This window comes from Vicia villosa, linkage group LG1 (genome assembly GCF_029867415.1).
Source record: "Vicia villosa cultivar HV-30 ecotype Madison, WI linkage group LG1, Vvil1.0, whole genome shotgun sequence".
Lineage (NCBI taxonomy): Eukaryota > Viridiplantae > Streptophyta > Magnoliopsida > Fabales > Fabaceae > Vicia > Vicia villosa.
In genome coordinates, this window is record NC_081180.1 from 125517760 (window position 1) to 125588206 (window position 70447).

Here is a 70447-nt window from a genome sequence, read left to right on the forward strand (position 1 = left end):
AAGCTTACTAGTGGTATTTTGGATGAGATTAGAGAAGGTCAGAAATCGGATTTAAGATTGGTTGACATTATTACATTGATTAACCAAGGTAAAGGTGGTGATTTTCGGATTGACGAGAATGGCATTGTGAGATGTCGTGATCGAGTTTGTATTCCGGATGTTATGGATTTGAGAAAGATAATTCTTGAGGAAGGGCATAGAAGTGGTTTGAGTATTCATCCCGGTGCTACTAAAATGTATCAAGACTTGAGGAAAATGTTTTGGTGGCAAGGTATGAAGAAGGATATAGCGGAGTTTGTTTATTCGTTTTGACTTGTCAAAAGTCAAAGATTGAACATCAAAAGCCGTTTGGATTGATGCAACCGTTATCTATTCCCGAGTGGAAGTGGGATAGTATCTCTATGGATTTTGTTTCGGGTTTGCCAAGGACATCGAGTAATTGCGAGGCAATTTGGGTCGTTGTGGATAGATTGACGAAATGTGCTCATTTTATTCCGATGAGGATGGATTATTCGATGGAAAGACTTGCTAGGTTGTACATTGAGAAGATTGTGTGTTTACATGGTATTCCGTCAAGTATCATTTCGGATAGAGATCCAAGGTTCACTTCTAGATTTTGGGAGGGTTTGCAAAGTGCTTTGGGTACGAAGTTGTGTTTGAGTTTGGCGTATCATCCGCAAACTGATGGTCAATCGGAGAGGACTATTCAGTCACTTGAAGATCTTTTGAGGTCTTGTGTTTTGGAACAAGGAGGAAATTGGGATAGTTTCTTACCTTTGGTTGAGTTTACGTATAACAACAGTTTCCATTCGAGTATTGGAATGACACCTTTTGAGGCTCTTTATGGTAGAAGGTGTAGAACTCCTTTGTGTTGGTATGAATCGGGAGAGAGTGCTGTGGTTGGACCCGAGTTAATTCAAGAGACTACGGATAAGATTAAGATGATTCAAGAGAAGATGAAGGCTTCTCAAAGTCGTCAGAAGAGTTACCATGATAAGAGGAGGAAGGCTCTTGAGTTTGAGAAAGATGATCATGTATTTCTTCGAGTTACGCCAATAACGGGTGTTGGTAGAGCATTGAAGTCGCGTAAGTTGACGCCGCGTTTCATTGGTCCTTATCAGATTTCGGAGAGAGTAGGTGAAGTGGCATATCGGATTGCATTGCCACCGTCTCTTTCTAATCTTCATGATGTGTTCCATGTGTCTCAATTGAGGAGGTACATTCCGGATCCATCGCATGTTGTTCAATTAGATGATGTTCAAGTGAGAGATAATTTAACGGTTGACACATCACCTATGCGAATCGAAGATCGAGAGGTGAAGAAGCTTCGTGGTAAAGAGATTGCTTTGGTGAAAGTGGTATGGGGTGGAGTCGCCAATGGTAATATCACTTGGGAACTCGAGGATAAGATGAAGGAATCATATCCGGAGTTGTTTGTTTGAGGTAATTTTCTAGGCCGAAAATCTTTTAAGTGGGGGAGAGTTGTAACACCCTATTTTTATTAGATTTAATTAATTAGGATTATTTGATAATTGGTATTGTTTGTGTGTTTATTTAATTATTGTTTGAGTAATAATTATTTGATTTTGTGGTAATATGTTATTTACCTAATTAATAATGGTAGAATTTTATTTGAAATTAGTTAAATGGGCTTAGTTGAGTGAGAAAGAGTATTAGGTGGGTTAAGCCCAAATGAGATAATGAGAGTTAAAAGAGAATTTTATGAGTTAACCTAAATTAGATAGAAAGATAGAAAGAAAAGTAGAGAAGAGAAAAGAGGCAAAAGAGTAGAAGAGAGAAGAGAAGAGGATTGTAGATTCTTGAAGTTAGAAGGAGAAATTCAAGAGGTAAGGGTTTGAATAAAAGTTCTTATAGACTATATGATTGGGTAATGCGTGTTGTTGTGATTATCTCTTCATCTTTGCAATTTCATGGAAACATAGAAAAGTTAGGGTTTATGAACAAATGCATGAATTGATGATTTGGAATGTCTTATAATTGAGTCTATAACATGTATTCTATTGATATTCGTGATGCTTGGTGTTTTCCAACTTGATTGGGTTAAGTTTGGGGGTTTTTGAATGGGTTTCGTATGCTGTTTTCTGTGTTTGGGGTTTTCTGAAATCGCCAGTTCGCGCCACGACCCTTTGTGCGCGCCGCGAACCTCTTGGCAGAAACTTGGGAAAAACTGAATCTGTTCAGTTCGCGCCGCGACCCCTTGTTGGCGCCGCGAACTGCTTGGCAGAAAGTTGGAGATTTTTGAATTCGCTCAGTTCGCGCCGCGAACCCTGTTTTACATAACTTTTTCCAAACTTTGAAAGGCCATAACTTTTGATCCGAAGCTCCGTTTTATGCGCCGTTCGAAGCGTTAGAAAGCTATCGTGATATTCTATATGATAGTATAGGATTTAATTGAACTTGATTGATTAATTGTGACGTTAATATATGGAATGTCATGCGATTGTCTTATGTGTGTTATGTTTGTATGTGATGTATAACAATTGTTGGAACACTTTGTGTAGATGTATTCATGATGTATGTGATTGGGTATATGATGGTTGTTATGCCTTGTTGCAATTGTTAATTGTGTGTGTGAATGTGGTGTACAATTGGCGGATAATTCATAGAGTTGGATTATGGTGATATGCGGTAAGTTAAGATTGATGAGATAATCTTAATTGCATAAATTGTTGGTATTTGTACATACATTCATAGCATGGTCGGCTTTATGGTGGAAGCGGTGAAACTTGGGTTCACATGGTAAGAGACGTTGATCCTTGAATGGAAATAGGCGTAGAAGACGTGATCCTTAATTGGAGATAGGCGTATTGGCTTTGATCTTGTCCAGATCGGGAGCGTGGCTTGGATTCTAAACATTGGATCGAAAAGCGGTGAAACATTGGATTCACATTGGGTACCACATGCATTGAGTCACATTTGTTGCATTTCGAGTCACATTGTGTGTTATGTGATTGTCTTGTATACATGTGATTTGTTTGGAGTGATGATTAGTATATGATATGTGAATTGCTTAATTGAGAAGTGTGATGAATAGTAAAATGTATGCTTGTTTATGTTTACATTTCCCATTATTATGTTTTCTATAAGAAGTTGAATTCTCACCCTTCTGTTTGAATGTTATCCTTCGTTGATAACGTGCAGGTTCCAACGAGTAGTAGCTTGTCCGAGGATTTAGCCGAGGAGCTCCTGAGTTTGTTATTGGATTAGGTAGCGAGTCATATGCTCTGATCATGTAACACTTGGGGGAATTTTATTTAGACTTATGCTTATGTTTGGATATTGCTATTCTCTATGTTTTGTTGGATATTCAGATGTATTTGTTTGAGATCTCGGATATGTTGTTTAAGGCTATGTAGCCAAGATTGTGGATTTAAATGTTAATTCGAATTTGGTAGATGAATATAGTATGGGATATATTCATTGAAATTTTAATAGTAATTCAATTGTTTTTCCGCAAGCGTTTATGCATAATGAATGAAAGTATGAGATTTACATTGTGTTACAAATATGATCTTTGCATATTAAGAATGTTGGATGTTTTACTTTAGGTTTTCATTGTGATGAAAATAACATGTGACGCCCTTTTCCTTTATGCATGCTTACTCTGTTTGATTGTATGATATATTTGGGGTTACAAAAGGGGTGTTACAGTACCAAGCCAAAGAAGAACCAAGCGGGAGGAAAGGTTTTTGCTTTGACAGGGTCAGAGACTACTCCAAAAGACATATTGATTAAAGGTACGTGTTTCATTCATGGCACACCTTTAGTTGTGATTATTGATACTAGAGCAACTTATTCTTTTATGTCTTTGGATTGTGCTGAGAGGTTGAATGTAGAGATATCTGACATAAATGGAAGTATGGTTATTGACACTCTTGCATCAGGTTCAGTAACTACTTCGTATGCATGCTTGAATTGTCCGGTTGACATTTTTGGTAGAGAATTCGGGATGGACTTAGTGTGCCTTCCGTTGAAACAACTCGATGTAATCCTGGGAATGAGCTGGTTGGAATTCAACCGTGTTCATATCAACTATTTTGCGAAGACAGTAATCTTTCCTGAAGAGGTTAGTTCTGATAATCTGGAAATAACAGCTAGGCAGGTGAATGAAGTTATCGGAGATGGTGCAACGGTGTTTATGTTGTTCGCGTTGATGGATTTGAAAGAAAAAGTGGCGAGTAGCGAACTACCAGTGGTATGTGATTTTCCCGAAGTTTTTCCGGAAGACGTGAATGAATTACCACCAGAAAGGGAAGTAGAGTTTTCTATTGATTTGGTTCCGGGAACTAGTCTAGTTTCGATGGCACCGTATCGTATGTCGCCGTCTGAGTTAGCTGAACTGAAGAAGCAGTTAAAAGAATTGCTTGAGAAGAAATTCATTCGTCATAGTGTTTCTCCGTGGGGTGCGCCTGTGTTGCTAGTAAAGAAGAAAAAGGGTTCGATGAGGCTGTGTGTGGATTACAGACAATTGAACAAAGTTACTATCAAGAATCGGTATCCATTGCCGAGGATTGATGATTTGATGGATCAACTGGTTGGAGCATGCGTATTTAGTAAGATTGATCTGAGGTCTGGGTATCATCAAATTCGTGTGAAAGATGACGATATTCAGAAGACTGGTTTTAGAACAAGGTATGGACATTACGAGTATTCGGTAATGCCGTTTGGAGTTACTAATGCACCTGGTGTCTTTATGGAATATATGAATAGGATCTTTCATCCTTATCTCGATAAGTTCGTGGTGGTGTTTATAGATGATATCCTGATATATTCTAAGATTGAGGAAGAACACGCGGAACATCTCAGAACTGTGTTAGAGCTATTGAAAGAGAAACAACTTTTTGCCAAACTGTCGAAGTGTGAATTTTTGTTAGAAGAAGTCAGTTTTCTGGGGCATGTAATTTTTAAGAGTGGTATCGCGGTTGATCCTACAAAGATAGAAGTGGTATCTCAGTGGGAAGCTCCGAAGTCAGTGACAGAGATTCGTAGTTTTCTTGGTCTTGCAGGTTACTACAGAAAGTTCATTGAAGGATTTTCAAAGTTAGCGTTGCCGTTAACTAAATTAACCAGGAAGGGACAGACTTTTATTTGGGATGCAAAATGTGAAGAGGGATTCCAAGAGCTGAAAAGGAGGTTGACTAGTGCTCCTATTTTGATTTTGCCGAATCTGACATAATCGTTTGTGGTCTATTGTGATGCATCGCTGATGGGTTTAGGTGGTGTATTGATGCAGAATCAACAAGTAGTCGCTTATGCGTCGAGACAAATCAAAGTGCATGAGAGGAATTATCCGACTCATGATTTGGAGTTGGCAGCTGTGGTTTTTGTTTTGAAGTTGTGGCGACATTATTTGTATGGTTTGAGATTTGAAGTGTTCAGTGATCATAAGAGTCTGAAGTATCTCTTCGATCAGAAGGAGCTGAATATGAGGCAGAGAAGATGGTTAGAATTCCTTAAAGATTATGATTTTGGTTTAAATTACCATCCGGGTAAGGCAAACGTTGTTGCTGATGCATTGAGTCGGAAGACCTTGCATATGTCTATGCTAATGGTGAAGGAATTGGATTTGATTGAACAATTTAGAGACTTGATTTTGGTGTGTGAAGGTACTCCTACTAGTGTTAAATTGGGTATGCTGAAGCTGACTAGTGGTATTCTTGAAGAAATCAGAGAGGGTCAGAAAGCTGATGTCCAATTGATTGATAAGTTGACTTTGATTAATCAAGGAAAAAATGGTGAATTCAGAGTTGACGAGAATGGTATACCGAGGTTTGGTGACCGAGATTGTGTTCCTGATATTTCTGAACTCCGAAAGGGTATCCTGGAAGAAGGACACCGTAGTGAATTAAATATTCATCCTGGTGCTACCAAGATGTATCATGATTTGAAAAAGTTGTTTTGGTGGCCTGGAATGAAGAAGGAAATTGCTGATTTTGTGTATTCTTGTTTGACGTGTCAGAAGTCAAAAATTGAGCATCAGAAACCATCTGGGTTTATGCAACCGATGTTTATTCCTGAGTGGAAGTGGGATAGCATATCGATGGATTTTGTTTCGGGTTTGCCGAGAATGTCAAGAATTGTGAAGCTATCTGGGTCGTGACGAAGTATGCACATTTTATACCAGTAAGAATGGATTATCCGATGGAGAAACTGGCTCAGTTGTATATTGAGAAGATAGTTAGTCTACATGGTATTCCTTCAAGTATTGTGTCAGACAGAGATCCGAGATTTACGTCTAAGTTCTAGGAAGGTTTGCAGAAAGCTTTGGATACTAAGCTGAGATTGAGTTCTGCCTATCATCCGTAGACGGATGGACAAACTGAGAGGACGACTCAGTCGTTAGAGGATTTGTTGAGGGCTTGTGTATTGGAAAAAGGAGGTGCTTGGGATAGTTATCTGCCTTTGATTGAGTTTACCTACAACAACAGTTATCATTCGAGTATCGGTATGGCTCCGTTTGAGGCTTTGTATGGTAGGAGATGTAGGACGCCGTTGTGTTGGTACGAATCTGGTGAGAGTGCTGTGATTGGTCCAGAAATTGTACAACAGACTACAGAAAAGATTAAGATGATTCAGGAGAAGACGAAAGCTTCTCAGAGTCGTCAGAAGAGTTATCATGACAAGAGGAGGAAAACACTTGAGTTTCAAGAGGGAGATCATGTGTTTATGAGATTACTCCTATGACAGGAATTGGTCGGGCATTGAAGTCAAAGAAGTTGACTCCGCGTTTTATTGGACCATTTCAAATTTCTGAAAGAGTGGGAGAAGTGGCATATCGTATCGTTTTGCCGCCGATGCTTGCAAACTTGCATGATGTATTTCATGTGTCTCAGTTGAGGAAATACATTTCGGATCCATCCCATGTGATCCAAGTAGATGATGTACAGGTGAAAGATAACTTAACGGTTGAGACGTTGCCTGTAAGGATTGAAGACTGAAGGCTGAAGCAATTGCATGGCAAGGAAATAACTTTAGTCAGAGTAGCTTGGGGAGGACCGGCTGAGGAAAATGTTCCCTGGGAGCTAGAGAGTCAGATGAAGGACTCTTATCCGGAACTCTTTACCTGAGGTATGTTTTCGAGGACGAAAACTCTTTTAGTGGGGGAGAGTTGTAACACCCGTATAATTTTAATTTTAATTTAATTGGAATATTGAATTAATAATTAGAATTATTAAGGATTTTGTGGAAATAATAGAAAAATAATGGTTTATGTCATGTGAGCCATGTGAGAGATAGTAAGAGAGGGGGTGTAGTGTAGTAAGGCTCTTTAATAAAATTTTATTATTATTTTCATAAAATAATTGGGATTGGGAAAAGAAAGAAAGAACGTGAAAGACTGAAGGTTTTGGGAACATGAAGAACGTGAAGGAGAACTGAAGAGGAAGAGACCAAAGATCAAGAATTTGGCTAAGGTAAGGGGGAATCTCCTTTTAATCCCTATTATGGTGTTATGAATAATAGTGTGGATTAGGAGTATTGTTTGGATTCAATAGATTATGTATTCTGGATTTTTACATTTTGTGTTCATCATTTGGATTGGAACTTGGACATGTTAATCCCTAATAACTGAATAGATTTAGGTTATGATGGGTAAAATCGATTGTAGAATCTTAAATTGTTGATGTTGGGTGAATTCTATGCTGTTAGAATGTGAAAATTCTGGTTTTGAGACCCAAATCGCAGGTTGTACAGGTGAAATCGCGAGGAAGACGAATGGGTAAGTTGCGTATGGTACGCGTATGAGGGGGGTTGATACGCGTATGGTACGCGTATGACACTTGGCTGGTACGTGTATGCCTGGCTGGTACGCGTATGCATGTGTTTTGTGTGAAAAATGGATCTGCTCATACGCGTATGGTACACGTATGGTGTGTGTTTTTGTGAAATTCTGGCCATGTTGGTACGCGTATGGTACGCGTATGACCAGCGTGACCTGCAGATTTTGTTGTGTTATGATTTTGAAAGTTTGACGACTTATAACTTTTGAACTGACAAATCCGTATGAATTATGGTTATATGATTTTATTGAATGATGCAATTATATATATATATATATATATATATATATATATATATATATATATATATATATATATATATATATATATATATATATATATATATATATATATATATATATATGAACATACTTGTTAATGATGATGATTGATGATGAATGAGTATAAGATGATGCTACTCATAGTATGACAGTGGCGGAGCCAGAAATTTCTTTAAGCCTGGGCAAGTTTTAAACGGACACTTCTGTACCCGTCTGTCTGTTTTTTTATGGTGTTAACTCGTGAAAATGTTAACGGTGATTTTTTTTTATGAAAATTTAATTTTAATATAAACTATTTAATTTTACATCATGAAATGTCATGAGACTAACAAAGGCTGGAGTAACTTCACTAGGTTTAAAGAAGTATAATCTTCAAACTACAAAATCTCACTAGGAAATTTAAATAACTGGAGAACTTTTTACTGCTCCTGTAAAAAGATGTACATCACTATGTGATCGGTTAATGTGTACAGAACCTCTCCCCCAAAAACAATCATGCAATTATTTGAATAAATATTACCAAGATAATATTATCACCGACGGATCTGTGCCAGCATGATTTTACCTCTAATTTCCATTCATGAATCCTATTTTCCACCCTTACTATAGCTGTCTTTTAATGTGTAGATCTCAATAATCAAAGTTCAAACTTTATAGAAATATATAATTTAAAATTGAAAATAAAAATAAATATGTTGTTACTAAATCTATTATATCATCCAAATCATTAAAAAATATAAATTAAATAATCAAAAAGTGTGTCCCTCAATTTACTAAACAAATAAAAATTAACATTAACTATATCTTGTTGCTCCATACTAGTACTTAAGTAAAACATAAAAATAGTAATAAAAAAGTATCTCTCATTTCACTATAAAATAAATTTGAGTAAATTTTATTAATGAGGTGTTAATTTTAATTTTAATTTTGATGTTTATCTTTATCTCTCTCCACCACCGCCCCTATTCAATCAATAATCTACTAACCACGTTAATTTCATTCCTAGAGCCTAGAGGTAACCTAGCTGCCACTTTTATCTTTTCCTTCTTTTCATCTCTCTCTCACAAACCAACAACCTCTTCATCTTCTTAAAGAAAACAAACCCATTGCCATCACCATTGCTATAACCATTCCAAGCAAAAACAGCAGCACTGATAACAGCAACAGTAGCAAATGGTGAAGCGTGGACGGGCGGAGCCTGGGCAGCTGCCCTACCTGGCCGGGTGCTGGCTCCGCCCATGTAGTATGATGAGGATGATAGTATGTTGTATATATGTTCGCATGCATTCATAATCATTTGATGAGGGCTGTATCTTAATGATGAGAGGATTCAGTGAAGGGCAAGATTCCCATTGTGTGGAATCTGTGCTGGCAGGGCCGTATATGGATGATGATAGATCGGTCGGTGGGTTTTCCCATTGATGATGTTGGTACCACATGCATAGTGTCAGTCCCATACATATGCATAATTTTATAACATGATTTATATATGTTATGTGATGACTTGATGTTTGTGGATGTGTGACAATGATGTGTCTGAATATGAAACAATTGGGTGAATGATATAACTATGATATATTGTTATTTATGATGCAATAACATTGGTTAACTGTGATGAGACTCACCCTTACTTGTTGTCATTTTCAGATTGAGGATAGCAGCGCGACTTGGTGAGGATTAGCTCATAAGTCGGTTTAGTTTTGTGTCGGTGTCATGCTCAGATAGATGTAACACTGGGAACGCGATGTTTTGAGTTTTCGATTATAACTCTATTTGTTTATTTTGTTTTGAAGTCTGATACATTAATGATGTAATGTTGACTTGATGGTTCAATTCCGCTGTGTAAACATGAATTTTATCTAACGAGTTATAATTCAGGTGTTTTCAGTGAATGCATGATGTATGTCGAACGTGTGTTTTCTTTTACTTATGAATTGTGGCACCTCTTTACATGTTACTCTGATTAATATTTGTTTAATTGCCGCGGGGTATTAGAGGGGTGTTACATGACCTTCCTTCTTACAATGATAGCATCGAATGTCAGATGCTTCGCCACTGTAAGACTTTAACTGGCCTTTTCCCTTCTTCTTGTCAAACTTACCATCCCTTCGTAAGAGTTTTCCTTTAACGGCCAAACCTTCGCCAACAGTCGAAGGTTTATGCTCCTTTCGTTCGTTCAGGTCCTTTGAATATAGAGCTGATTGAACTTCTTCAAAGGTCAGGGACTCCCTACCATACAGGAGAGTTTCTTTGAAGTGAGCATGTGATCGAGGCAAAGAACACAATAGTAATAGCGCTTGATCTTCATCATTGATCTTCACATCAATATTTTCAAGATCAAGAATCAGCTTGTTAAACATATCCAAATGCTCAGCCAACACTTTGTCTTCAATCATCTTGAATGAATACAAAGCTTGCTTCAGGTAGAGTCGATTTACCAGCGATTTGGTCATGTACAAACTTTCAAGTTTCACCCATAACCCTGATGCCGTCGTCTCCTTTGATACCTGCCGAAAAACCTTATCACCAAGGCTCAACAAAATTGTGCAGTGTGCTTTCTCGATCATATTCGTCTTCTCCGCTACCATCAATTCTGCATTCATGGCTGCCTCTCCCTTCAACGCTTCCAAGCAACCCTGCTGAACCAGTAGGGTTTTCATCTTCAAGCTCCACAGACCGAAATCAGTCACTCCGGTGAACTTTTCAATCTCATACTTTGTTGAAGGCATCTTCTCCACGCTCACCGCACCAATTTGTTGTGAAAAACGATGTCAAGAACAAAATATAATAGGAATTAGGGAAGATAAGAAGAACACAAGAATTGGTTATAACTGTTATTCTTTCACTTTCTCTTAAAACAAAATTACAAGTTTACAAGAATAACAAATAACCTCTCTCACCCTAAATTAGGATTTACAGCTTTTGCAATGATGAAAGACTAGTATGCTATTTATAATAAAACCTAACATACTAACTAATGGGTTTTTTTCCACAAGGCCCATTACACAAGCCAACTTAATACACAAGCTAACTTAACAAATTAGGGTTTAAACACTAAAACCTAATTTAACATGCTAACGACCCTAGCATCTTCGACACAAGCATGTGAACAACCTTCGACTTCATGCTTAATCCTGTCGAACCAAGAAGCTACCCTTCGACCATACTAGAGTTCGATCCAATATCTCACACATATTTTACACAGTTATTTAGAATGAGTGGTCAATTAATGGAGGAAAATAATAAACTGACAGAGTGTACCCTAAGTCTCAAGAAATCCCTGAGATATCTTAAGGAAATTAGCAATTCCTTCTAAATAGAAATTACCAAGCTTAAAAATTCCAAAGAATAATGTAAGTCATGTGACTCCCTAACAAAATAAGTAACTAGGCTTCGTGAAACCTTAATAAAATTCACCTAAGGAAAAGAAAAGCTTAGCCTAATTCTATCAAGTCAAAAGAATTCCCTAAATAGAAATGGAATGGGATTTTAAAATGGTAGAAAACCTAGAAAAGGTGTAGATCAAAAGTATAATAAACGTCTAGTTATTGTTACATTACTATCAGAGTCACCCATCTAGTATACTTTTCTCTTTCAGGATCTTTTATTGTACCACGGTTAAGTGTTAAGCATGAACCGTGCTCTGATGCCAACTAAAGGTGAGAAAAATACACAAGAAGGGGGGTTGAATTATGTATCTGGTAAACTTTTGCTTATAAGAACAACAACGCCTGAATTTGACCAAGTTCAAATTCTGAGCAAGAGTAAGTATCAACGGAAAGATCAAATGCAGAAGCAGTAAGTAAAAACACACACATAAATTATCCTGGTTCCTCTCCAATTAAGAGTAGTCCAGTCCCCTTGTCTCACAAAAGCTTTTTCACTACACATAGAACCTGATTACAACCTTCTTAGACATATTAGTCCAAGACTTCCTTGCTCAATCACACCTGAAAAAGACTTATGTGCCTAGACACACCAGTCCAGGACTTCCATGCTCAATCAAACCTAAAAGAGACTTCCTTGCCTAAACACATCAGTCCAGGATTCCTTACTCAATCAAACCTGAAATAGACTTCCTTGCCTAAACACATCAGTTCAGGACTTCCTTACTCAATTAAACCTGAAAGAGACTTCCTTGCCTAAACACACTAGTTCAGGACTTTACAAATTCTAAACAAAATATTTAGGATTGCAAAAAAATGTACTTGGTATACAATCTGAGGTACAAAGAATACATCACAAGCAAATACATGATTACTTGAGATTTCTAAGATATACAAGAGTAAGAAATATCAAGTATATGTGTAATACAACAACTATGTTCAAAAGCTTGGTGATCAAATCGATTCTAGTTCAATGTTGTTATTTATTGTTTGATGGTGTATCTTCCTTTGAATATCCAGTTCCTTATAAATAGGTAACAAAAGAGCCGTTGGAGGATAACTTGCATAAGTCTCATTGCTGAAGAAGAAATTTCCAAGAAAGAGAAGTTGAGAGTTGGTACGGTTAGGATTTTCAACTTCTAAATAATCTCTTTATCCGTTGTGTCTTTCTCAAGTAAGGAGACCATAGGCATGTTGGGGTAGACTGAAGAAATCATGCCAAACAGCCTTGTGCTAGAACCCTTTGTTGACTTTTTCAATAATTCTGGCAGTTGACAAGATGGAGATGCTTTACACAGAGTATGAACAAGAGGTGTCATACTATGTTTCCAAATTAATAGAGGTTGAGTCACCAAACACTGAGGTTCTATGTGAAAGTCAGATTTCGATCCATTAGAATATGAGTCAAATGATTCTTCTTCATAAGCTATCTTAACCAGGTCAGAATTAAGTTAATTACTACCTTAATGATCTTGCACACTTAAAAAATATGTTAGTATACCTTATTGTTCTTTAAGTACTTTGTTATCATCAAAATTCAAGGAGTATGAACATATTTTGTTTCAACCGAGTTGTTTTGCCACAGTTTTCCAAATATGGAGATTGAAGTTCTTTGTGAATTAGTCCTTTGGATTGGCTGATTTTACAAAACGACAATATGAAGAAGTGTTCAAAGTGTTTAATTTAATCTAGCTTTCTTAAGTTGTATGAAACTGTAGAAGCGACACATGCTGGACATGATGTCACAACATGCGGTACGATATTTGGGCTTTTGCTCAATAGGCAAGACTACTGCATTTTGGAGAATATTCTATAGAAGATTTGTTAAAGATTTTATTCTTATTTATTTAACAATATGATTAGGTGATTTGTTTGACAAATGGATAAATATTAATTCATATTTAAATGGAGATTTAAATTAGGATTTAAATTGAAACAAATCATATATTGTTGGAGAGATTTAAGAAACAAATAATAACCAACATAATCTGCATCAATTATGGACGACATCAAATCAAATATCCATAAAGAAAAATCCAAAATTATTATGATATATAAGGAGCTCACAACCTCCATTAAAATTCAAGTATTCACATTGAAGATCTTAAAGTGTTAGGTTTACAAGGAGTCTTTGTTGTCTTATGTATGATGGAACAAAATTGGTTTGTACCATACCCCTTGGGTTTTGATGACAACTAAGTATTTAAAGAACAATTAGATGTACTAATGTTTTTTCAAATGTGTAGGAACAAAGATCAAAATTATGATTCCAAGTCAGTTCTGATATTTCATTGAACATTTAAAGAGAAGCCTTAAGATGTAGATTCTGAAGATCATACTCTAAAGAATCAGCTTCAGAAGAGGTCAACTTCTCAAGAACAAACTTTGAAGAAAATCAACCTTTCAAGTATCAGAACCTTTGAATATCTAGACTCTGAAGAAGTTTACTTCTGAATATTAAGTGAACCTTTAAAAACTCAGAGTCTAAAGGATCAGAAGCTAAGATTCATCTTCTTAAGACTCAAAACCTGAATCCAGTCAAAACTCAAGGATCAAGAAACTCTGATAGGTCACTATCAAACTCTGAAGATATTTTATCTTTTTCTATTTGTTCTATTCTGATCACGTGAAGACTTAGGAGAAATCTATAGAAGGCAGAAGAATTGCAACTGATAATTCCTCTTGTAGCAAAGGATATTCAAATGGCCTCTCAATAACTTTAACCATATCAGGAAGTTTTCCAACATCTTTGATGATGCTTCTCTCAAAGACTCCTTGTGCATAAAGTCTATTCCAATGATTCTTTTGTGTTCCTCTATATAAGGAGTTGGAAATCTTAGAGAAAACTACAACATTGTTCCTTGACAAACAAAGAGTTGTTACTCTGTCAAAACTATTGCACATGCTCATACTTAGAACTTCTTATCAATTGTACATTCTTAAAAGTTCTTAAGTCTTAGATTCTTTTTGTGTTGTATTTTATTTACACCCCTGATTGTATATTAAGTGTAAGTCTTAAACAATCCTTAATCTATAAGATAGGTTGTTAGAAGTCTCTTGTTTGTTACTTTAGCATCTGAAGTCTCTTTCTTGTTGCTTGAGCATCTGAAGTCTATTGCTTGTGTGCTTGAGCATTGGAGTATCTTACTTTTGTGTTTGAGCATTTGGAAGTCTCTTGATTGTGTGCTTGAGAGTTTATGATCAAATTTGATTATAGTGGAAATCTCTTGGAAGTGTCAGGGGACTGGACTACTCCTGATTTGTGGGAGGAACCGTTGATTGTGTTCTTCTTCTTTACCTGTGAACCTTAATTTGCTGCATACTTCAGACTCTGACTCAGATTCTAACCTTGTTTTCAGAATATAATAAGATATTTTTAAAGAGCAAAATAAGAAAATGTTAACACAATTCAACCCATTTTCTTGTGTTTTTCTCACCTTCAATGTACACCACTATGTTTCAGTAACTTAGCATAATATGTTTGTCTAATTGAGTTGTAAGATTCAACATCACCCATAGTTGTGATTGAGGTTGATTACAAGGGTTTAGTGATTGTTATCCCTATCCCGAGTTATGTGATAGAGAATAAAATGAGTAGGTTCTCATGTTTAGGGGGGCACTCTAAATAGAAAGTTATTGGATAGTGTTAGGAAGAGGTATTGAACAACATGGGCTTGTTGTTTCTTGTAAGACTAATTGTTTTAACCTATTAAATAATGAATTTATTTTCTTGGGTTGTGGACTCAATCCTCCAGAAGTAGGTGTGGTTTCGCTGAACTGAATTACCAATTCATTGTGTTATTCATTGTTTTTCTACTCCATCATCTTGTACAAGTAAATTATGGTGGTTCTAGTTTAACTTGTCGGATATGTTGCTAGGACATCACGTGTAACATTTGTTCCTTGAGGAACACAATTTCACCCCTAGTTTGCCCTAATGTTTTAATCGATTATTTTTCTTTGTAACACTAAAAATCAATTGAAACAAGTCTCTTAATGATTGTCACTGGCTAAAAATAAAAAACTTTTCATTAGTGTCTTAAACAATCAATTATTCATTCATGATAATCGATTGGCATGATCAATTATCTCTTTAATTCGGCTCATGGATTGTTTACTTTTTTAGTCACGTTTTCTCTCATATTAAATAGGTCTTTCATCATTCGAAAACACACAAGAATTCAAAATTTTCCTATTTCTTACCATTTTATTACTCTTCTCTCTCTCTCTCTCTCTTAATATTTTTCTTTCACCAAAAGTTGCCTTAGTGCCTTGTGAGTGAAAACTACTTGTGAGGAAAGTAGTGTACTAGTGTTGTGCCTTGTTTGTTTATTTCAAGAGTGTGATTCTCTTTGAAAGTTCTTGTTTGGTTCTAGAACTCAGTCCGGTAAAAGTTTTGTTTAGTTATTGAGATTGGGCAGTAAAATCTCTACTCGGTTCGTGAGCTCATCTTATGAAAAAACTCTTGTTTGGTTGGGGGATTAGACAGTGTAAAATCTCTCAATTTGCTTGTAACAAAGTTTCGTGGGTATAACATATAAAAACTCAAGTCTTTATTAAAACTCTCAAGAAGATTTCTTGGAGAGAAGACTAAGCCAACATTCAACCAAAACTCTATAATTCTCGGGGCCATCTCTTTAACCTTATCTCTTTATTTTCTTCCATTTATCTTCTTATTTTTATTTTTTCCGCTACTTTTATCTATGTTATTTCAATACTAACACAAACTTTGGTTTTTACGTAAACAATTTAAATTAATCACAAATTTCAAATACCACAATTCACCCCTTCTTGTGTTTTGAGTAATTTGTTCAACAACAACTCCTCCCTCAAACAAATCATCAATATAATTAGTTTAATCAACAATGATTCCAACAAAGCATCATTCATCTACAAACGTCAAATTCAAAACATCACCTAACTTCACTTGCAATCTGCTGCCCAAACGAGCTCACATACTCTAGACTTTTAGTTGTTTCAAATACAATACCGCAATTTCAACCGTAATATTAAAATGTAGTTTATATTTTAAAATACAAATATGATTTTTTTTTGTTTTATATTATACTAATTTATTATTTTGGTCAAAGTTTATATTATTATAATAATAAAAAGCAAGAAAAATGTTTCATCAAATATTATAATATATTTAGTAATTTAATTCTTGCTTTGGGCCTTAGCAATTGCCAGGGTAATAATTGTAAAAAGGAAAACTTATAGATTACTTTATTAAAAATAGATTTTGAAGCTTTGACTTCATGTGAGAGAGAGTACGAAGATCTCATTCTCATCCTTCTTCGCACCATATTCTTTCTCTTTGTCTCCAACTCTGAAAAAGACTGCTCAAAACCACCAAACATCACAACAACACAACACAACACAACTATCTCGTATTCGTAGAATTTCCATCTTCAATTACTGTTGTTACTACTGTAAGATACTCTCTCTTTTTTCCCTTTTTGTTATTTGCCCCTTTTGTTTTTTAACCCATCACGTGCTTTATGCAAAAATTCTGAAATTATTCACTTTCCATGTTTATAGATCGCTCAATCTTGTTGCTTTCTACTTCAATTTGGTTATTAGGTTTGTTTATTATGCTACTGCTTATTTATGGTTCAGTTCAGTAATCAGTGATCATTGAAAGCATCAACTAGTTTTAGTTTTGATTTTGAATTTGAAATTGTTCGCGTCGCGTGATGCGTATGTTTTTCGATTTTACTGGACGGTTTCGCCGATTGTTGCGGGATTGTCGAATTAGGGGTGAAAAGGGAAGATTGTGTTTTTCATTTGTAGTTAATTTTGTGATCTTGATGATGCTTGTGTTTTTTGGATTAGGTTAATTTCGTGATTGAGCATTTGGATTACGTAGGTGAAGTGAATCATGTCGAGGAAATGAAGCTTGGATTTGAGGAGAAATGGGTTGTGTGATTAGCCGAGAAGTGGAATCGGGTATTGTTTCGGAGGTGAGGGAGGAGAATAATTTGAGAGTTGAGTCGAGTAGGAAGGTTGAAGAAGTGTCGACGAGTAGAGGTGATGGGAATGTGGTTGAGGTTCACGTGAAGAAGGTTAAGGAGAAGGAAGAGAAGAGTGAGGGCGATGGGATTCAGCGGGCAAAGGGTGAAAGAAGAAGATCGAAGCCAAATCCAAGGTTAAGTAACCTGCCGAAGCATTTGCAGGGGGAGCAAGTGGCAGCTGGATGGCCGTCTTGGCTTACAGCGGTTTGTGGGGAAGCTCTTAATGGGTGGATTCCGCGAAAGGCTGATACATTTGAGAAAATAGATAAGGTTGGTTTTGTAATTATTTTTAAAATTTTGGAGTTTAGTTTATATATTTGGTGAATGTGGTTTGGAGTTGAGGTTATGTTTAATTGATGTTGTGAGTTGTGATAGTGTTTTCCCAACTCCTATGATGCATTATTCAAATGATCAAGTTGTGGTAGAATCTCTGATTTGCTTGTGCTAATAAATTTCTTCTATACTCTAATACTTGTTTTTTTTCTTCTTAATTTTTCTTTTCTTTAGATCGGTCAAGGAACATATAGTAATGTGTATAAAGCTAAAGATACGTTAACGGGTAAGATTGTTGCATTGAAAAAGGTTCGATTTGACAATTTGGAACCTGAGAGTGTAAAATTCATGGCTAGAGAGATCCTTATACTGCGAAGATTGGATCATCCCAATGTTATAAAGTTAGAAGGTTTAGTTACATCTAGAATGTCCTGGAGTTTGTATCTGGTGTTTGATTACATGGTACATGATTTAGCTGGACTTGCCGCAAGCCCTGACATCAAGTTTACAGAGCCTCAGGTTAGACCAGGTTTGCCTTAATAATTTGAGTAATAAAATTGATATCATTTGACATACTTTCTTTTCAATTGAAGTATTTGATGTATCCAAATAAATACTTGTTTACTGCTTGCAGGTAAAATGTTACATGCATCAACTGCTATCAGGGCTTGAGCACTGTCATAATCGGCATGTACTTCACCGCGATATTAAAGGATCAAATCTTCTGATTGACAGCGAAGGAGTACTCAAGATTGCCGACTTTGGACTTGCATCTTTCTTTGATCCAAACCGCAGGCATCCTATGACTAACCGTGTGGTTACTCTTTGGTACCGGCCTCCCGAGTTGCTTCTGGGTGCCACAGATTATGGTGTGGGTGTGGACCTCTGGAGTGCTGGTTGCATTTTAGGAGAGTTATTGTACGGGAAACCAATTATGCCTGGTCGTACGGAGGTGATAATTTAATATGTCTTGTTTTGATAGAACTTACCGTATCTCTCAATCTGTGCAAACTGTTAGTGTGTTACTTCAATTAGCTTTCTTTTTTACAATATACCCAATTGCCTAAGCCTGTGCTGAGCTTTAAAATTTATTAGCAAAAGTAGAATAAATCCAGAAAACGTAAAAGCCAGTAATTGAAGAGGTTGTAACTGCTTGTTACCTCTAGTCTCTCTGATCAGTGTGGACAATTGCTTCATTAACTACTCACTCAGTAAACTATTTCTTTTTGCTGCAGCATTTGCACCCTTGGTGTAGGCCACTTGTTCATGTTGTTTAGTATACATATTTGTACTGTTGAAAACTTGTAGAATTTAGGTTTGGCCTAATTCAATCCTTAGAAAATCGGCAGATTGTCCACCACTTATGAACACATTTTTCACGTTTTATCTCATGTCCTCATCCACCGTAGGACTCTTAACACACGTGCCTCACGCTCAAGACTGAACATCTAGAATGTGATCTAAGTCACTCAATAGTGGACGGTCCAATGAATCTTAGATAGGATCTTATACCATCTTAGAATTTGTGTTGGGTCTAACTCAACACTTGCAGAACTGACTTGTAAGGTGATACTGGCCATCACTTATGAACACATTTTCAAACCTTATCTTATCAAGTGTGAAACTATTAACAAAAACAAATAATGGATAAAAAGGAGCTATGTTTATTATAGGGGTTTGATCAATTGTCTAAAAGAGGTTTCAGTGAAAATTTGAGGGTAAATCAAGTTGTGGAGCTTAACTAGATTTTTCTTAACAAAAGAACTGCACACAATAGAAATTGTTAAAACTATTACTAATTCTCAGTTATTTTAAAACATTTTATCTAAGCTGACTGCTATTAAGTCATAGTTTGGTTGTATTATTTAGTTGTGGTGGCTTAATGGAAAATCAAGTGAAGTCCCCTCATAATTAGAAGGATAATCAGGTCCTGCATCTGTAAGGAATTAGAGGAGCTATGATGATGGCTCGATGAGATGATGATGGACTGATGTATAGGAAACTATGTTCTCTTAATTATCTATAGGATTTCTGTATTTTATAAAACGCATCACCAAGTATGTTTGTAAGTTGCCCTTTTAAAGTGATATAATAGGTAGATCTTATGTTTAGTTCTAACACCTCTTACATATGTTTGAGGATTTTGTTTTTGCAATAAGGGCATTTTCTGGTTATTTGAAGTCTCCATGGGTTGAATGTTTTACACAGGTGGAACAACTGCATAAGATATACAAGCTTTGTGGTTCACCTTCTGAAGAGTATTGGAAGAAGTCAAAGTTGCCCAATGCTACCCTGTTTAAACCTCGAGAGCCATACAGAAGAAGCATAAGAGAGATTTTTAAAGAATTCCCACCTTCTGCTCTGCCCCTCGTGGATACACTTCTTGCAATCGATCCGGTAGAACGGAAGACTGCCTCAGATGCTCTGAGAAGTCAGGTCAGCTTTTGAAAATTCTTTTATGTTTTTTGTCATTAATATGCAGTCATAGTGTTTTTAAATTTTATACCACCTTTTTATTAATATTACTATTTCATGTCCTATTAGGCTGTCTTAATCTCTTTGATCCCGATCTATTCTCGGTGCATATAGATTTCCTAGAACACATACCCAGGACTCCTGTGTGAAACGTATACAGCCTGCTTATTCTCTGATAACCCTATGACTTATTTATGACGAGTAACTAGTTTTATGATCAGGCGTGTATGTTCCTTAACTGCAATGATTGCCAATAGATTCTTCTGATGTTAACAATGAATCTTCTAGGAGCTTAGTTCTTGGGCTTCTTGCCCTGAATATGTACAAAGAATGTACTTGTATGTTATAAAGTGCTGTTATAGGAGAATGGTCAGTAAAATATTGATTGTTGTTTGAGATTCCGATGAAAACCGTTGGAGTTCTATACCATCCCATCCTGAGAATGTATCTATCTCTTAAGCTTTTTTTATATTTTATGATGTGCATCCCTTCTTGGAATAGGATCAACCAGTTTGATTTGATATAAAATGACAAAATTTCCCTCTCTCTGTCTTGAACCTTCTTATTTATAAGCAACATGTCTTATTTTTCTAATTATCGGTTTTGTTAAAAACCGCTATACTGCTATTATGTATCGGAATTTGGTGTAGCCAATCCAAAAAGCGACATGATATGTCAACTCCGCTATTTGTAGTATATCGGTGTGTTTTGATATATCGGTTAGCGGTACGTATACGTAATAGCGGAGTTGTGTGTTTTAGCGGAGGCCAAACTTTCTAAAACATTAAAAAAATTACAAAACCTAAAGTGGTGGCCAAATTTTTTAAGACATAAAAAAAGCACCAAACCTTCAGTGGTGAGTCGATTAGTGGGCATCTTATATTATAAACCTAAAACAATAAAACTTCACTACACTCTGTCACCATCATCAAGTAACAGCTCTGTTATCCACTACATTCCTTCATCACCTTCACACAATGTATGCAACAATGTATCATACTTTATTAGTTGATTGAAATATTGAGATTTTGAGTTTTATGTCAATTACTTTTTTATTTTATGTTTAAGTATGTTTGTGCAACTTTTATTTGTGGGTAGCATGCTTTATTTTGTATAGAATTATTTATGTTATAGCCGTTCTGGGGCTTTCGCTATTTACCTACTACGCTATCTGTTATTTTGTATTGAAACTGATGTAGATCTTATCTCTATCAAGTTTAGATGTTCTTTTTTATACTCTTGACCATATATTTACTTTGCTTGTCTATCCTATCTTTTTTGCAGTTCTTTACCACAGAACCTTATGCTTGTGATCCTTCCAGTCTTCCAAATTATCCCCCAACCAAGGAAATGGATGTTAAACGGCGCGATGATGAAGCAAGAAGGTATGTGTTCATAAGTATTCCCTACGCGGCCTTTCTTCTTCCATGCTCTTCTGCGCACTGTTTTCTTACAAGTGTCACTTGTGACTGGTTCTTCTCCCTTTCCCCTCTTCTCTGCGCCAATCTTCCTTTTTTCTCTGTGTGCATTCCCTTTTTCTCTCCTGTTCCTTTCTTTGCTGGTTCTTGTTTCCTGTTCCTTTCTTCTCTGCGCCAACTCAACCTCTTTGTGGTCTGGTTATTAGTATGTGTTTAGTTGTGTGTGCTCTTCTATTTTATATCATTTGTATGCGTATCATATAAAGTCTTTGTAATGCTTGCTAGAATTCAACGTACCGGCCATATTGCTACCTGCCATTCTATGCTATCTGCTACTGACTATATAGATTTATCCAAGTAGTCTTATAACAAAACTCTAATAAAAGCGGTGACTGAAAAACTCTGCATATTTTTTTTTGTTAACCCTAGTGACATTATTACCTTTAATCACGATTGAAGCTTATCACTAAATATGAACATCGTCAAATAATAGGATCTGTTTCAACTTTCTTACATCCCGACATTTATACTGTTATGTGAAATGAGAAGTGTTCCTTTGTTCTTTTCGGTTGCATCTGCAAGTTTTTAAGTTAACCAACTCTGAGTTGCTATGAATATGAATGTTCAGATCAAGAGCTGCAGCCAAAGCTCGAGTTGAAGGCGGAAAGAAGCATCATCGGACACGTGATCGTGCTGCAAAAGCTGCTCCTGAAGCCAATGCTGAGCTTCAACACAATATTGATGTATGTCAAAAGAAATATTATATCATCCATACATGCATAATTAAGTAACATGATTGTGAACTCATTTTCTATTTCATATTTTGTAATTGAAAATATGCAATATCATGATCCAAAAAATGCATCTCTTAATACATTCCTTGTGATATAAGTCATTTTGATCTTTTAAAATTGAAAATGTTTATTATTGAAATCAGCACTAAACATTGACTAAATTATTTATCCTATGATTTAACGTGTAACAGAGAAGGCGTCTAATAACTCATGCTAATGCTAAGAGCAAGAGTGAAAAGTTTCCTCCGCCGCATGAAGATGGACAACTCGGATTTCCTTTGGGAGCTTCAAATCATATTGATCCAGATATAGTTCCTCATGACGTCTCTTTGGATTCAATGTCATATACTTTTTCAAAGGAACCATTTCAAGCTTGGTCAGGTCCCATAGGTAATACTACCGGCAACGGTTTCACAAAGCGGAAGAAAAACACTGCGAATACTGCCAACGATGCATTGGATTTATCAAAACCATATAAAGGAACCCTCAAGGATAAGAGTAAAGGAAAGAAAATCATAGCTTAAATATACTCATTTTCACATTCTTAGAGTCGAATTATAAAATCAATCTCATTTTTTGGTTTTGGAATCCAAATGCTGTTTGATGCACTTCTAAAAACATGTCATCCTTGCTTCCTAAGTGAAGTTAATTCCTTATCAAGGTGTAAACCATTTCCCCCCATTTTTAAACCTTCATTTTTTTTTCATAGCTTTCATTTTTGGTTTTCATTTAGATAAGAATTTTTTTGAGAGAGGTGGAGTCTGTTGGTATGATAGATAATTACTGTGATGTACATTGTGATTTTTTGTTTTTGTACTCTCATGTCAATATCTGAAATCTGTTTAATTTGTTGAGAATTGCAATAAATTTGAATTGTTGTGGTCCTCATTTATATTTTCTTCTAGTTGTGCCAAAAACCAAAATCATGTTTTGGCTGTGTATGCTTTTACATTTAATTTAGTTCTTTTTGTCCCCGTCTATTCCAAAATTTTGGTAGTTTTAATTTGGAGATTGTTTATTACACCCTTATTATTTCTTCCAAATCTTATGAAATTCTAAAATTACCCATTTCGCCTCATTCGGAAATAAATTCTGATTCGGATAGTAAATTCTGGACGCACCTTAATGCAATGATATTCACATGGAGAGCAATTCTTGCATGGATACGAACCTAAATTTATATATTTAGGCACAACCAATAAGAAGTGAGAGAATTTAAATTTATTTAAAATTTAATTTCGTTTTTAATTGCCAACATGGAGGGTGGTTGTGATAATGGAGGAGAGAGATAATTTTAGTTTTATTATTTAATTAATAAAAAAATGTGATTGGTTGTGTGTAAATCCAGGTGTTATAGCTAATTTATAATTTTGATATTTTTGGATATGCATATCCGAAATAATTCAATTTTTAATGTTGAGATTTTTCGGATATGCATATCTGAAATAACCCAATTTTAAATCAATATAATTAATAGTATAATTAATTGTAGGGTTAAATATACAACACCCTTTAATATTAGGGAAATTTGTTAAAAGGAAACTGAATTAGTCCTAAAACTCGCGATAACGAAAGCTGCAGCTACGATAACACATGTTATTCGGTCAACTTAGGATTTTTTTTTCTGCCTCAGACTTAGGAAAAAAGGACAATGAAAAAACGAAAAAGAAAACTGAATTAGTCCTAAAACGTTGTTGTTAATTATCTGTTTCCTCTTTGTTTTCGTTGTTCCATCATTCAGATATTTAAATGTTGTGTTTCAGAAAGAGACAACATAGGAAATGTGGTTAGTGACATTCATGAACTATGATGCCACATGGCATTGGAACACTTCATCCATAAAATTTCCATGAAGTTGTGTGTATGAGATGGTTAATTAATATCATTCACTTGATAATACATCCTTTATAATACAGTCACTTGATTATGTAAACTCACTACTTGTTAGATTTAGTTTCAATAGTATCAATAATATGTAATGTGTTACTGCTATATCACTTGATTATGGGTTTACTTTCCTCTTTAGTTTCACTCTATAAATATGTTAGGAAAATGTTATGTGTTACTGTTAGATTTAGTTTCACTGCTATAATTATGTGTTACTCCAAATATTATGTGTTACTGCTATAACACTCAATAGTTTTTAGAAGTGTTACTGCTATATCAGATCTCTGATGTGTTACTCCAATCTTTTTACACATTCATTTTCGCTAACATGCTATAAACTCAGATGATAATGTCTAATTTTATCGTTTCAATTTCTACTTACAATAATCTTTGACACATTAATCTTATGTTGTACTGGAAACATACGTGAGTAGTTTTACACAAGCTACGCAAACTGCTGATGATGTGGATGGATCAACAAGAATACAAATGTGGAAAGAAGCTGTCGGAGGTAAAACACGGGGGCGGTGTTATGGAGCTGCACAATTGGCGCGCAACGTAAGATATCGAATGAGCTTCTTGACACAGGTGTCAATTACAAACCCCATTAGAGAAGCAGATAGCCAAGCCATTGAGGCTGCCAGAGCTGAAGTTGCTGCTGCACGTGAAGAGGCTGCACGAGCTAATGCGCGGACAGATGAATTGGCAAAGCAATTTGAAGATCTTAGGAAAATGTTTGATATGTTTCAGTCTCGTCAAACGGGTCCTTCTAGTGCTCCTTCGAGTGAATATTCTCATTATTATAACTTTTCGGTACTTTGCTACTCCTTTGACTTTCATTTCTTTCTCTCTTTTTGCATCTGGATTCCTTTTGGCCATATTGAATGACCGTAGTTTTCTTTTGCTATGTGATATATGGTTTTTTTAGATGGCGCTAATATTAGTTTAAATACACACAAACCTAGTTCAAATGTCACAATTTTAAAACTTGTTATATCAGTTAGTAGATGATGATGTATGGTTTAAATTCAGATTATTTCAGTGTACTATGTAACTTTTTTTAACAAAAGAAGTTCAAGTCCTTTGGGACAATTGTTTATTGATTAGATTGTTGATTGACATTTATTAATTTAGATTTGATTTGTTTAAATTGATTTAAGATTATAGATGATTTTGAAGTATTTGTTTATTCAATTTGTGATTAAGGGAGGCTTCCGTACTTAATTCGATTTACTATCCTAGTTTATACTATAATTGTTATGATTTGGGGATTTATTTCATGTTAAGCATTTAGTTGGTGTTGTTTTTATTTAAAATTAAGCTTATTAGTGATTTTGTATTTGTGCTTGTGATGTGGGGTTGATAAGGATTGATATTCCATATTAGATAGTAAACATTGCCATTTTTTGATGGTTTTGTTCGTAATTGATCCGTTCAGATTAAGACAAATGTATAAATGTAAACATTGCCACTTATTTAGTGTAATTTGATAGTTGTTGAATTCCTGCTCACTTTTACATTGTTTTTTAAATGTTGCTGGAGGATGAGGAGGAAGAGGAAGATGATGCTACTGATGATCATGATCAATAGAGTTGATTTAAGTCTAGATTGTGTTATGATTACCTTATGTTTAGTTTGACTTATAAGTATACTTATTTTGCTACACCTTGACATGTATAAGTAAGCTCGTCTGATTATAGGATTGTGTTATAAGTAATGTATCACTATGAAGATTTATCACTATTATACCATATTCTGCAATTTATTACTTTTATTTTAAAATGGTTAAATTATATTTACTAATAGTATTGTATCATATTTTATAATTTATAGGTGTAATCAAAATTAGTTTGACATATTTTATAATATTCAGGTGTAACCAAAACTGGTTAGACCAAAATTTTTTTTTTTATAATATATAGGTGTAACCTAAACTGATTAGACCCAAAACTAACAAAAAAATAGCGTCGGCTACAATCGACGCTAATATTTGAACCGTAAAACCTCATTCTGGGAAGTATTCTATCATAAGTGAACATGTGGCGTACTGTAGCGACGCACGGGGCCGACGCTATTGCTGACATGTAATGTTAGTATAAAGGGGAAGCCCAATCACGTATAACCACGCGTCATACATTAGCGTTGCACAAAGCCGACGCTAATGCTGTATAGCGTAGACATATGGACCATCGGTAGTGTCCCCTTAGCGTTACTTATAGCCGGCACTATATTAGCGTCGGCCTCAAGCTACTGTTAGCTTCGAGGTTTTAGATGATAGCCCTGACACCAACGCTTAGCCGACGCTAAATACTATTAGCGCCGATTTTTAGGCTGTTAGCGACGACTTCAGGCCGACGCTAATGTGCTGGTTTCTTGAAGTGTGTATACTATTATAAAATCAGACCATTTTTCGAGTATACATTTTTAAATTATATTTCCTACTAGAAAATAATTGTCACATTTGAAAAAAAATTATTTAATACACCATTAAATAATTTCAATTTTAATTATACTATTCAGCTGTATTGATTATACAGGTTGTATGAATTCTAGAAAATCTATTTCTGAATATGTTTTCACTATGTTTGACACAACAATCAGTTGAAAAGCGATACTTCAAAAGGTTGTTGCCTTATCAACCACTGGAACAGAATATATTGCCCCCACTGAAGCTGTGAAAGAAGCATTGTGGATTGAAGGTTTTGCTAAGGAGCTGAAACTTCAAGGTTGAGCAATCACTATTAAATGCGACAATCAAATTGTAATACACATGTAGAAGAATTCAGCCTATCATGAGCGAACCAAGCACATCGATGTGACGCTGCATTCCGTTAGATAAATAATCGAGCGTGGAAAAGCTCAGTGCTAAAGGTTTCGACAGATCACAATGCTGCTAATATGATCACCAAGACATTGCCAAGTTGCAAGTTCTTTCACTGCATGCAGTTGATAAATCTGCATGAATAAATTTAGTTAGTTCCTTTGATATTGTAGATTTTCGGAGATTTGTGAGATCTTGGATCAAACTCTAGTCTCGACAAGGGTGGCTTCTTGGTTCGATAGTGATTAAGCATGTTGTCGAAATTTATTCACATGTTGATGTCGAAGTCCTGCATGTTGTAGTCGAAGTACGCCTAAGCATGCAGTAGTCGAAATACTAGGATTGTTAACATATCGAATTGAGTCTTTTTGTTTAGCCTAAATTGTTTAAGTTAGTTTGTAACTTAAGTTAGCTTAGGAGTCTATAAATAGACTAGTTCTCTAAGGTTGTTCAGAGAGGTTGATTGTTGCTATTCACTTCTAAACTTTGAACCCTTATTGAATAAGTAAATAGTAAAACAGTTATAACCAATCCTAATTTTCTTCTTCTTCCCTCTTCTCTCTCTTTTGTAAAAATCTAATAGACTTTTTTATGTTTGTTTAAGAAACTCAATCTTTCTCATAATTTTGATATATTCTTGACAGTACTCCATTATAACATAGTGGTGTTTCACCTTATAAGCTGATTTTGTAAGGATAAGATATATAAGACTCTAATACTTATATTCATAATTTCTAATTTGGTAATTGATTGTTTAATTAGTTATTAGATGATAATTTTTCTTGAGAAAAAGAACATAAACATGATGGCACACATCATCAAGATTTAATTAAAAATACAACTAACAGAAAAAAAATAAATTTTAAGTAATAAATATTATATATTTCTGAATGAAATTTTAATTTGAGGTGATTATTTCTCCAGCAAATCCCTAATTTTCCTTAGTTCCTCATTTCACGTGTAAAAGTAAATTAAAACAAAAACAACCATATTTTTTGTCGATAAAACTCAAAAAAAATTATATAAATTTTCTTAATTTAAATAATCTTATTCGATTACTATCAAACTCTAGTTGTGAACATATATAAAACGGCATGGCTGGCTATGCCTTAAACCATGGCCCCTCAAGAAATAATATGATTAAAAAATTGAAATTTGCACGTTTATGCATGGCCCCATAAAACCGGCAGCAATTATAATAATGAGTTGATAAATAATTGAACTTATTTATCTTCGACATGTAGCCAAGTCAGTTTTTTCAATTATATAAAATAAATCTCTTTTTTTCAAGCATACCCTATAAAATACTCATAAGGCAATTTAATACGTGCCGACTGTTACTGTCCTGTGACATGTCCATCCCTCAAAGGCCAAAAGTCGACAGTATTAAAATTTTTTATAAAAGTTTGTGCTATGGTCTATAATGCTTGTGAATTGTGATGCATGATGTAATTGTTTTGAATGTGAGCATTAATTGGTGTAAAAATGTTGAGCCCTCCCTTTCTATATTTTATTGATAATTTCTCTAAAAATATGTGAGTTTATTTGATTAAAAAGAAAAGTGAGGAGTTTGAAACTTTCAAAGAATTTAAGGCAATGGTTGAAAACCATATTGATGATGATCTTATAAAAAATTAAAATACACAAGATTGATGGGACTGGTCTGTATGTAGCCAAAGAGTTATAAGGAATTATGACGAGAAAGGGATTTTTCATGAAGGAACACCTACTTGCACTTGTAGATATAATGAGCCACTAAAGCTAAGAAATATAGAACAATTGTGAAAAATGTGCTAAATAGTAAGAATTTGCCCAAACATCCATGGAGAGCCAATGATTTGTTTGAGTTTACTCCAAACTATTAACTTTATTTTTTAATTTAAAAGTTGAAATTAATAAATAATAGTTTTTTCTCTTCACATTTAATTATTATTTTGAACAAGTAGATTAAAAACTATTAATGGTCAAGAGTAATAACTTTCTATTGGAGTAAAAATATACTAAGACTAGTGCTGAAAAGATTGAGAATGAAATGGAGATTGAATGTGGGTTTATTCAAAAACGTCAAATTCGTAGAAAAACCAATATGATGAAAATTCATCTTAACCCACACAATTTGAATCTTGAGTCTGGTGAAGAGGCTTTTCGGAATTATTATTTCTTAAATATTGTAGATCAGACAATTGGCTCACTTAATAGAAGATTTGAGTAGTATAACACATATGAAAATATTTTTGAATTCTTGTTTAGTATTGCATGCATAATTTATATAATAATATTGATTATTTCTATCAATGTTGCATCTGTTGAAAGAAGGTTTTCTAAATTAAAATTATTAAAATCTTGTTTGAGATTTATTATGTCACAAGATAGATTAAATAGTCTTACGTTGATTTCAATTGAAAATAATTTTTTGAAGAACATTGATTATGAATAAATTATTAATGATTTTGCAACAAAAAATGCTTAGAGGATGATATTTAAATAATTTTAAAGGTTTGGTCAATTTCTTTATAGAACAAAGATCGAATTAAGAAGAAGAAGAATAAGTCTCTTTATAGTGATTTATGTTTTGATGTACTATAACATTGATTCAAATATCTATATTTGTATTCTTTTTGCACAATGTCAAATAAAAATATTTTTTTTATTCAATTATTTCTTTTATCTTTGTGTATTTATTGTTTAAAAAAATATAGGGGCACCACTCTTTTGATTCGTCCATGGCACCTAAATTCAAAGAACCGGCTCTGACTGGACTCGAGTAATATAATATATGCCCAACCCTACAAAGTTTGAGGTCCGTCAAGGTCGACCCATTTAGGGTTGAATAGTTTGTTTAAGGTTACTCATGTGTTACTCATGCATCCTAAGGAAATTTGAAAAATAACCCTCAAATACAAATTTTAAAATTTGGATGCACTTAAAACGCAAACAAATTCTGGAGATTGGAAATAACTCTCAAAGTAAGCAATTAAACAACTCCGAAGATTAGAATCCAGGCGCGCCTAAAAAATAACATTTAGAATGGAATCGGGACCACGGAACTTTTAAACTAATCCAGATTCCAAAGTACAAATTCAACTTGAAGATTGGAATCCATACGCTTATCTTTAAGTAACCCACGCCTTTCCATCTCCTATCACATTTCCATTTCTGCAAAAGAGCAAAAATAGAGAATACAAAGAGAGGGTACTCAAAAGCGATTACAAAGAAATTTTTCCTTATTTTCAAGCCTTATCATAGATTTATCCATTGCATTGAAGCTCTACTCCATTGTCTTGCACTTATTTGAAGCTTATTTCCATTGAATTAGTAAGTTGTTCATTCTCTTTTGTTTATTGATTTCACATGCATGCATTACTGAAATATATTATAGGTATGATAGTTTAGGCTTAAATGCAATAGAAATGTTTATGGCACTTGTCTGGAACTGCCTTGTATTGTGTATTTGAGAATTATGGCTTATAGGGTTCGCATGCTTTGTTTTTTCTTCCCTGTTTCTAATTCGCATGCAATCTGGATTGTACAATTCAGACCCTTAATCTAGAGATTGGAATCTATATTCACATGTTGTCTAATTTTTTGTCTAACTTATTGTTTATCTTTCATGTTACAACATCTCTCTATTGTGCTTATTTGATTGCAAAAAAAAGTATGATAACTAGGAAATTTTGAGTCATGGTAGTGTGTTCTAACATGCTTTCGTTTGTATGTATAAATATATACCCCTACGACCTGCTATTGGAGAGACTTCTTTTGCTGGCGAGGGGTCGTCTTCACGAGTTCGCGAGTATCTAGCATCGTCCTCTGGGATTCATGTGTCCGTTGCTGCCCCAAAGGGTTTCCCCGGAGGCCCTTCAGATCTTTCAATGCTTTCTCTGTATCTAAACCATGCATTTAGGCACATATGAGACAAAGATGTAGTATAAATCTTTTAATTATTTTTTAAACATTTGTGTTATATTTTAACTATATAATAATGTCTTTATTTTGTGTGGTACCGTGATTCGTTAACGTGTATTAACCATGGATAGAAGGTAGGGAGGCTGGCGCAATATGATGAGCCATGGTTCCAGGATGTAATGCAGCTATCTGGATCGTAGGATTGACTATGGTTATATTAACCATAGCTTATTGTCTGCTTTTGTAGAGAGATGGTACGCAGAGACATTGTCATTTCATCTTATGATAGGTGAGATGTCCATCAAACTTGTTAATGTCTCATGCCTCTTTCATCTTCCCATCTAGGGAAAATTATTTAACTACTTCAAGACCACCGAACTTGAGGTACTAGAGATGATGGTGACATACTTATGAGTTGATCTGAGAAAAGCTCAAGAGGAGTGAGATGACACTAGAGGATGTCATGATAGGTTCTTTTTCTTAATGTATATGTATAAGCATCACCTGGTTGAAACTGTGGAGGTTAATGATGATGATTCTAGGGTTGCATACCATAAAGCATGTACAGTGAGGTCATACTTCTTAGTTTTGGTCGACACGTCCATTTTTGTGGACAAAAGTGTGCATAAGTTAATGTTATCTATCTAAGATATTTTATTGACATGGAGATGATCCACGAGTATAACTATGGGTTTCTTGTTTAGTGTACTTCTACTCTAAACTAAATAAGGGTAGTCTGTGGAAGACTCTACAATTAACTGGAAACAACTGTCTATTTATTGTAATTTTTTGTGCATTTACAAATAATAACCTCACTATACATATGATACACTGTTCGTTTACTTATATTTCATCATAATCATTTTCAAGCATGAATCCAAAAGTATTTTCCACGTCTTGCCAGCTGGGTAGATGTGGATGACTACTCTGAGACCTTGCCAAGTGCATGCTCGACTATCTCACTTAAAAAGAATCAGGCGAACGAACCGTTCCGAGTTGCTCTTGACCGCATCGTGGAAGTTGATATTAACTAGACGTCGTACAACGATCACCATGAGACATGACCCTTGGAGGTGATGACATTGTATTTTAGATGGTTTCTCTGCGGGTCTCGACTTATGTACCCCCATCTACGTGTGTGAGTCATGTACTAGATTTGATATATCCAAGGTTACCCAGAGACCCTACTGTTGTTGTTCCTGCCACTATCCACCTCAGGGATATTGATGAGATATTTGCAACGTACTTGATCATCTGGTGCCTGAGGATGTACGACGTGTATTAGCTCCTCGTCCATACATGGAATATGGTATACGACTATATCTAATGGTTTTATAGCGTAACACATCCTTTCATGACACCATATGCAGAAGGAGATCCCCCAAGGTCAGCTCATTAAGATATCTTAGAGGAGGAGCAGACGAAGGCGAATCATGTCGTTGATGTGTTACCATTATGTCACTGCATTATGGCTATTGGGATATAGGCCATGGCTAGGGGCGAGTTTTTGGAGGGTGCCCATCAGATGGCCACTCGACATGCCATCTTAGTAGAGACACATAATGTGTTGTAGTACCAGCGACATATGACGAACAAAGGTGTCTGATGTATTCAGTAGTGATATTTTATTTTTATATTTTGATTAGGGTTGTTTTCGGTCCGGCAGGTCCAAGTATTTACTCTCCCGAAAAATGGACCAAAATAGTAGCCTGGTAAATTGAGACCGGACAAAAATAGTGATGGGATTTTTTTGGGACCGAAATCAGACCGATATTTTCGAATACTTGGTTTGAACCGGACCGAATTTGTGTTTGTTGTTGTCGACTAGAATTTGGATGGAATTGGATACTTGGTGTGGTTCTGTTGTTGGATATTGGACAAAACAATTATTCATTCCCAGACCGAGTAGCATTTCGGTCCATTGGTCCGGTTCCCAGGTGGATCTCGGGAAAACCGACCCAAATACAACCCTAATTTTGATAATTTTGTATTATGGTTTGTACTTGGGTTGATTATGACATGGTGACATCTTGCATTTGACATTTTGTTATTTATATATACACAATAGTGACTTATTATTTTTAATCTTATTATTGAATGAAAAATGTGTATGATTTACTATGAGATTGATTTATACCATGATATCAAATTTCATTTATCTTTTTGTCAAAGAGTGAAAAACACTGTCATAAAGTAAATTCGAAGATTTGAATTCAAACATAATACTAAGATTAAAATTCAAGATTAAAATTCAGACCAATTTTATGACAACAATGGAATATGTCAGTTCTGAAGTGATTTTGTTAAAAAATGAGAAACATTACAATTTAAAGAATAAAAAAAGTTAAAATAATGTTTTGGAGTTTTATGGTCACTACATGAAGTGTACTAATATACACTACCTTAATTTGCTTTGACAATTCTACGATCTTCCACACCAACCAAAGTAGTTTATCATGGCCTTTATCAATCAAAGTTGTTATTTTAAACATTTTTTTAATTATTTTATATTTTATAAATAATCAATTTATACTAGAAATTCACATATATATATAACATAATATAAGCTCTACAATTTCAACTTTTAAGCACTTTGAGATGGGTTCCCCGTGGATATATAGAGGATATTTCTCAGGGTGTGTAGTGCTGGCAGTGGCACGTATACCCCATTTCCAGATTCATAAGATTTCCGTTGAGACGTTAATCACGTGTCTTTTTGCCAGAAATAGGACAAAAAGAGAAGAACTTTTGCATTGTATAAGTACATTAATACCTAGATTATTTGAGTGAGATCTGTTAGGTTTTGATAGCCATGTTCTTCTTTCTTGACTAAATGCTGGAAGCGTCATGTTATGTCCCGCTATAACGGTTGTCTTCACGTGTATGTAGGTCTTTTTCAAATAAAAGTTCATTTAAATCTATTATTAATTTAAATATCTACAAGCTGTTAATAAATTACAAATGTGCAACAAATGAATATTGCTTTTTCTAATATCAATTTGGTATCAATAAAAAAATTATATAAAATTTAACGTCAAAAAAATCTAGAATCCCGATGAATCAGAATATAACATTCACATTAATGTAAGAATAACTATATATTTATTTGAAATTTTAAAACATTAAATATAGAAATTATCTTATTTATAAAATGATCAACTTTTTTTTTTTTTTATGTAATGTGTGGTTTTTAATCTAAGCTTGTATCTCAACCGATTTTTATAGATTGATAATGTAATAAGATGAACCTAAACAATTTAATTAAATAAATAATTAAAAAAATTGATGTATATTATTTCATAGCGACACATAAAATGTGCTCATCTTAGCATAACAACATGACACATCATAATGAATTATTTTTAATGTCATGTCTGAAAATTAATACATTTATTAATTACTAATATTTAAAAATATTGATGTGTGTAATACAAATTTATCTTTAAAAAATAAATAATACTATTATATTTTAATAAGTAATGCCAATATAATTTATTGAACTAATTAATTCTAAAAAAAATAAAATAAAATTTATTGAACTAAATTATAGTTTTTCTCTTCTTTTAGATGGTTGACCTCTTTACAAGAAGAAATCATGTTTCTACAATTTAAAGAAAAAAAAAAGAAGAAATCATGTTTGAGACTCTATTAGACGCAAACAAATTAAATATGTCATTACTCATTATGATGTGTCAAATAAGCCTCTAAATAGGGATTCACTTTTCAATGAACATTGAATTAATTTTCCTATTTTTTATTGAATTAATTTGCCTACTTTTCATCTCTATGTACACTTTACACTACTTATAGCCTGTTTGGATACACGTTACAAAAGCCAAAAGCACGTTGGATTTTCACGTTGACGCAGAAGCTACCTTTTGGAGCTTCTTGAAATCACGGCAGGAGGGCTGGTAGACGCGCGTTTGGTTGCTGAAACGCCAAACCAAACAGGCACTTAGATCAAAATTCCTTTTCGGTTACACTATCTCACTAAAAGAAGTAGAAGTAGTCAAATAGGTAAGGAGATCAAAACATCAGTTCAAAACTTTAGGGCGAATGGCGTAAAAAGTTACATCATATATTCTAGTGATCCATCCATATCTTAAATTCACACACAAATGCTAAATAAATTTGAATTTATATTCTAAAATCATGAGAATAAAATATAACTTTAAATGATAATTTAAATTATTAGCTATAATGAAAATAAATAGATGCATACGTTTATTTTAGAAGAGTATAATATAAATATATTTTGAAAGAGTAAAAAAAATAGCATATTTTAAAGTATAATAGCATAATTTATTGGACCTAATTATTTTTCAAGTAAATTAAATTTAGAAAAAAGAAATTCTCTTAGATACAATTTTTTAATTGTGCTTTTTACTATTTTTTAATAAAAATAACAAGTGTATTTTTTAATTGTACTTTTTATTATTTTTTTATTTTCACTCCTTAAACAATATTTAATTATAATTTTTATATATTTATTTTTTAAAAAAAAAATCATATCTAACAAATTGTATTTAAATTTCCTCCATATTTTTTCGATAGTTAAATTAGACTTCTTTGAATTTTGAGAGACATGTACAAGTGTATTTTTTAATTGTACTTTTTTTTATTTTTTATTTTCATTCTTTAAACAATATTTAATTACAATTTTTATATATTTATTTTTTAAAAAAATCACATCTAACAAATTGTATTCGAATTTTCTCCATATTTTTTTCGATAGTTAAATTAGACTTCTTTGAATTTTGAGAGACATGTACTTTATACTATATTCAATCCTAGTCTATAAAAGTTTTGAACGACCAAATCACCTAAATTTTTGTAGACTCGATCCTGATTAAAGAATTGATCTGGCCTAATTTATAAGTAAAAATTCTCTTTTATGGTTCATTGAATAATGAATGTATCTTATCTTTTATGTAAACTAGATACATTCATTATTCAATGAATCTAAAAAAAGAATTTTTACTTACAAATCAGCTCGGAATAGTATATATATATATATATATATATATATATATATATATATATATATATATATATATATATATATATATAATATTTTCTTTTCCCTTTTTAAATACTATTTAATTACAGTTATTTTATATTTATTAAAAAAATTAAAAATTATATCTAAAAAATTGTATCTAAACTTTTTTTATATATATTTTTTAGAGTTAAATTAAAATTTTTGGAATTTTGAGAGACATGTACTTTACTATATTCAATCCTAGTCTAAAAATTTTGAAGAACCAAATCCCCTAAACTTTTGTAGACTAGACTCCATCCTAATTAAAGAATTGGTGGTAAACAAAATTTATCATTTCAACTTTTTTTGCTTAGCTAGGATGATCTATATAGCACTTAATGATAGAAAATGCGTTTATCAGCAGGGAAATGATAAAAAATTTGTTTAACTCTAAAAAATTTCTAATTTATTTAACTACCATATAATTTTTTTTTGATCTATATAGCTAGGATGATCTATATGAGAGGGTCGCAATAATTAAGGTTTAGGTCATCTATTTTTTCAGATCTCCTATTAAATAAATATTTCTTTCCCTTAACTTTTAAGTCTCTAAATATTTTTATTCTTTTAAAATTATGAAACTTTAAAAAACATTAAAAATTAATATTTTCTAGAATTAATTAGAAATTTTTTCTAAATTTTTTGTTTTAAAAATAATTATTTTTTAAAATTAAAAAATTACATTTATTTTTCTAAAAAATCTAATTTTATTTATTTATTTTCAAAAATATAAAATCAATCAACTTTTTAAAAAAAAATAGAAATAAATTTTTTTAAAACAAAAAAGTTGGTCTTTTTCAAAAATAAGAAAATTAATTTTTTTCAACTATTAAAAAAATCAATTTTTTCCCAAAATAAAGGTTTTTTGAAAATAAAAAAGTTTATTTTAAAATTTTATTTTTTCATGAAATAAAAAAAAATTGTTGAAAATGTAAAAATAAATATTCAATAAAGGTTAAAAGAGATTGAATACCTGATCCTCTAGTGAAAGAGGGTATTTATAGCCCCCAGCGTTGGGCCATGATCTCGCTACTAGGCTGGATTTCTAGGCCCAACTAGGAGACTGCCAGGTTTACTAGGCGGAAATATCGGAGATGCGTGAGTGCTCTCCGTCCTGGTCAGCCACTCCGAAGTTTAAGGGAGACGCGGTCTTTTAGGGACCGCGTGGACTCCGCATTATTCGGGGGGTTGGATATGAAGGAGCCTTACGAGGAGTAGGGTCCTCGGCAGAGAGGGTGCTCGCGGGGAGCACTTGTGTCGGGCACCAGATAGCTCGCGGGCGTCGGCTGCCCTTTATGAGCCATGGGATCGTTTGGACCCCCAAGGTCAAGTGGGCCGAAAGTAGATTGGGTCGAATCTTGGCTCAGTCCAGAACATTAAGTAAGATAGATTTAAATGGGATTGACCGTCCGCTTTGCCACCCTATATATAATAGAGAGCGTATTTAGTGAAGGATAATCTTATATGAGGCTGAAAGAGAGAAATAACAACTATTTGATTAAAATAAATGGTTGGGATTTAATATCTCGTTATGTGATCTCTTTTTTTAACAAAAAAACAGTTGAGAAAAAAAAGAATCACATGAATCATTTAAACGAAATATTAAATTTCAATTTTTTATTTTAATCAAACAGTTATTATTTTTTCCTCTAATTCTCATATATGTATATATATATATATATATATATATATATATATATATATATATATAGATGTGAGATTAAATATCAACTATTAAATTTATCAAGAAAAAAATTAATAGCCAAATAAATTAGTTAAATACTTTATTATTCTATTAAATTAATGTACTATTCGTTGACATTAAATATTAAATTTAAGGAATTTACATACTTCAATAACTATTTGTAAATGATAAATCAAATCAATCATATCATTAAAATATTTGTAAATGATGAATTAGATCAATCAGATTCAGATCATTAAATATTTGTAAATGATGAATCAAATCAACCCATCATTAAAATGAGAGATATTAATTTTATCAAATAAATTAAATCTATAAAATTCAAAATTATTTGATATTCTATCATTACAATTTATTTTAACGTATAATAAATTATTTGAAAATATATAAATATCAATCATTAGAATAAAATATATAAACATCAATCATTAGAATATATAACTGTTTTTTAAAATGCTTCTAATTTTTATATACATAATTAGCTTAATAATTTAAATAATTCAGCTGTTAAATTAATTTAATTTTTGCAAAGAGTTGTCAAGTCAATGTATCTTAATTTATTTATATTTACACAGGATCATCATCCATAAATATCAAATTATATCAAATCTAATTCGTTAAAAGAATTAATCAAACAGTCATATTAAATAAAAAGAAAATTTATCTTATTATTTTTTTTAAAAAAATAAATTATTAATATAACTGTTTAATCGAGTGGTATTAACGGTTGAGATTCGATAAAATTCTTTTAAACTTGGAGATGAAGTAAATGAATCTCACACATATATTATATAATAAAAAGTAGTGTTAATCCAACCACGTTTAAGACCTTATACAACATCTGACAGACAACAACATTATTAGTGTTGATCGCTAGTAGTTAGCAAAATGTTCCACGGCAAGTCAAGAACACATTCCGCTTAACACAAACGCGTCGTAGGTTAGTATAACTCTTTTCATATATTATTCTTATTATTCTCTCTCTCTTGTCCACACGCTTCTCTCTCAACCATTTCCAGACCCTTCTCTTTTCGATCTCTCTCTCTTTCTCTCTCAATTTTCTCCAGCTAGCTCCTTTCACCTTCACCTTCATTTTCCTTCTTCTCATCATTGTTTTGTCTTTTTCTGCTCTTCTTTTCCAGCTTCATTGAACCCTGCTTCATAATTCCTCACCTTGATCCAACCTTTTCAAACATCCTCTAAACTGATCCAATTTCTCGCAGAATTCGAACAAGAGATTGATTCTTACATTTCTCTGTTCGAATTCTTCAAACGCTCCCCACCTTCTCATTTTCAAATTAAATTCACTGATTCTTCTTAATGCTGCTATCAACCACTTTGGTGAGCATTTACCTCTAATTCTTCTATATTCAACCAATTACAACCTTTATCATAGATTTAAGGGTTTTCTGTAGCAGGGTTGGATCTTAAATTTCTTTGTTTATAGAACTTTGACTGTTTTTAATTTATATCTAACATACTTTAAGGAAAAAATATGATTTCATTTGGGGGTTAATTTCACTTTTCCTAATTATTATTTTTTTATTTTATTTTTGTTGTGTTTTTTGGAATTGGGAATATACTTTCAGTAGATACTTATATGCATAATTGTTGCTATGATTGCAGAGATTCCTTTGTTGATGAGATCAGAAGGTTCTTAATATGGACAGCTCAGAAACTTAAGTTTGGATCATTATTATTACTACCACTGGACTTTGAAATTTGGCTACTCAACAATAATCTGAATTTCTGTTAAATCTTGTTTTGAAAATTTTGTTTATTTTTGGAGAGTGGAAGACAACATGGCTATTGAACTTGCTCTTATTGCTTCAAAGTTACAAAATTTATCTACTTCTGATCATGCCTCCGTGGTTTCCATGAACTTGTTTGTGGCACTTTTATGTGCTTGTATTGTTCTTGGCCATCTTCTCGAGGAGAATCGGTGGATGAATGAATCCATCACTGCCCTTTTGATTGTAAGTCTTGTATTTGGCTGTTATTGCTTAGTGTCTACATCTACTTCTATTGCATGATGACTAAATTGAATTTGGATTTTTTTTTCAGGGTATTTGCACTGGTGTATTCATTTTGCTGCTAAGTGGTGGAAAAAGCTCGCATATTCTTGTTTTCAGTGAAGATCTTTTCTTTATATACCTTCTGCCGCCTATAATATTCAATGCCGGGTAAGTCTGTTATTTTGCACCATCTTATTGCTTACTATGGAATCAATGTTTAGTTTAGTTTAGTCTAAGCTCTTTACAGATCTTAAACTGATGACAAAATGATGATCTGTCCACTGTCATACCAATATGATGATATAAAAACTATAGCATATTCAAGAATAATGCACTTCTTTTTGGATATTTTTAACAAAAAAAAAATGAATTTATGCAATTATTTGTTTATTTTAACGAATTTGTTCTCTATGATATATTTCAGGTTTCAGGTGAAAAAGAAGCAGTTCTTCGTCAACTTCATGACTATCACGTCGTTTGGTGCTATTGGTACACTAATATCCTGCTGCGTCATAACTTTGGGTATGCTTTACCTCTAGATTTATAAATTAGGTTTATATAAGATTTGGCATAGTAAGGTTGTTATCTAAACATGAGGCACTATTTCAGGTGCTACCCAAGCTTTTAAGAGGATGGATATTGGGCCACTGGAATTGGGCGATTACCTAGGTATTATACTAGTCAATCTTATCTAGTTGTCAGCTTTTCATTCGGTTTGTGACTTACTAATTTGTGATGATTTCTAGCAATTGGAGCAATATTTGCCGCGACAGATTCTGTTTGCACATTGCAGGTTTGAAAATGATGTAGTTTTTTTTTTGCATTCTTCCAGCAACTAATGCACGGCGGATAATTACTGACCTTATAAATGATGATGCAGGTGCTAAATCAAGACGAGACACCTTTGTTGTATAGTCTTGTATTTGGGGAAGGTGTTGTGAATGATGCTACCTCAGTGGTGCTTTTCAATGCAATCCAAAGCTTTGATCTCAACCAACTCAATCCTTCAATTGCATTGCACTTCTTGGGCAACTTCTTCTATTTGTTTATAGCAAGCACTCTCCTCGGCGTTTTGGTAAATGTCTTTCTCTGTCTAGCTTTCTCATGCACGCGTTACACATACGAGATATAAATCAAAAGTGAGCATGCACATACACATTGATATGACTTGTGTTTTGGTCTAATTTATTTCTATCCCCTTGCAGACAGGTCTGCTCAGTGCTTACGTTATTAAAAAGCTCTACATTGGCAGGTATCTTCAACGGATCTTATAATAACCCGTGTCTCTCTGTATTTCCATATTGAGTGCTATGACGGAACATGATTATTTGAAACAATTTTTTTTCTGAAGTTTAAACAATTTTCTTCTTAATTCCAGGCACTCTACAGATCGTGAGGTTGCTCTTATGATGCTTATGGCATACCTCTCCTATATGCTGGCTGAGGTAGGTTTTATAGAACTTCGGTAATGTTTCTGGATGCTTCCGGCATTTCTCACTAGCTTGATACTGACTTATCTACATCCTGTGCAGTTATTCTATCTGAGTGGCATTCTCACCGTATTCTTTTGCGGTATTGTCATGTCTCATTATACTTGGCATAATGTGACTGAGAGCTCAAGAGTCACTACCAAGTATGTCTTCTAAACAGATTTCGTCAAGATATGTTCACTGTCTGAGTCTCTATATAGACATATCTGTTATATATCTAAACATATCTTTTTTCGTCTAACTCTCCACAGGCATTCTTTTGCTACCTTGTCATTTGTTGCCGAGATCTTTATCTTCCTTTATGTTGGTATGGATGCCCTGGACATTGAAAAATGGAAGTTTGTTAGTGATAGGTACGTTCTATCATCCTATGTTCTCTATTTGACTGGTGATTAGTCATTGAGGCACCCTTTTTACCGAGCGGTTTTTTTTAATGTCATTCATCATTTCATCTGCCGCACTTGGTTTCTTCTGCAGTCCTGGAACATCTATAGCAACAAGTTCAGTATTGTTGGGTTTAATACTCCTTGGAAGAGCAGCGTTTGTTTTCCCCTTATCCTACTTATCCAACTTGACTAAAAAATCACAATATCAGAAGATCTCCTTCAGACAACAAGTATGGCCAAATTTCTATCGAGTATCCCTTTCTGAATTTCGTGCACTTCAATACCAAGTTATTATGATGACATGTTTCTCTTCTTTTTTTTCCGCTCATTTTAGGTGATCATTTGGTGGGCCGGTCTTATGAGAGGCGCTGTTTCAATGGCGCTCGCGTACAATCAGGTATGAGCAACGCTCCCGATTAGGAGTTTTGGTTTCTTGAATAATGAATAATTCGCCGCTGTTTCAGCCAAGACATACATAGTGATAATTCATGCATAAAAACTTATACTAATTATTGAATGCAGTTTACAATGTCGGGGCACACTCAACTGCGCAGCAATGCAATCATGATCACCAGCACCATCACAGTTGTCCTTTTCAGCACAGTGGTAAACCATCAGTTTATAGTTTGACATTTTTCCTCTTGTGAAAAATTGTATACAGGTGAAACTAACACAACTTAATTACGAATTTATCAGGTATTCGGTTTGCTGACCAAGCCACTCATAAGGCTTCTACTACCTCATTCTAAAGTCACAACCAGCATGACAACCACAGAAACATCTACTCCAAAATCATTCATTGTCCCACTTCTAGGAAACGCCCGAGACTCTGAAGCTGATCTTGAAGGCCATGAAATTCACCGTCCAAACAGCCTCCGCGCCTTACTAGCCACTCCAACTCACACTGTTCATCGACTATGGCGAAAGTTTGATGATTCATTCATGCGTCCCGTTTTCGGTGGCAGGGGTTTTGTTCCCGTAGAACCCGGCTCACCTAGCGAACGCAATGGTAATAGTCATTGGTAAATATTCAATGGCTCAACTAGCTGATGTGAAATGTGTTGTATACTATTTATGATTTGTGGAAAGTCAAGCAATGTGTGTATAATGTATGTATGCATAAAAACATGGTAGTGAAGTTTTGTTAAGTTGTTCGAGTAGCTAGTACGGATAGGCCTTGTACCACAAGCCATCTCTGTCTCTTTTGTAAACTACAATACTTTTAGATTCTATGAGCCACTACGTGTTTGTGTATGTGTTGGTTTTTTTGTGTGTGCAGCTTGTCTGCAATGAACCAAATAAACATCTCGCATTTTTTTGTTATTTTATTAATGGATTGAGTTGAATCTATGTCTCCTTACAATTCATCTCTTATCGCCAATATTTTATTTTTATGATATAAATCACCAATTATCAATATATAAATATATGCTAATTGGTTATGGATGATTAGATTATTACTTTTGATAAAAGGAAAACTGGATTGATGAATTTGCAAACCTTCTTATGATTGATGTGCTCCAATGGCAAGAATTTTTCCTAGCACCCGACATCCTTACAATAATAATAAAAAAAAAAAAGGGTTAAATACATTTTTGCCCCCTGCCATTTGACCTCTTTCTGGTTTACCCCCCTGTAAAATTTTTTTTTGCAAATGCCCCCTTGCCATTACAAGATTCTATCATTTTGGACCTTCACCAGATCTGGCACATGCCAAGTGCCTATGTGTCCAGCTGAGTGGCATTTTTTTTATTTTTCATTTATTTTTAATGCCACATAGGTTTAATGACATGCCACATATGCATCTGAGAATTATAAGTTTTACCCAAAAGTTCTTCATTTTGGTCCTTCCAATTTGACCTAGACGATAAATCACCACTGGAGTTGCTCAAGTTTGCTAAGTGGTTCGTTCACGCAAAACTGAAGTATTTCGTACCCAGTAGGAGATAGCAACTGAAGCGACGGTCATCCCTAGTCTCGAAATGGATCTGCATCCGAAGGTATGTGGTTTTTTCCCCTTTATCCTTTCGTATTTCGTTCTTTAGGTTTAGGAATTTGCGTTAATGTTAGATGGCTCGTTACAGATTCTGGGTAAATTCAATGTTGTTATTCATCATAGTGGGGAGTTTGTTAAGGAGAATACTGTGTCTTACAAGGGTGGGGTTGAATCAAGATATAGAACATTGGGGTATAGAAGAAGTGTCTGAAATGGTAATCGAATGGGGATATAAGAGAGATGAATTTAGGGTTTGGTCCAAACTTGAAGGTATAGATGAACACTTTGTTGAACTTAAGAGTGATGATGGAGCAATGAATGTTGCTATATTTGTTGTAGGTCACAACACTGAAGCACACATATTTGTGGAACATAACGTGAGAGACATAGGAGTCCATGTTGTAGAGCCTAAGTGTGTTGAGATGGGTCTGGGTAGGGATTCTAGTGATGCTGAAAGTGAAGATGAAGCAGCACATGTTAGGTTTGATGACTCAGAAGATGAGAGAACAACTGCAGTGGATGATGGGTTTGACTGTGTTGATGCAGAAAAGCCCAATATTTGCCCCAATCGAATTGAAGTTGGTGGGAAGTCCTACAGGTATAAGAGGTGTGCCTACAGCTAAAGCAACCTATTATCAGGCTTGGGAAGAGAAGATGGCTGAGCTAAAGAAAGTTGATCCAAAAGCTTATGAATGGCTGATGAAGGTGCCTACAAAGACATGGTGTAAGCATGCCTTTAACATTTACCCTAAATGTGATGTGTTAATGAATAACATTTCTGAATCCTTTAATGCCACAATACTATGTGCTAGAGATAAGCCAATTTTAACTATGTGTGAATGGATTATGAGCTATCTAATGAATAGGACTGCATCTACTGTTACTAAGCTAGAAAAGTGGGCACATAGGATTATGCCTATTCCTAGGAAGAGACTAGATAAGGAGGTATTTATGAGTGGACAGTGGAATCCAAATTGGTGTATGAATGACCAATGGGAGGTGAAGCATGCCTACAATGGTCAACAATTTGTTGTTGATGTGGGTAAAAGAACATGTTCTTGTAGGTTTTGGGATTTAGTAGGTATTCCTTGCAGGCATGCTTGTGCAGCATTGGCCTATAGGCAATTTAAACCTGAAGACTATGTGGATAATTGGTATTCTAGGGAGAAATATTGAGAGACATATAGTGTTGCAATTAGCCACATTAATGGGATGGATATGTGGCCACAAGTTGAAGCAGATGACTTACTTCCTCCATTGTATAAGAAAGGACCTGGTAGGCCTAAGAAGCTTCGATTCAGGGAGCTTGGTGAAGGAGGTACAAGAATGAGGAGGGTTGGAGTAACATATAGGTGTACAAAGTGTGACAAAATTGGTCATAACTCAAGAAAGTGTAAGGCTGCAAGTCAAAATCCTGCTGCCTTGAAAAGAAAGGTACCATTCCATTTGAATTTTTGGTTGTAATTTTTTTTGAAATAATCCTGTTATTAACCTGTTTTCATTTTCAGAGGAAGGCTCCTAGGAAGAAACCTGCAGTCAAAAATGATGCTGGTGAAGAAGTTGCAGACCCTGTTGATGAAGAGGTTGCAGACCCTGTTGATGAAGAAGTTGCAGACCCTGTTACAGAACCTGTAGTCAACAATGATGCTGATCAAATGGCTGATCAAATGGAGGAAGAAGGTCCTGTGGTCGAGAAAGATGACATGCCAAATGAAGTCCAAGGTCCACAAATAATCACTACTGCTGCCCCAAAGGTGGTGAAGAAGCTCAAGGTCAAGAAAAAATTGATTCTTGCTGGACAAAAGAGAACAAGTAACAGACTGAGGGTGCTGAAAACTTTGACTCAACAGGGACCTGGAAGTAGTGATAACCCTCTTGTCATCCAAGAGGATGAACAGGGTACATTAACTCAGGAGCATATTGAAGTTGGCTCAGACCCAAAGCTAGGGACTTGTATAAGGGCTATGAAGTCTTGGAGTGATATCTCTAAAAAATAGGAACTTTGTTTGGTTGTGTATTGTCTATGTTAAGTTTATGTTTTGGATCAGTTTATAACAGATGAACAATACTTTGTGCTTTTTTGATTATGTATTTGGTTGTGTTTTGGATATGTAACAATTATGGTGCTTATGTAACAATCATGTGTTTTCTGTTATGACATATGCACTTATGGTGCTTTTTATATTATGAAGTGATGATTATGAATTTAACATGCTATAAGATATGGTTTAGAAACACCAAAATCATAACAACATTCAACTGAAAAGTTACATGTTAAAGAAACAGAAGTACACAACATTTTCAAACAAAATCCATTCTATTACACCAAGGCCATTACACCATTACATTGCAAAAAAAGTAGACAACATTTAACACATCTTGTATACAACAAACAACAACATCCAAGATGCTACCAAGGCCACCATCAACCTGCAGTTTTTTTTCCTTTCCTCATTCAGCAACTTCTTCAACTTTTCAACCTTCTTCGAAGATGCATCTAGGCCAAATTCTTTGGAAAACTCCTTTCCAAAATCTTTCCCAAACTGTAATCCAAAAGCTTTCATTTGATCAAGTGTGAATTCACTGTTTTTGATAACCAACTCTCCACCTCTGAAAACTTCTTTCTTCCCATCTCTCATGATGTGTTCCACGACTTCATCATCCCAAAGAAACAAATCGCATGCTGCATCACTCTACAGACCCAAATACACATTTCACATGGATCAGAATTGATACTATAGTCTATTTAGAATGAAGAAATAGAACAGAAATCACCTTTCCACGGTTCTTGCATCTCCAAAACTTCCTCCGAGGGTTTTCGTGTGTGTTTGAGACAAACATCTTCATTGATTCGTTGCATCCACATCTGGGTATTGATCTACCGATTGAATTGCCAACTGACGAGCTCCTTGTAGAGTCAATTTGCGTGCCCTAATTTTCACAGCTGGGTTGAAGAAGACGAAGTGCAAGGTTGAAGATGAAAGGAACTTATAATTCTCAGATGCATATGTGGCATGTCATTAAAACTATGTGGCATTAAAAATAAATGAAAAATAAAAAAAAAATGCCACTCAGCTGGACACATAGGCACTTGGCATGTGCCAGATCTGGTGAAGGTTCAAAATGATAGAATCTTGTAATGGCAAAGGGGCATTTGCAAAAAAAAAAATTTACAGGGGGTAAACCAGAAAGAGGTCAAATGGCAGGGGGCAAAAATGTATTTAACCAAAAAAAAAAACAATTTTTACCCCCTCAATTTACTTTTCTAATATTGAGTTTTTTTTTACTCTACATTGTAACTAAGGATGTAAATGGATATCTATGGGATGCATAGTATGATATTCACGTCCGCTCCGTTGGATAAATATAATATTCATATTCGTGCAGATATATTTGTTAAACAGTTAATCCGCGAGTTTAAGGTATATGCGGATATTTACAAATATCCATAGGTAATACTATTTTTCTAAAACTATGTTTTGAAAAAAAAAATCAACTTCTTTTAGAGACACGAGATGTTATCAATCACATAACGTTTATACAAATCTCTCTTATTTTAACAATAAAATTTCATCACATTAATTTTCTTCATTTTCACCAAAGCATAATATCCATACATTTCATTTTTAATACACAAAAAAAAAATAATGTGATTGTCAGTTATGGTGGAAGAGCGAATGATATAAGAGTAAAAAGGATGACACTATTGGACGGGAAAAGAGCGGTACAGAGACGATCCCCACTACCTCAGGATCAACCTATGCGTAGAGTCTAGAATCTAAAAGCAGAACTAAAGTCGGTTTTCCCCATTTAAACATTTCGTCCCAACTATTATACCATAGATAACAAAGATTAGAGGTAGGACTGTTATTCCTAAAAAGGAGATCTTCTTTAATCTCTTCATCTGTATGCTCCATGCCGCTAACATCTACAAAAGTTTTAGAAAAGCAATGAACCCTTACTTCATTTTGAGAAACAATGATCGTCTTCATTTCTTCGTGATAACGAATGGACGAGATCAAGCGTTTCACAACCTCTAGTTAAACTGGAGGGTGGGAGGTTTCTTCCTCATTCATTATAAAAGGGTTGAAAAGACTACCTCCAATCTCAACTGAACCTCTTCCAGTCTCAGGACTATAACTAAGAACGACCAAATTAGAAATGAGGCCATTTACTTTCAAAGGTTCATAATTAGGAATGCCATGATTTCCATAAACAGACGATGTGAGAGAACCGCCCCACCATCTTCATTTATGTTCAAAGGAATACCCCTAGGCCATCCATGAAAATAATAAGATGATAAAGGAATGGCAAGGAAGAAATGGCACCTGCAAAATTAAGTTGAGCAAAGTAAGCTGTTTGGAGGAAAAGAAGTGACAAACACTGAAACTCCGGAAAGAGATGATACTACTGGAAATAAAAGAGGATTACCCAAGGCAATGCTTAAGGAAACCCGAAAGTGACAACAGAGATGGAAAAGAGAAAACTAAAAAGTTCTAAAAGAAACTTGTAACCAAGATTGTATAGAGAGGAGGTAACGTTACATAATCGTGGAGGTGTCATCACCATAGTGATCCAGCGACTTAGACACATTGGGATTACAAATGCACTCGAGAGCACTAAAAGGGTTTTGCCTACGTCACCAATAGAATAATTATCTAGAGTTGTTCGTGATATAGTCAGACATAACACCCTGATAATTAGACAAGCATTTATTGAAGATGTGTTCTAACTTTCCGGCTCAACACGAGATGCCAAAGCCTAACCTTGCTCGGACCGGCCTAAAGACTTCCCGCACTTTTCAGTGCAGCAAGCCTGGGACAACTGCTAAGGACCGAATGCCCAATGCAAAGGTCAATCAGGCCCATTCTTCCACCCATTATGAATACCACGTTCCTAGGGATCTGGATTCTCTAACGTTCTAGCGGAAACATTAGAGTGAATTTGAGTTGCTTTCAGCCATTTGATCTCTCAAACCGTCATTATTCTTTCACGTGGATTTTTCTTTACACAAAAAATTAAAATAGGAAAAAGATAGAAAACAAGAATTGCATGGAGACAGAAACCTTACAATTCAGAAATACACAAACTTCACCTTGCTTCCACTATCACCTTACCGCCTCCAATCGCAACCTTATCATCTCTGGTCGCCATCCTTTTCCGCCCCCAACTACCGTTTCTTTGTAGTTATCGCCGCCACCACAGACTGATTAAGTGTTGCTAATGTATAACAATAAGCTTCTATATGATTGATGCAAAGTCATGCGGTGTAAATTAATCCTTCTCCAACTGCATTCTATGGTAGTGAAAGGATTTATTAACATAGATTTTACAAAAATCTGGAGACATAAACTATCATCAAAGTAGAAAAAGAAATCATGGGAAATTAGTGAAAAGAGAAAGAATATTCTACAAAAAATGACCCATTAGAAATTGAAGAATATGAATGTCAATAAGAAAAGTTAAGAAGAGTGTAATTAACCATCAAGCAAACATAACTCTGTTAATGGGGACATCAGCCTAAGCCTAAGTTAGTACGAATGTCTGTGGGGAATTGGAAAGAGGTTGACTGCCGGAGGCTGCAAGAAGAGGGTTAGGGAATTTATGGGTCCTGGGTAGAATTTCTGGGTTTTGCGAAGTTTTTGTCTCCATGTAATTCTTGTTTTCTATCTTTTTCCTATTTTAATTTTTTGTGTAAAGAAAAGCCATGTGGAAGAATCATGACGGTTTGAGAGATCAAACGATTGAAAGCAACTCAAAGTTACTCTAACGTTCCCGCCAGAATGTTAGAGAATCCATATCCCTTTCCTAGCACCTATAAAGGTACACAACTCAGTTCTCTAAGATTCTTTTCTTCTCTTACCTCCTTTATAACTAATTTGAACGGTGAAGGGTTAACCTTGCAGTTTAAGCACGCACGTGATATTAAAATCAGAGAAACTATTCAAAAAAAATCTCTTAAATGGTTCTAGGTACAGAACACATAGAAATATCAGATCACACTTAATGAGATGAAAATATGTTTTATTTTTTCAATTAAGATAAATAAAATTAAGAGAAAATAAAAAGCTATAACTCTCAACTATAAATTACAAGCTATAAAAAAATTAAGGGTGGCAAACAGACAAGTCTGCTTCGTTTAAACCCACCCCGCAAAAGCCCTGCAAAAAAGTAAAAAGCCCGCAAGCACTGCACCTTCCTTCCGTACCGACTAATCCACCCGAGAGGGTTACAGTTGGTTCTAGGCTCCTTCAAACTCAGGACCTTAAGGGGACCAATCCCTTAAGACTCAAGCACCCTCCCACTAGGCCAACTCTCTCGGGTTTAAATATTTGTTAAAAAAATGTCATAAGACAATATTTTTATATATTTTTTATTTTAAAAATAAAATAAATCCTAATTATAATTAGCAATAAAATATCAAGAATTATATCTAAACACTCATAACTCAAACATTTGTTCCACACCTATTTTGTTATATTTATTTTTTTTATCACGGCCGGTTTAGTCTAGATCGTGGTTAATTATGACATCAAGTGATTCCAACTCCTCCGATCGCAATCGTGGGAAATCTTTCAAATAGAACACCTCGTTTAAAATCGTTAAAATAAAAATTAAGAACACCTCGAATAATCAATTCCGGCACACCCAACTAAAACAAATCAAAACCAATCATCCAAATTCCTCTGGTTGTTACCCTTCCGCAACTAATTATCTTCAACTTCGCTCAAATTAGTTACTAAATCTAATTCTCTTCCTCGATTCCGATTCTCCGCATAGATTTGGGATTAGGGTTTTCCATTTCCAGAAAAACCTAACATTTCTCGCACAAATGGTTGACCAATCGGTTCTATCAATAACAACCCAACCTTCAGATTCTTCCTCTGCAGTATTATCCAAGGGTTTCACCGATTGGATTTTCGACTGTCACGGCTTCTGGCACAATGCTGTGTTGATTGTCTCCTCTTTCCTCTTCGTTCTGTATTTGGCTCTTCAAGCCAGGAAGAGCTTCCTTAAACTCACCAATGGCCGCTCTTACATCATCATCTCTTATTACGCCTCTCTTTGGCTTGTCAGCATCCTTAATCTCGCCTGGGGCTTTTCTCAGGTTTTATTTTTGTTGCATTAACCTAGTTTTTTTTTATAAATGATTTTATGGAAGTGATTAAAATTTAATCGATTCTGCACTTGTAGATTCTTATTGTTAAATTTGTTCTGGTGCTAATTCAGGTGTGGGAATGTTCTGCTGGGAAAGAGCTTACTTGGAACTTGTTGTCCTTGTTTACATCTTCTGGAATGCTGTTTCTAGAAGTGAGCTTGCTGGCGTTTTTACTTCAGGGGAATAATGCAAGTGGCGTAGAGGCGTTGACACGAACGTTCGGTATATCGGGTATCATCGTTGGTTTTGATGTCTTGTTGAAGGTAATTAATTCTTTTGTTTTCACTAGAAATTTTCATTGTCCTTGTGATGGTTATGTATGAATGGTTTGATATTTTCTTTGTTAGGCTATATATCTGTTTGCATTTGGGGTCCCGTTGTTCATTGACACCGATTACAGTACTCCCCGTGTGAAATGGAACTTATGGGTTGTTCACAAGCTAGTCCTTACTGTTGTTTATGGGTTCATATTGTTTATGTATCATTCTAGGTGGAGGGAGAGGTTACCCGGTAAGTTTATTATAGGGATTGTTACAATTTACAAAAGTTTGTTTGCTGTTATTTCTGTGATGGCATTTTTTTTCTTCCTTTTGCAGCAAGACCGGCGTTCTACAAGTATGTTATTATTATGTTCATCTTGAATGCAATTGCGTTGTTTGCTTGCGGGCTTACTGGAAGCGGCGCTGGTTTTGCATTTTGGTTAGCTTCTTCTAAAGCTTGACACAATAGTATTGAATCTTCTTGTTTGGCTTCTTTTTGTAAAGCTTGTGTTTACTTTTTCTTGCAGGTTTTATCGCGTCACTGTTGTGTGTTACCATGCTTTTTATCTTCCACTGCTGTATATTACATTTCTGGCAGACTTTTTTCAGGTTACAATGTGATTTACTTTATGTAAAATGCTGTATTGTTTGTAGTGGACAGCCTGGCTGATTGTTGTTCTTTTGATTCCAGGAGGAAGACTTTCACATGGAGAATGTGTATTACTCTGAAATGAAAGATGCTGGTTTCTTCGAATCAGATTGGGACTGATGTGGTATCAAGTTTTAACTGTAAGATTAGATTAATAAGTCCTCAATATATCAATTGCAGGACATACCTTTTAACGACATTTGTAAATAAGTAAATATGTTTGTAGATCGCGTTGTATATCTTTCTTTCTTTTTGGGGAAAAAGTTTAGTAGATAGTCACCTCCTTGAGTAATTTGATTATTTTTACCAGACTACAATGTCCTATCTTATGCGTGGTTACAAATGAAACACAAAATAGTAAGAGGGCATATGGAGAAAAATATTTATTAACCCACATATGGAGAAAATGGGTAAGGGTAGACTGTCTTTTGGTTGACAAAGAGGATAGACACTTAAATTTTGGGGATTACTTCCCATGGGTTCTAGTGCAGACAGCCCCTCAATTCCGGAGATGCTCGTGTCCATAATACACTCACTTCTTTACTTCGTAAGTGAATTATCTCAATTTTGTCTAAAATTTAGTTCGGAGATGTATATCTGGAATTAATTCCGGAATCTACCATCTCTATTTTGTCTAAAATTTTGTTCGGAAATGTATCTCTGAAATTAATTCTGGAGATTTCGGAATTAATTCCAGAGACGGAAATGCATCTCCGGAACATTCTATCATGCATACAATGATCTGCAACACACGGTTAAGAAAATTGCTTGGGACAATGGGTTTTCTTTTATTTGTAGCTTGGTAGGTGTTGTTTGAAAATGGATTCCCTCCAGTGTGAATTTCACTGGAGATAGAGCAGTTTACATCCCCACCCTTAAATGTTCATCTTTCTACATTTTTGGTACTTTTGAATTTGAAGGGTTGAGATATCACTGGACCGAATTCATTATTCATTATTATATGCACAATAAAAAATAAGACACCAATTGAGGGGATGGCATGGGTAACTTTACTGTTTTTTTTTAAGAAGGCAAAAAGAGTACTATTATTAAGCCAATAAGATAGCTAGCATAAGGGATGCTAACGTAGGAAAACCAATTACAAACCATCAGCCGGGCTAATACATGCCCAATAGACACCATCCAGAATTATTACACAAACATATCAGCAAAAAACCAAAGTTATATAACCATTAAATCTATCACAACTCCAAACCCACCCAATACAAATCTAATCCAAAGAAAGACACCCTACACTCTCCTCCAAGAACAACGGCTGACACATACACACCCACTACAGCTCCGAAATACGCTGCTACCGCACCCAGCAAAACTCCATCTGCACTCAAGCATCAGACTCCAACAGCACAGACCGATTTCGCCTAAAGAAGAAACAAGCTACGACGCATGTCTTTGGAACTTTAGTACATATGGTAAACAAATTAATAATTAATATTATCATAATAATATACTAATAAAATTTTATTTAAGTCACTTTGGTGACTATAGTCAATTTTTTGATCAATAAATAACTCATATATTATATTAATATTTGAGAATAATTTGATAACCAAAGTTATCAAAGTTACTCTACTATAACGTCACTGTCCCCAATTGAAGTAGGTTCATAAAAGTCTTCAAAGAGACTTAGAGTAAATTCCTAAGTTTTTCCCTGGCGGACGTTTTTATTTTTGGAACCACTGGAGTTGGCCACAGTGGCCAACCGTTGTATTATGAAACAACGGTTCATCATCTTAACATAAATAATAAATTAATATTAAACTCTCATAATGTTAACTACTTTTTTTTTTTCTTTTTCAAGTTTTTCATTTAACAATTATACATAGTTTTTATATTAATTTATATTAATAATTAAACAAATTAAATTTTAAAAATGTTAATTTTACTTTAACAATTTAAAAACAATTTTTTATTTTAATTATTGTTATAGAATTTTAATTTAATTTAATTGATTTATTTATTTTATTTCATTTTAAATTATAGGTTTAATTTGAATTTTATTTATTTTATATCAATTTTAATTTAAATAATTAAAATTGTTATTTTAATTGCTATAAAATTTAATATGAATAAAATATTAATAAATAAAGTAAAATTGTGGGACCTAATATGGGTTCTTAAGAGTTGCACCATTGGAGCGAAAAATTAGTTGAGTTACTTCAAGCTGACGTGGCTTAATAGGTCCCACAAGGAACCCAAAAATGAGTTCACCATTGGAGATGCTCTTAGAGGTGCATGCAGTAGTAGGGTAGTAGGTGTGCAGAGAATTCATCAGGGAAATAGGTGCAATAGGAGCAGAGGAATAGCACGAGGTCTATGGGTATGGTGCACATTATTGCACATTATTTTTTGGAATGATATTTTTAGGATTAGTATTCTTTAGAATAATATTTCAAATTATGTGTTTGATAAGAATTTAGTTTTTTTAGAAATAACTAGCCGTCTACCCGTGCGATGCACGGATATATATATTATTGAATTATGATTATATATGTATTAAATTACTTCTTAATTATTATTACAAAATTGTCTAAAAACATATCAATTGATTTATAGAGTTAGAGATGGTTGTTAGTAGAAAAAAGATGAATTAAATAATAACTTATTTTGTGCCGCTAGACCACACACACATAATTAAGTTAAAAAATTCATGTAAAAATAGTATTAATGGCATGCTAATATATGGTTAATTAGGTTAATTAATCACGTGTAAAAATTCATGGCATGCTAATATATGGACACACAAAAATTATAAAGAAATTAAAAGTATAAAAAATGGAAACAAATAATATAAAAAAAATTTATAATAATAATACATGCAAAAAATTCATGGCATGCTAATTTATAGACAGACAAAAAATAAAAAAAATATATAACAGTAGAAAAATAGAAACAATCGCTAAAAGAAAAAAAATACAATAAATAAATATTTTTTATTTATTTTATGAGGCACTTTGTTAATGAATTTTCCACATAATAAAGAAATGGACATATAAATACAAATATGCTTTTGAGTGATCCTAAGTAGGAGATGTCAATCTTAAATACAATATGTCTGTTTAACTATGGACCCCATTACATAAATTCATATAAATAAAATAATTTGGATGCCTATGTAACTTCAAGATAACACATAGTTTCTCGGTCAGAGGATGATGAAAGAACAACAATTTTGCAAACCTTAATCACAAAAAGGATCTCTGGCTGCATGTAAAAAGCACCCTGCAACTACCATCACATACATCCCAACTTTCAATTGATGTTGAAAGAACTTGCCGATAGGAGTTTGATGATGTCAGTTCCATTTTCAAGAAGAAAATAAGACGTTGTTTTAAAAATGTGTAAATAGTTGAGAATGTATAACATTGAGTTAGTGGAGAATTTATAAAACTGAGTTACTGGAGAATTTATAATCAATTAGAAAGAAAGTGGAGAGAGAAGTTGGAGATGTGATTGAGTGGGAATAGAAGTTCGAGATAGAAATTTGAGGTTTCTTACTTAAGAGATACTATAATATTATATGATATTATTTAGTTAATAATAAATTAATTAATATAATGAGAGAAAACTTAGTTAATTAATTTGTAAAAGAAAATTGAAAAAAAAAAAATACAATGAAATTCTCTTTGGGTGTCCTATTTATGTCGGATTTATGTGGTTAGTGGATGAAGTTATGGTTATTAAATGATGTAGTGTGCTTATGTGTTCATGTTGTAAAGAGATGTTTTGTTAGTTATGCAATGAAGTAATGGTTTAGTGGAGGTTATTGAAAGTTTGACTATTTTTTGAATTAACAAAAAGTTAAATAAGAAAATTACGGTAAGACATGAGAGAAAGAAAGTTAAAAGAATTACTAATATAATAGAAATAAATAGGAGAGAAGTTAAAGAGAAAAGTGGTAAGTGAATGAATGAGTTTTTTAATCTTATTATTATTTATTAAATATTAATTAGTGATATTTATTTTTTATTTACATTTTAAAAATAGTTATTAAATATTTTTAGTTAATTAATTATTAAAAAAGATCTACACAATTTTTTGTCACACGTAAATCACTTTCGATGATAAAAATGTGTTTCAATTTTATAATACACATTAATATTGAGAGATAGTGCTGATATGGTGTCAAAACTTTAACCTTTTTAGAGAGGTCGAAAGAAAACTATTTTGCAATACAAATATAGAGGTCAAGAGAAAAGTATTTAGAGAAAGAGATAACAAATGGAGGAGGTTGTTGTATGATTTTCATCAATAATAAATAAAATAAGAATTGTAGTTTTAATTTGTGTTAGTAATGATAAAGAAAACAACCACAAATAAAAACGTTAATGCTAGATAGTTAAAATGTGATAATTTGTAATGTGATTGAGAGGAACATAAAAAGAAAATTTTGATATCAAAAGCACACTTAAATTACCACCAACAATTCATATTAACATGTATTTTAGAAACGGTTTCCCATTAAACATTCATATTTATATATTCACTACGCCAAATTTAATTTTTAACAGCACCCCTACTAAAGCGCTTCTAGTAAAAAGCGCTCTTATAGGTTGCACTAAAAACAAAATAAAAATACACGCTAAAAAAGCGCTCTTAAAGGGGGGGGGGGGGGGGGTATGAGAGCGCTTCTGAAAAGCGCTGTGGTAGGGGGGTGTATGAGAGCGCTTTTGAAAAGCGCTTTGGTAAGGGGGGGTATGAGAGCGCTTTTGAAAAGCGCTTTGGTAAGGGGGGGGGGGGTATGAGAGCGCTTTTCAAAGCGCTGCTATAGGGGGGTTTAATGAGAGCGCTTTTTGCTAAAAAGCGCTGGTATAGACCAGGCTATGAGAGCGCTTTTCAGAAGCGCTTTAGTAGCCTTTATTAGTAAAAATTAAAAACAAAAACACGCTTTCACTTTCTCACTTTCTCTCTTTCGTTTTCTTTTTATTACTGTTTCTCACTTTCTCTGCAACCGAAAAACCCTCCGTCTTCGCCAGCCACAGCCACCACCGTTCGTCCCTCCGTCGCCAGCCACCACCGTTCGTCCCTCCGTCGCCAGCCACCACGTTCGTCCCTCCGTCGCCAGCCACCACCGTCGTTCTCTCCTCCGTCTGACTGTGCAAGGTAATATGATTTATGGGTTTAGTTTTAAGGGTTTCAACTAAGGGTTGCACTGCAATTTGAGAATGAAGCATATTACATGTTTGATTAAATGTCTTTAGAGTGTTTAATTTTCATTGAATATTTTCTTACTTTTATGATATTTTCTTACTTGAGATGGTGATTTGGTGAGACAATTTTTATAATCTTGTTTTATTGTCTCTTTGTATCTGCAGAATCTGAATCTCTAAAAGAAAATTGCTTAACCTTGTTCCCAATATATCACCACTCTTCTTTCTCCTTAGTTCAGGTTTGTGCTCTTAACTATACTTAAGTATACTTAAGTTAGGTTGTTATGCTTCAGGTTTTGTTGACTTATTGGAACAATGTTTCGTGAGGTTTTATATAAAAGTATAAGTTTTGAAGTTCTACTGTTATTTTGATTACATGAAAACTTTGGCATACTATTTCGTGAAGTATATTTATATATTTACTTATTTGTGGGATTGAGAATGAAAATGCTATCTTTATTCTAAAACATGATCGTTGTGCACTATGAGCATGTTTGAATGTAATACAAACATTTCAACTCTTCCTCTTGCTATTTTGTAAATTGAAAAAGGTGTCTTAGTTTGGTTTTGGATTTAATGTATGAGTTCATATTGATGTCTCTACTTTATTGCAACTTGGTTTATGGAATTCTACAAGTTTTGAAATGGATTGAACTATATTAAAACATGCTCATATATTAAATTGACTTTAAGAGATAAGAAGGAAATATCTATATTTATTTCTGAAATGAAATGAGATGGGAAACATTCACATTATTCTCTTTCAAATTTTACATTATTTCATCTTGAACTTGTTTGAAGTGAATTTTGAGAGCCAATTTATACGTATATCATGGTTGTCCGGGATGTTGGTTTAGGGATTTAGAACTTGTTTTGAACCCAATTTCTCATGGTACAATGTGACTTCTTGCATCTTGTTTCATTTTTGGTTTGAAAATTGTGTTTGTTTGTGAGTTTACTTGAATTTGAATGAATTTGACATAATGATACAATGCTGATTTTTTTAAGCTATGGATTATGACCTAATTTTTATATTCTTCAATTAAGTTTTTTATTTTATATTTTTTAGGAATATCTTTGCTAGATAGGGGTTACTTGTGAAGAGTGAAAGTTTGATCTCATTCAAGAAGTTGCTTTCTACTATACAGGTAATTAATTGCTTTCCATTGACACAATTTCTAGTGTTGTCAATGTTATAGATTTGTGACTTATTCTTTTTGTATTGATAGGGGTTACTTGTGAAGAGTGAAAGTTTGATCTCATTCAAGAATCTTACATTGTGTGGGTCTACAAGTTGCTTACTACTATACAGGTAATATATTGTTCTCTCTCGCCAAAGTAATATGTTGAGTTTTATTGCTTCTGATTCATTCCGTAATATGTTGCGTTTTATTGCTTCTGAATCATTGCGTTTTATTGACAGAAACGCATTATACCGTTCTGTTCCTAAATAATTAGTTGTTTTTGTTTAGCTTAATTAATTAAGACATGAGTGTAATACTCATTATTCCGACATGTGGAATATTCTCTGATTTTGAAGTGATGAACTTACTAACTTTGTAACTTTTAGATTATATTAAGTAATACTCATTATTCCGACATGATATCAATTTCGTTAATCGTTAAGTGATGTACTTACTAACTTTGTGAATTGAATTCGCCATAGGGGTTACTTGTGAAGAGTGAAAGTTTGACCGTTTTTGTTTAGCTTAATTAAGTCATGGATAAGACATGGATGAGATCAAACCGATTGTCGAAAGAGTACGAGAAAGGGGTATGGAAATTCGTTGAGTTTGCGGTTGCGCACTCCGAAGACCCGCTTCGAATGCCGTGTCCTTGCTTGGGTTGCTGTTATGGGGATAAGGTTGACGGGAAAAAGTTGGGATCCCATTTACTACGGTTTGGAATTGATAGAAGTTATACATGTTGGACAATGCATGGTGAGAAAAGTAACGGGAATGCTGGGTCGAGTTGTAATAGGAAGTATGCTTCAAACGACGATTGCACAGACACATACGATTGCGATCGAGTCGAAGAGATTGCAGAAGCGCTTGAAGAAGATCTTGCGGATTGTCCCAAAATGTTTGAGAGGTTGGTAAGCGATGCAGAGAAACCGTTGTATGATGGTTGTTCAAAATTCACAAGATTGTCTGCGGTGTTAAAGTTGTACAACTTAAAGGCGGACAATGGATGGTCGGATAAAAGTTTCACAGAGTTATTAGCCCTTATGAAAGATATGCTACCAGAGGATAATGTTCTTCCCAATCGAACGTATGAAGCCAAAAAGATGTTGTCCTCTATTGGCATGAGCTATGATAAGATACATGCATGTCCAAACGATTGCGTTTTGTTTCGAAACGAGTATGCAGCGTTGAATGAGTGTCCTAAATGTGGTGCCCCTTGATATAAGAAAAAGTTGTCTCCTGCTAAAGTCTTATGGTATTTTCCTATAATTCTGAGATTTAGACGCATGTATCGTAGTGAGACCGATTCAAGACACTTGACTTGGCATGCAGATGAAAGAATTATTGATGGAAAGTTGCGACATCCGGCAGACTCACCACAATGGATGAAAGTTGATACTGATTATCCTGAATTTGCAAAAGAAGCAAGAAACCTTCGGTTGTCATTGTCTACTGATGGAATGAACCCGCATGGTATTCAAAGTATCTCGCATAGCACATGGCCTGTGATTCTTATGATCTATAACCTACCTCCGTGGCTATGTATGAAGCGTAAGTACATGATGTTATCAATGCTAATTTCTGGGCCTAAACAACCAGGGAATGACATAGACGTATACTTGGCACCGTTAATCGAAGATTTAAAGTTTTTGTGGGACAACGGTGTGGAGGTTTACAATGGGTATAGGAAGGAAAGTTTCAACTTGAGGGCGATGTTGTTTGGAACAATTAATGATTTTCCAGCATACGGAAATCTATCCGGGTACAGCAATAAAGGTCAAAAGCGTGTCCCGTTTGTGAAGATGAAACCGATACGACACGATTGGATCTTTGTCAGAAGAATGTCTTTCTCGGTCATCGTAGATTCTTAAATTCTAATCATCACTACCGTGGGTGGAGAAAAGCATTCAACGGAAAGGCCGAACATGGTACAGCCCCGCCTTTTTTGTCAGGTGATCAAATTTTTGAAAAGGTGAAAGATGTGAGCACTCAGTTTGGCAAGCCTTTTGCACATTCACTTGTCAAGGGTGGGTGGAAGAAGATGTTAGAACAAGATTTGTTCTTATCAATTATCTTAGTTTTGATGATAACAATAATATGAATTTTGCTTAAGATAATATGGTACTCTAATCCAATGCAATTTCCCTTTCAGGAAATATATAAAGAGTACGCATAATTCAGCGCTCAGAAGATGTGTCTCAAATGGTTCAGCATGCAACATCAGAACATGGTCTGGCAAGACATCAGAAGATGGTCGAAGCAGAATCAGAACATGGGTCTATGGAAGCATCAGAAGAACATGAGATCAGAAGCACTGAAGATCAGAAGATGGTATCACGCTCAGAAGCACTTCAAGGTCAGAAGATCAGAAGATGCTGTGCACCAAGCTGTTTGACTCTGATGATATTCAAACGTCGTATTCACAAACATCAGATCAGAAGGAAGTACACGTGGCAGACTACGCTGACTGACAAAAGGAACGTTAAAGCTACTAAAGGCTACGTCAGTAGACACAGCGTGAACAAGGCTCGAGGTAGTTGACAAAAGCGTATAACATTAAATGCAAAGCTGTACGGAACACGCAAAGCATTAAATGCATTCAACGGTCATCTTCTCAACGCCTATAAATATGAAGTTCTGATGAGAAGCAAGGTTAACGATTCTGCACAAAATCAACTTATATCAAACTTGCTGAAACGCTGTTCAAATCTAAACTCAGAATCTTCATCTTCATCAAAGCTCACTACATTGCTGTTGTAATATCTTAGTGAGATTAAGCTTAAATTGTAAGAGAAATATCACAGTTGTGATTATCGCTTTTAAGAAGCATTTGTAAACTCTTGAATAGATTACATTAAGTTGTAAGGAACTAGAGTGATCAGTTGATCAGTATACTCTAGGAAGTCTTAGCCGTTGGCTGAGCAGGAAGTCTTGGCAGTTAGCTGAGCAGGAAGTCTTGGCAGTTGGCTGAGCAGAAAGTCTTAGGAGTGAACTAAGCCTAGAGTGATCGTGTTGATCAGTAGACTCTAGAAAAAGTCTTAGGAGTGAACTAAGCAGTTGTTCCTGGAGTGATCAGGTTGTGATCAGAAGACTCTGGAAGACTTAGTTGCGGCTAAGTGGAAAACCATTGTAATCCGTGCGATTAGTGGATTAAATCCTCAGTTGAGGTAAATCATCTCTGCGGGGGTGGACTGGAGTAGCTTCGTTAACAGCGAACCAGGATAAAAATAATTGTGCAATTTATTTTTATCGTCCAAGATTTAAAGTCACACTTATTCAATCCCCCCCCTTTCTAAGTGTTTTTCTATCCTTCAATTGGCATCAGAGCGCCGGTTCTAAGGTGCAAGCACTTAACCGTGTTTAGAAAAGATTCAGGAAGAGAAAAACGCTTCATTTAAAAGATGGTTGATGAAAGTGAAAGGACTATACCTACACCTGCATCTACATCTGGCTCTGTTGAGCAATACAACGGTAACAATTGTTATACTAGACCGCCGGTATTTGATGGTGAAAACTTTGAATACTGGAAAGATAAACTGGAAAGTTACTTTCTGGGTCTAGATGGTGATCTATGGGATCTTCTGATGGATGGTTACAAACATCCAGTAAATGCCAGAGGCGTGAAGCTGTCAAGGCAAGAAATGAATGATGATCAAAAGAAGCTTTTCAGGAATCATCATAAATGCAGAACTGTTTTGCTGAATGCTATCTCTCATGCTGAGTATGAGAAGATATCTAACAGGGAAACGGCCTATGACATATATGAGTCCTTGAAAATGACTCATGAAGGAAATGCTCAAGTCAAGGAGACAAAAGCTCTTGCCTTAATCCAGAAGTATGAAGCCTTCAAGATGGAGGATGATGAAGACATTGAAAGATGTTTTCGAGATTTCAAACTCTGACTGCTGGATTGAGAGTTCTTGACAAAGGATACACCAAGGCTGATCATGTAAAGAAGATCATCAGAAGCTTACCCAGAAGATGGGGTCCTATGGTGACTGCATTCAAGATTGCAAAGAATCTGAATGAAGTTTCTCTGGAAGAGCTTATCAGCGCCTTGAGAAGTCATGAAATAGAGCTGGACGCAAATGAGCCTCAAAAGAAAGGTAAGTCTATTGCATTAAAATCTAATATCAAGAAATGCACTAACGCTTTTCAGGCTAGAGAAGAAGATCCTGAAGAATCAGAATCTGAAGAAGAAGATGAACTGTCCATGATTTCCAGAAGGCTAAATCAACTCTGGAAGACCAAGCAAAGGAAGTTCAGAGGCTTCAGAAGTTCAAGGAAATTTGAACGTGGAGAATCTTCTGATGAAAGAAGATTTGACAAGAAGAAGGTCATGTGCTATGAATGCAATGAGCCTGGACACTACAAGAATGAATGTCCAAATCTTCAGAAGGAAAGTCCCAAGAAAAAGTTTCATAAGAAGAAAGGTCTTATGGCAACCTGGGATGAGTCAGAAGATGATTCAGAAGATGAGCAGGCCAACTGTGCGCTGATGGCGACAGAAGATGACGGATCAGAATCTACATCAGAATCAGATTCTGAAGAGGTATTTTCTGAACTTACTAGAGATGAGTTAGTTTCCGGTCTAACTGAACTTCTGGAACTCAAGTCTCAGATTAGTCTCAAATACAAAAAGCTGAAAAAGCAATTTGAATTTGAAACAAAGAAGCTTGAGTTGGAGAATTCTGAATTAAAAGAAAAACTTTTAAAATTATCCAATAATGTTGGATCTCCTTCTGATTCAGAAAAATCCACTCCTAGTCTGAACCATATTCTGAAAGAATATGATTTAAGCTTCAGAAAGTTCTTATCTAGAAGTATTGGCAGAAGTCAGCTAGCTTCTATGATATATGCTGTGTCTGGAAACAAAAGAGTTGGCATTGGTTATGAGGGTGAAACCCCATACAAACTTGAACCTGTTGATGAGATGAAAATTACATACAAACCATTGTATGATCAGTTCAAGTATGGCCACTCACATGATATTAGGCACACTTCACATGCACAAAGTTTTCACATTACACACACTAAGAAGCATGTGACACAACCTAGGAAATATCATGAAACTCACATTAAGAATTATCATGCTGTTCCTCTTATTGATTATAATGTCAAACCCAAGTTCAATCAGAACTTGAGAAAATCTAACAAGAAAGGACCCAAGAAGATGTGGGTACCAAAGAAAAAGATTATTTCTTTTGCAGATTCTCTTGATAACAAAGAAGACAACATTCAACATGACTTGACACCTGGATTCAAGTTGGTCTCAACACTTGAAGGGAAGAAAGATTGTCTTTCAAGTTCTGGTTCTTAAATCTGTTGAAGAAACTTTGTTTGTAGGAATTCAGAAAAGAAAGTTTATTAGTCTTGGAACCATCTGTTTTGTTTGTCTCTAAAGCATTGGTGTTTCATTCTTGATTATTCTGATTGCTCTAAATGCTACAGAACATACAACATTGAAACATTGATTGTGGACAAATCAATAAACATCTGTTTTGATGATAAACTTATTTCTGATGAAACAAAGAGCTTAAGAATTTCTGCAGATACAGTTTTATCTTATCAGAAGCTGCAGAACAAAGAAGTGAACCTCCAGAAGCTGTGTATATCAGAAGTAATGGATCAGAAGATCATTCAGACTTATATCAGCACACTTCAGAAGGAGTGATTCCAAAAGAGAAAGTAGATCAGATCAGAAGAAGTAATCAGAATTTGAAGGCGTAAAATCTCTCTGATGTTTACAGCTGTCATCTATTATCTGATGATGAACACGTGTCTGTACGGTTTGTACAAAGCGTGCAGTTGAAAAGACGCCGACCTAGGTAACTGTTTTAAATCATTTCATTTACCACGTTCTCTCTCCTCACGTCACTCATCATTTAATAAAATTGATTTCTCTTGATTCTGAAACTGTTCAGTTTATTTCTTTTAATTTTTTAAAAAAATCCGTTCCTATATATTCATTTCAAATCATCTCATATTTTTTTTCGCTCCTTTATCTCACTTTCTTCCTGCATACATTCTGTCTGAAAGCCTCTTAGTATTTCTGAAACCCTAACCGAAAACCCAATTTTTGTTCTTCTCTCTTGATCGTTCTGGTTCAATGGCTGCTTCTTCATCTCATTTTGCTGGTTCATCTACTCTTCTTCATATGCACGATGAAACACACCAGGAACTCACCCCTGTTGTTGCATGCTCCATCCCCAAAGACAAATTGGAAGTTTTGTGTGAACTCATGGTCGACTTTGATAACCTTGAAGAAAATCAATTTCATCTTAAGGAAGACATCATCTTTCAAGGATGGACCTCGTTGTTTGCTGAGTTCGTTGGACCTGTTTATCCGGATCTTGTCAAAGAGTTCTGGGTACATGCTGTGGTTGCACCAAAAGCTATTCTCTCCTTCGTCCATGGAAAGTCTGTCGTTGTTACTGAAAACATCCTAAGAGTGATGTTTGATCTGAAAAATCCTGAAGGGGCTTTTGAATCTGATCAAAGAGAAGATGTGGAAGATATTCTATCCACTCTCTATTCAAATGTCAAGAAAACTACACATGTTAAGAATTTGAAAGATATCTACAGAATCTGGACAAAGATCCTTCTCGGGTGTTTCTACCATAGGAAATCAACTCATGCCTCGGACTTCATCAGTAATGATCAAAGGTATATTCTTTATTGCATTGCCACTCAGAAGAAGGTTGATGCGATTTACATTATCTTCAACCATATGTGGAAAGCAGTAAAGGATTCCAGAAATGCCTTCAGAAAGGAAAATGCTGGAACAACCATTCCTTTTGGTAGGATTATTACAAACCTTCTGATACATTCCAAGATTGTTGAAAGTCTGGAGTCTGAAGGTATCATCAAAGATCTTGCTGTCACCACTGGATCTTGTCTGAATGCCTTCTCTTTAAAGAAGATGAAAATCATTGACACTTTTCTCAAAGTTCCTGAACCTCTAGCTGGAACAAGAACCATAAGAGAACCAGTTCTGGCTGACTTTGAAACCTTCTTCAATAGTGAGGTACCTGAAGTCAAAACTGTTTATCTGAAATCTCTTGAAGAGAATAAGAGCTTTAAAGATCAAGACAAAGGTGCCCCTTTCAAAGTAAATCGCAAGAGGGAAGAAAGAACTAAAAGAAAGCATGATTATCCTTCTGTTGTCTCTAAGAAACAAGAGGTTTCTAAAAAGGTGATTGCTAATGTTGTTAAGGCCGTATCTGATGACTTTGAGAAGAGAAAAAGAAGAAGAAGTCAAACAAAAATGATGAGATAGTTGAAGTTGTTGAAAAGAAGATAACTAAGAAGAGGAAAATGATTATTCAAAGCTCTGATGAAGACAATATCCCTCAAGAAGCTGAAAATCAACAAGAAGTTCAGGCTTATGCCAGAAGAAAAGAAATCTCTAGAGGCAAAGCAAAGATTATTGAAGAGCCGAAGAGTAAAAAGCTGAAGAAAACGGAGGATGTGACCAAAGCGCTTCTGAAAGGTTCCAAAGGTATATGCATCTCTGAACCTATTTCTGTTCCTGTTGTTCGATCAGAAGTTACACCAATAGAAGTTGTACCTACCCCTGAACCAGAAAAAGCCTCATCAGAATCACCCGTTGTTGTCCATATTCTTTCACCACCATCTTCCCCTATAACCATTCCTTCTTCACATGCAAACAAATCCAATTCTCTTCCTCCCTCACCATTTCCCCTTACAAAAACTCCACCATCTCCTCAATCCATTCCGTCTCCTTCACCCTCCACTAATCTTGTCTCTGACCAAGCTGTTGACAATCTTGTTTTGAATATACAACCCCTTCAAACTCTCTTTCCATCTCAACCTTCTCCCTCCACCTCTCAAAACAATCCTTGTGATTCTCCTTTTCCAACCTCTGCATCACATGAGCAGCTGCTCCGTGATTGCAACTACACTCCCAAGCCTCGTCCTGAAGCTGAAGTGGTAGTGTTAGATTCTGATACTGAAGCAGAATCTTCTTATAGGTTGGATAGAGAACCTCATCCGTACTTCACTTCCAAACCTGCCTTTTCAAAAACCCAAATAAAATCCCGCCCCGTATATCCTATCGGTGTAGTTTTTGACAACATAAAGAGGAATCTCAGAAGTACCTTTGATACTCTCAGACTCGCTGAAAGTTCTGGATTGAATGATGTTGCTATGCGAAACTTCTGGAGGATCTTTCGCAGAGAATCAGATGCTCTGTTTTTAGAACTTCAGGAAGCCTGTGTAGCTGCTGCCCCCACGGCCTCGTGGAATTCTGAGGAATTATGAAGACTTCTGGTTTGCTCGCCTCAAAGGAAGATATCTTTTGGAAGAGAAGCCCTTTGTGGATGAATTGGAAGTATTGAGACTGGCTGCTGCAATGGAAGCAAACCCATGCAGGGACATGGTTATCTGGATTCCTGAGTATCCTGTTCTGCTTGGAGACTTCAAGACCTTATTTGACTTTCTGAGGGAAAACCCTTCTAAGAAAGACCCTAGCTTGGTCATTCCAGAAGTTGTTGACCCACCAGTAGTTGAAGGTCCTTCTGCTCCCAGGAATCTAGCTGCCATTCTTCAGGCACTTGAGAATGGAAACTCTGAAATTCCTGCTGCAGAATATGGAGATGTTTCTATGCAAGAAGCAGATGCTGAAGATCATGTTGCTAAATCAGACCCTGTTGAGGATATCCCAGCAAATGATACTTCTATGGAAGCTGCAGATCAAGTTGTCATTCCTGTGGTTGAAAGCTGTGAAGCTTCTTCTGATGAACCTTCTCGTCTTGCAAGGACTCTAGAAGCGATTCAGAGGAGACAGGATGAGCAAAGCTCACTCAATGAGAAGTATGATGCTTTCATTGAGAGGCAAGAAGGACACAACAACGATGTTAAACAGATGCTGGCCAAGATCTTGTCAAGACTAGGGCCATCTTAGATTGAGTCTATGTTGTTTCTTTCTTTTCTTTGCATCTGTTCTGTTTCTGTGCATCTGCTCTTTTCATTTTGAACTTTTGTACCCATTGTTTGAACCTTAATGAAATCATCTTCTTCCTCCATGTGTTCTGTTTTATACATCTGAATCTTTTTATATATTCTTTTTGATGTTATGACAAAAAGGGGGAGAAAGATAAATGATAAATGATTTGATTAAATCTATCAGTTGCTGGGTAAAGGCTCCCACACATTCACTAACAAGAACTGCAAGTTCTATATGGTTTAAGTGTTTTGCAGGTACAGAGAAGTGAAGTGAATCTTCAAAGCAAACACTAGAAGCAAAACCATGGAAACTGAAGCAAGCTGAGTGCTGTCAAGCTTCAGAGATCAGAAGCAAGAAAGAAGAATGAATCAGAAGCACTGATAATAGAATTTGAATATCATTGTCTATCCTGTTATGACAAAATTCTATTTGCCCTGATACATATAATGTTATGGCTCTGATACATTATTTGCTCTGATACATGTTTTTAGCCTAAATGCTCTGATACATTTGGCTCTGATACATATCATGTATTTGAATATACATTTTATGTTCTAACTCGTTCATGCTGACTTTTGTCGTTTAGTTTTTGTTCTGTAACATTTCAGGATGTAGAGATGCTCTGATGATGCTCTGGTACATTCAACAATGTTCTGATACAAATCTAGCATGAAGTGATGTTGGTAGACATTCAAAGTTCTGAAGCTATCCGAGGGAAGCAGAAATCAGAAGATGTGAATGTCCTAAAAGATCCAGAAAATTCAAGTTCTGAAGCTGTCCTGAATGGAAGCAGAAATCAGAAGCTGTGAATGTTCTGAAGATTAAAGAAACTCAAGTTCTGAAGCTGTCCACGATGGAAGCAGAAATCAGAAGCTGTGAGTGTTCTAAGGATCTAAAGAAATTCAAGTTCTGAAGCTGTCCAATGGAAGCAGAAGTCAGAAGCTATGAATTCTCTGAAGGCAGAAGCTTATATGATCGTCTCTACCGAAATAATCAGGGAAGTCTTTTATCAAAGTTCTTCGAGTATTTATTTCAGGGGGAGATTATTTATCTCAGGGGGAGATTGTTAATCTCAGGGGGAGACATATTCATATGCTTATGCTATAGCTGTGTAATTTGTCTTTTGCCGTCTACTCTTTCTGATCGCAAATTCATATCATTTATATATGTTTTTGTCATCATCAAAAAGGGGGAGATTGTTAGAACAAGATTTGTTCTTATCAATTATCTTAGTTTTGATGATAACAATAATATGAATTTTGCTTAAGATAATATGGTACTCTAATCCAATGCAATTTCCCTTTCAGGAAATATATAAAGAGTACGCATAATTCAGCGCTCAGAAGATGTGTCTCAAATGGTTCAGCATGCAACATCAGAACATGGTCTGGCAAGACATCAGAAGATGGTCGAAGCAGAATCAGAACATGGGTCTATGGAAGCATCAGAAGAACATGAGATCAGAAGCACTGAAGATCAGAAGATGGTATCACGCTCAGAAGCACTTCAAGGTCAGAAGATCAGAAGATGCTGTGCACCAAGCTGTTTGACTCTGATGATATTCAAACGTCGTATTCACAAACATCAGATCAGAAGGAAGTACACGTGGCAGACTACGCTGACTGACAAAAGGAACGTTAAAGCTACTAAAGGCTACGTCAGTAGACACAGCGTGAACAAGGCTCGAGGTAGTTGACAAAAGCGTATAACATTAAATGCAAAGCTGTACGAACACGCAAAGCATTAAATGCATTCAACGGTCATCTTCTCAACGCCTATAAATATGAAGTTCTGATGAGAAGCAAGGTTAACGATTCTGCACAAAATCAACTTATATCAAACTTGCTGAAACGCTGTTCAAATCTAAACTCAGAATCTTCATCTTCATCAAAGCTCACTACATTGCTGTTGTAATATCTTAGTGAGATTAAGCTTAAATTGTAAGAGAAATATCACAGTTGTGATTATCGCTTTTAAGAAGCATTTGTAAACTCTTGAATAGATTACATTAAGTTGTAAGGAACTAGAGTGATCAGTTGATCAGTATACTCTAGGAAGTCTTAGCCGTTGGCTGAGCAGGAAGTCTTGGCAGTTAGCTGAGCAGGAAGTCTTGGCAGTTGGCTGAGCAGAAAGTCTTAGGAGTGAACTAAGCCTAGAGTGATCGTGTTGATCAGTAGACTCTAGAAAAAGTCTTAGGAGTGAACTAAGCAGTTGTTCCTGGAGTGATCAGGTTGTGATCAGAAGACTCTGGAAGACTTAGTTGCGGCTAAGTGGAAAACCATTGTAATCCGTGCGATTAGTGGATTAAATCCTCAGTTGAGGTAAATCATCTCTGCGGGGGTGGACTGGAGTAGCTTCGTTAACAGCGAACCAGGATAAAAATAATTGTGCAATTTATTTTTATCGTCCAAGATTTAAAGTCACACTTATTCAATCCCCCCCCCTTTCTAAGTGTTTTTCTATCCTTCAGAAGAAGTCCATTTTTTTTGAACTTCCATATTGGAAGTCGTTGTACGTAAGACATTTCCTGGATGGTGCTCGCAACAATGGTTGATATGTCCGATTTGAAGGATGGTGCTTTACGTGAAATCGTTATGGATGAGAGTGTCTTCGGTATTGAATTCAAGTCACTTATTACACTTGATGACTTGGAGGAGATTTTTAAGCATGATCAACTAGGCGTCAATAACATGCACTCATACATTCGGTAATATTCCCTCATCCGATATATTATTTAATTAGTCCCACAATATAATTTATTTACACATTTCAATGAAAATAATCTAATGTTTATTATGTTTTTATTTAAGGTTGTTGTATGACAGAGTGTTGCGCGGGACTCCGTTGTCTAACAGATTCCGTTTCGTGTCTTCCGCCCACTGCAGCGGAATGGCAATTGATTCGGAACCGGAATCAGTTAGACAGTGCTTAGTAGATAGATTCATGTCCACCGGCAATACAGAATGTCTGCATCTTTGGGCGTATAATACTCGACCAGTAGGGTTAGTTTCTCATTCTTTGTTCATCTAATCTCTGTTTCTTTTGTGTATAGCAAAATTTTCATATAACCTATTGTTTTTATTTATAGAGCACACTGGTTGCTGCTTGCTATCAACCCTATAAGGGAAGTCGTGTATTATCTGAATTCGGTAAATGGTGAATGGACCAATTATCCGGCCATGAAGGACATCGTTGATTTGTAAGTGGGATCGTTCTAAATATATATTCGTGTATATTTATATATATATATTTACTTATTTGTGGGATTGATCTAAACATATGCTTTTATATATTTGTTAATTAGATCAATACAAGTGTTCCGAAGTCAACGGGACGCACAGGTATCCCGAACTAAATCTAGCAACATTA

At 34.9% G+C, this 70447-nt stretch overlaps 4 protein-coding genes across 6 annotated transcripts in view; all 4 read left to right on the forward strand.

Annotated features, from left to right (window-relative positions):
* The first annotated feature begins 16710 nt into the window (after positions 1 to 16710).
* Positions 16711 to 23094, forward strand: LOC131644113 (probable serine/threonine-protein kinase At1g54610). 2 transcript variants are annotated; one of them, XM_058914521.1, is made up of 9 exons: positions 16711 to 16898; positions 17008 to 17049; positions 17302 to 17750; positions 17988 to 18272; positions 18388 to 18705; positions 19962 to 20189; positions 21513 to 21613; positions 22275 to 22389; positions 22632 to 23094. In XM_058914521.1, the coding sequence occupies exons 3-9, from the start codon at positions 17382 to 17384 to the stop codon at positions 22962 to 22964; spliced, it is 1749 nt and encodes a 582-aa protein (XP_058770504.1). In that variant the 5' UTR covers positions 16711 to 16898; positions 17008 to 17049; positions 17302 to 17381; the 3' UTR covers positions 22965 to 23094. The 2 variants fall into 2 exon arrangements, with proteins under 2 accessions (XP_058770504.1, XP_058770503.1); XM_058914520.1 differs by lacking the exon at positions 17008 to 17049.
* A 15525-nt stretch (positions 23095 to 38619) lies between these two features.
* Positions 38620 to 43014, forward strand: LOC131644114 (sodium/hydrogen exchanger 2-like). 2 transcript variants are annotated; one of them, XM_058914523.1, is made up of 15 exons: positions 38620 to 38740; positions 39427 to 39776; positions 39865 to 39983; positions 40240 to 40337; positions 40425 to 40484; positions 40562 to 40608; positions 40696 to 40890; positions 41021 to 41067; positions 41194 to 41260; positions 41348 to 41448; positions 41557 to 41658; positions 41783 to 41921; positions 42026 to 42088; positions 42214 to 42297; positions 42388 to 43014. In XM_058914523.1, the coding sequence occupies exons 2-15, from the start codon at positions 39603 to 39605 to the stop codon at positions 42715 to 42717; spliced, it is 1626 nt and encodes a 541-aa protein (XP_058770506.1). In that variant the 5' UTR covers positions 38620 to 38740; positions 39427 to 39602; the 3' UTR covers positions 42718 to 43014. The 2 variants fall into 2 exon arrangements, with proteins under 2 accessions (XP_058770506.1, XP_058770505.1); XM_058914522.1 differs by lacking the exon at positions 38620 to 38740 and adding an exon at positions 38774 to 39141.
* Positions 43015 to 50285: 7271 nt separating this feature from the next.
* Positions 50286 to 52034, forward strand: LOC131616308 (protein CANDIDATE G-PROTEIN COUPLED RECEPTOR 2-like). Its single transcript, XM_058887605.1, has 6 exons — positions 50286 to 50795; positions 50918 to 51109; positions 51194 to 51356; positions 51443 to 51545; positions 51634 to 51715; positions 51798 to 52034. The coding sequence occupies exons 1-6, from the start codon at positions 50520 to 50522 to the stop codon at positions 51873 to 51875; spliced, it is 894 nt and encodes a 297-aa protein (XP_058743588.1). The 5' UTR covers positions 50286 to 50519; the 3' UTR covers positions 51876 to 52034.
* Positions 52035 to 69900: 17866 nt separating this feature from the next.
* Positions 69901 to 70447, forward strand: part of LOC131653438 (uncharacterized) — a 1009-nt gene continuing 462 nt past the window's right edge. Inside the window, exons 1-3 of the mRNA XM_058923577.1 lie at positions 69901 to 70080; positions 70167 to 70277; positions 70383 to 70438. Of these exons, the coding sequence (XP_058779560.1) occupies positions 69968 to 70080; positions 70167 to 70277; positions 70383 to 70438 (280 nt within the window). The 5' untranslated portion in view covers positions 69901 to 69967. The remainder of the gene's footprint in view (positions 70081 to 70166; positions 70278 to 70382; positions 70439 to 70447) is intronic.

Coding starts and splice junctions, on each gene's coding strand:
- LOC131616308 (XM_058887605.1), top strand. CDS start 50,520: ATGGTTGACCAATCGGTTCTATCAATAACAACCCAACCTTCAGATTCT. Junction 50,796..50,917: donor TCGCCTGGGGCTTTTCTCAG/GTTTTATTTTTG, acceptor GTGCTAATTCAG/GTGTGGGAATGTTCTGCTGG. Junction 51,110..51,193: donor GTTTTGATGTCTTGTTGAAG/GTAATTAATTCT, acceptor TTTCTTTGTTAG/GCTATATATCTGTTTGCATT.
- LOC131644114 (XM_058914523.1), top strand. CDS start 39,603: ATGGCTATTGAACTTGCTCTTATTGCTTCAAAGTTACAAAATTTATCT. Junction 39,984..40,239: donor CCTATAATATTCAATGCCGG/GTAAGTCTGTTA, acceptor GATATATTTCAG/GTTTCAGGTGAAAAAGAAGC. Junction 41,068..41,193: donor AAAAAGCTCTACATTGGCAG/GTATCTTCAACG, acceptor TCTTAATTCCAG/GCACTCTACAGATCGTGAGG.
- LOC131644113 (XM_058914521.1), top strand. CDS start 17,382: ATGGGTTGTGTGATTAGCCGAGAAGTGGAATCGGGTATTGTTTCGGAG. Junction 17,751..17,987: donor CATTTGAGAAAATAGATAAG/GTTGGTTTTGTA, acceptor TCTTTTCTTTAG/ATCGGTCAAGGAACATATAG. Junction 18,273..18,387: donor TCAAGTTTACAGAGCCTCAG/GTTAGACCAGGT, acceptor TACTGCTTGCAG/GTAAAATGTTACATGCATCA.